Source organism: Talpa europaea (assembly GCF_964194135.1).
Source record: "Talpa europaea genome assembly, chromosome: 4".
Taxonomy (NCBI): domain Eukaryota; kingdom Metazoa; phylum Chordata; class Mammalia; order Eulipotyphla; family Talpidae; genus Talpa; species Talpa europaea.
The window spans coordinates 31,708,212-31,779,902 of NC_140070.1; the positions used below are offsets into that span (position 1 = coordinate 31,708,212).

The window sequence follows — 71,691 nt, forward strand, 5'->3', positions numbered from 1 at the left end:
GAGTGATCTGAGGCCTCCTAATCAGAGATGGGCTGCACAAAAATGGGGCTGGATCCCCAAAACACACATGGAGAGAAGGAAAGAAGGAAAGAAGCTAGCTTCTTCTGGCCATCTCTGCTTAGGTTGAGGTTTCTCTGTTTCATGCCTATGGGGACATAGGAGAAGCTTCAGGGTGGGGGAGTAGAGGGGAGTAGCGGGGCAGCTACCTCCCTCTGCAGGGGGCCCCCAGCTCTACATGCCAGGGGCCTGGAGATCAGGCAGGGAGTGTCTGTGGAGAACATGGCTCGGCACTCACATGCTGCTCCCCTTCCTCCAGGGAGCTGAGGCTGGATCCCAATTAAAGCAAGGATTCTTGCCAGGGATGCTGCCTTCTGCCAGGATTCTCATTAGCTTGGCGGGAAATCCTTGCAAACCATGCTGGATCCTGCCATATGCCCAGATACATCCCCCAAATATCCAAACCACCAAACTCTCTGCCTCCCCTTTCTCATGGGGTGACACAAGGCTTGTCCAGCATTTCCTCAGTGCAAACATCTGCCAGCCTCTGCAGGAAGCTCAGGGCCTTTCTGTGGCCCACAGCAAAGCATTTTCATCATCCTCTTTGTCCTGGGACAGGGTCTAGTCCAAACGGGAAAGGTGTGTTTGGTGTGGCAAGTTATTACAGGACGAATTCCTGCAGCCCGGAAAGAGATCTGCCAAACGCTCTCTGGGTAGGACAGGTATATGACCTTCCCGTTTCCCTTCTTGGCAAGGCCATCTTTGGTGGATTTCCTCAGGCAGCGTTTGTTCCACACCTAGTATGGCCAAGAGGGTGGAGGGTCCCAAAGCCAGTGTGCTGGGAGGCAATCAGAGGCCTGTGATCCACAGATGACCTACTGTGTGACCTTGTGCAGCTGTTTGACATCTCTGAGCCTATCTCAAACCTTTCTATGCTTCCTATCCAGGGTTAGAGCAGGCAGGGAAAGCTCAGTTCTCTTCTCTTAGGGGATGCACGGTCCACAGCGTAGGTGGCCAGTCTGGGCTGGTGATGCCCTGGGACAGCAGGATATCCAAGCAAAGCAGGCCAGGGTAAGGAGAGATAATAGGAGCATTTTGGAGCATGCGTGTATGAGAGAGAGGACACACATCAATACAGAAGTTTGCACCTAGTAGGAGCTCATTAAGTATTTGCTGATTGATTGCTGGCCTAAGAGTTCTCACTCCTGATTTCACTTGTGTGTGGTCTGGAAGAACGATGTAGAATATGACTCCATACACATCATGACCTGGACAATGGGGGCAATTATCCAGAAAATGTGAACCAGAGCTCACCCCCCTCCCACACTAAGTCTTTCGCAATAATTTCCTGACATTTCAAATGAAGTAGAATTTTTAAGGACCTATGTAATTGAAGCTAATATTAGAGACTCACATTGTTCATCTGCCATAGAAAAAGATTTATGCTGTTTTATTCACCCACCTTCTTTTCTTTAAAATTGATATCCAAAGTTTTATTTATTTTTTATTTTTGCAAAAGTGATACAGGGTCAATATAGAAATTTTAGAAAATGAAGAAAAGCAGTTTAAGTTGAATGTGATCCCAACAACTAGAAATAAGTAACATTTCACTGCTTATTTCTAGGTTTTTTAGGAATGTTTTTCCCTTCCCTTATTGCTCCTTCCTTTCTCCTTCTCTTCCTTCTAGTCTTTCTGCAAAATCTGAATCATCCTATATGTTTGTATCCTATATTCTCCAAATGTCATTCATTCATTCAGCAAGCTTTTATTTATTGAATGCTTACAGTGCCAGGACACTTGTCTGTGAATAATTCTCTGTCTTGGGAAGCTTATACTTTGGTGATGTTTGAAGGTGGGGAGACAGAATAAAATAAGTAGGCAAAACATGTAGTGTACTAGAAGATCACAAGAAATTGGTATGAAAATAAAGCAAGAAAAAGACTAGGGAGTAGGGAAGGGGCTGGTGCAATTACATTAAATTAATTAATTTTGTTTTCTTACATCATTGTTCATTTTTGTAAAAATGTTTGACTTCTCACCTCAGGTGCAGTGCCCATAATTCTCCCACCACCACAGCACCCGTGAACCATCCCCATAGTCCCTTGTGCTCTTCTGTCCCCTGTTTTTTTTTTTTAATTTTTTATTATTTTTTATTTTTTTAAAGATTTATTCATTTATTTATACAAGCACTGGGTACAGTCAGAAGCGCCGGAGGGTGAGAAAATTCACCAGAGCCAGAGCAGAGAAGAGAACAGGCAGACTGATGAAGTACACTGCTGAGGGGAGCAGCAGGCGGCAGGAGAGGTCTGCGTGCCAGGTGGGACCCTCGACCAGTGGCCGGGGATGGAACCGGCGCTGCAGAGTCTGCGGGCAGCCTCGCAACCCAGCGCTCAACCGCTGCGGCACTGGGGAGGCCCATGTCCCCTGTTTTGACCCCTCTCCTCCCCCTCCCTTGCCATATGCCCCAGATCTACGGTTTGCCTGCAAGTTTTGTCTTTTTCCAGTGGATGCAATTTTATTTTATTTTTTTTTTTTTTATAAATTTTGAAAGCTCACATACTCTTTTTTTTTTTTAATAGAGGCATGTTTTATTTATTTATTTGTTTGTACAAGCACTGGGTACAGTCAGAAGCGCGGGAGGGTGAGAGAATTCACCAGAGCCAGAGCGGGGAGCAGAACAGGCAGAAGGACCGAAGTACACTGCTGAGGGGAGCAGTGGGCGGCAGGAGAGGTCTTCGCGCCATGTGGGACCCTCCTCCGGTGGCCGGGGAGCAGCCGGGGATCGAACCGGCGCGTAGAGGCCGCGGGCAGCTTCGCAACCCAGCCCTCAACCGCTGCGCCACCAGGGAGGCCCTGGATGCAATTTTAAATGGGAAAGACATCGTGGTCTTTCCCATTTAAGACTGCGTGGGTGACATCTGAATCTAGTTGACAAGGCAATATCTTTCCTAAGTGACTCCATTTCCAACATCCAATCTTTGGGTGTGCGGAATGATTTTCTCAGTGCACACAAAAAAATAAAAATCTAAGCAAAATTCTTGCATCAGCCACATAGATAATGCAACAGTCAAGAAGAAAACCACAAAGAAAACTGGTAAAAAAACCTCTGACCTGTCTGGGTCTTTCCCTCAGGGGGATCAGAGTGTGCCCTGAAAAGAGAATGAGGGAGTGAAGCAAGGTCTGTTCAAGAGGTGACAGTGCAGACACCCACTCCTCACAGCTATCGCTCTCTGATCCTCGCACTTTGACATACATGTTGTGGGAATAAAAAGCTCATATTAGTACAGCTCTATGTTTGGTGCTGCGTTTGATCTGTTCACAGTGACCTTTGCCAAAGGTCAGCATTGTTATGAACATTGGCATTGGGCTTTTCAGTTTTCCAAGTCCTGTGTCTTTGGAGCTGCTGATGCAGCATGGGATGGTATAGGAAGGAGCATGGCTGGTTGGTTTTTTTTTTTGTAATTTCAAAGTTTGAAGGGGTCTCAGGCCTACCCGGTCCAACGTCTTTTAAGTCAAGGACCTGAGACCCAGAGACATGAAGAGATTACAGGTGCCAATGACAGCAGGTGCCCACAGTGGGTTGAGTTATTACATCATTGTTCCCTTCCAGTAGCTAACTTGGCTTTTCCTAAGACCAAATAATTAATATTGTTCAAGAGTTAACTACCGGTACCAGTTCACTTTACAAAACGGAATCTCTCTCACCTTTACTGAGTAGAGCCTCCTTGCCTGTCTCAGGACCCTGTGGGCTCTGCCAGACCTGGGCTTGGGGGGCTCATGCCAGCTGCAAGACTTTCTCCCTGGTTCTGGGGTGCTTGGAGTGAGGGTCTCAAGAAGTAGCCTGGCCCCAGCTTCCCAGTGCCCACCCACCAACCCCTTCTGAAGTCCTGAATATGGACTTTGTCTGGTGGGCTCCACTCTGCTCCCTACGGACTAAAGCCAGTCATTTGGCAAAAATCAGCTCAGTTGCCGCCATTGTTCTTAAAGAGGCAGAGCTGAATGGGCTGTGGGACTAATGTATTCTATTATGCCCCACAGGCTGGCCTCTGAGTGTTGGGGACAGGGCTGCATTCCACAGGCACTCCTCCAGCACTTGCTCTCTAGCCTGCCAGCCGAGGGGACTGTCTCACCTCCCAGGACGAGCCTGAAAATCAGCTGAGAGAGGGCACCCCATCTCCAACCCTTGGGTTGGGATGATAGGGAAGAAAGTAGCCAGGAAAACAGTAAGAATCCAGGAGGGCAGTCGCAGCTGCGGAAAGCCCCCCTCCTGTGGCTCTACAGGGCGTATTCACCTGCACATCACATGTGCCTGCAGCCCCCTCTTTGCAGCCCACTTCCCATCAGGAACATTCCTCCTCTGGCTGACAAGAGGGGTCACAGGATTTATTTTTTGCAGCCTACAGATCTGTTGTTCCAGGGCCTGTTATGCCTGAACCAAGAGAAATATGATGTGTGAAAGATAAGGGGAGAGGGCTTTGGAGACCAGTGCCTGGGCTTACACATTTATCATATATGCCTTTTTAAGCACAAAGGAGGCGTTTGTATGAGTCTTGGGTTGCTACCTCTGATTCTTAGTGTTTTGGGAAGCTAAGTCTCCATGTAGGACTTCCTTCGTGGAGAGCCTGAGGGGATCTCAGCCGGGGAGGGATGTCAGAGGGCAGGGTGTGGCAGCTGGTTTAGGCTTCTTTCCTAAGGAGACAGAGGTTTGGAAGAGTGACTTTCCAGGCCCTAAGTCGAGTTGAGCTCATTCTTCAGAACGTTCCCTTTTAGGGCTTTCAGTCTGCCTGGCTCTTCTCCCCTCCCCCGCCTGCCTCCCTCATTTAATCTGTAACCAGGGTGCTTATTCTCATGGATAGTAACTATGGAACCTTTGGGAAAGATACCAGAAGGCCAAGAGCCTACTTTGTTTAGGACAGTTTGGGTGGGGCGGGCAGATGGAGAGAAAGATGGGGAGAGAGAGAATTGTCCCCCAGCCTGACCAAATTGCTAGACCTGAGGAATATGGGGATGTCTGTGTCCCTAATGCCACAACAGGGGTGTCCCAGAGTACTGCTGGATTTGTTTGGGGACTGCCCACTGCAGTCTCTGAGTTGCTGGACAAGGGCGGGCAGATGAATGTCCAAGCTGGAGCATGCTGTCCTGACTGATTTTGATAGACCCCCAGTCCACACTCCTCCCACCTCACGCCTCATCCCTTTTCTCTGCACACGTGGCCCTTGGTCATTTCTGATGTACATCTTTCTCCCCTACCTCCACACTTTTAGGGGCTTGGGAGTACACATTACACATCTTCTTTCCTACATGACCCAGCCTAGGCAAAGGTAGTATCAGAGAAAAGAGAGGATGGAATTAAACTCCAATCTGAAATTCCCACTATTTGTGAGGAGACCATTTCTTGGGGTGGGAGTGGAAATAAAACCCCAAATCGGGAATTTAGGTGAGTTGAAACTTATGTAGGATGTGGAGTATTTCATCCTCTGGAAAGAATCTTTTACTCCCCTGTCAAGGAGTCAATGATAATGACAACAAAAGAAAATACAAAAATGACGGAGGGAAAGATTGTGTGGCAATTTAGAAAGCAGTCGGTTGGGTATTTATGGACTGGTGTTTCTGGAAACCCCTCACACGGAGGAGTTAATGCAGAACTTGGAAGGCGCGCCAAGGCTGAGTGGGGAAGCTGCTAGGGAAGCTGTAATTTATGGAGCTTTCTGCTGTGTATTAAGCACTCTGGTGGCCTAGACTATAGTTAAAAATAAAGAATAAAAGGGTTTGATGGACAAATGATGCTTTTTCGGGGGGGGGGATCTTGTAACACTCTAAGTGTTAGATGGATTTGATCAAAGGCACTGTTTGTACTGTGACATATTAAATATGATAGAATGTGGACCTGCTGAGCAATTACAGAGGCCTCCAGATATACAGCTGCTTGTGTTAAAGCAGCACAGGAAGATAGTGGGGTGTGTTTGCTCCCTGTTCTGCAGTCAGCTTCAGAGAGGCACGGGGCAGTGCTGCTTAGCTGCAGTCCTTTTACTCTAATACCCCCGCAGTGCTGCTTCCTTCTGAAAGGAGACTCCCCATCTATCCCTCTGCCTCAGAGCTTGAATTCATTGTTAATGGGGTGTCTGAATGCCCTGTCCCCGGGGAGGCTGATGAGCTCTTCTATGACTTGTCACTTTGGAAAAGTGGGGGTTGATAACACCCTGCCAGTGGGATGTTAAGTTGAGGGATACAGAGCAACTCTGATGCTTGTGTGTGCCATGCCCACTGTTGTGGAACCGGGGTGTTTGGCAGCTATGGGAGTGGAAATAGGAGAAAGCAACAATAAGTTCCAGGTTTTTTAGGATGGTTCTTCTCCCCTTCGATGTGCATAGGATTCACCTAGGAATCTTGTTAAAATGTAAATTCTGATTGAACAGATCTAGGGTGAGGCCCGAGATTCTGCATTTCTGACAAATTCTCAGAAGACACTGATGTGGCTGTTTCTGGGATGAATAGTAAAGTCCAGAAGACGGTGAAAATGAGAACTTTCAGCCTTTGACTTTTCTGCCTGCTGTAGAACTATACTAAACTATAGAACAGTGTCACCTGGGTTTGCTTTTAGATGTGTGAAAGAGAAAACCCAAATATCCTTGGATTTAAAAAGTGAAGGTCAGAGTATAGGTCTGATCTAGGAAGAAGTCCAGCAGAGGTGGCTCTGAGCTGGCACTGTGATTCCTTATGACTGTGATTACTTGTGCCATCTTCCTGTTCCTCCCCCGACACCATGTGGCCATTTATCTTCAGGCTTGTGCTCTCATGGTATCAAGATAGCTGCTGTGCTTCTTGATACCATATCTGAATTTTGGGTTCATGCCCTCTGAAGCTGTTTTTTTTTTTTTTTTTTAAGATTTATTTATTTATTCATCCAAGCACTGGGTACAGTCAGAAGCGCGGGTGGGTGAGAGAACTCACCAGAGCCAGAGCGGAGAGCAGAACAGGCAGAGTGATGAAGCACACTGCTGAGTGGAGCAGCAGGCGCGGCAGGAGAGGTCTGCGTGCCATGTGGGACGCTTGTTGGTGGCCAGGGATCGAAAGGTGCTGCAGAGGCTGCGGGCAGCTTTGCAGCCCAGCGCTCAACTGCTGCACCACTGGGGAGGCCCTGAAGCTGTCTGTATTAAAATGCTTTACACAGCGAATGCCCAGCTTACATCTTGCACTTACCCCCCACTGCTCAAAGCTGGGTCATAGGCACAGTCTCATCCAGAGGATCACATGTCAACTGTGTACCTACCACAATAGCAGGTACTGAGGCTAAGTACTGAGATATTCTTAGTGGGAAGAATGAGGGATACCCTGGGACTCCCCCAAACTTGCATGCCCGAAAGGGATTCTGCCATCCGCCGCATAAAGACAGAGCATAGTCTCAGTGTGAAACATCTTTAATAGAATGATTATGAATACAGAGGGAAGAAGAGAAAGGACACAGGGTTTCCAACCCAAAATTACCCATCCCCTGTGGGCAAATTCCCTGCCCAACAGGGTTGGCTCTAAGCAGGGCCACTGAGGCCTTAAAGCTTGCCACAAGCCTAAGGCACCTACTGGTGGGGAATCATAGGAAAAGGGCAGAAGGGGTCAAACAAGTCTGGAAGGAAAGAGTAAAATCAAAACACAAGTCAAGATAAAGTCTGCTCGTGTCAGCCTCCCCACTGACCTCTCAGCCAAGTAATTTCAAGTAATTCTATGTGTTTTGACTCCATATTTCTCTTCCATGTCCCCCATGTGGTGCAGGTCCAAAGCTGAGAAGCAAGTGCACCCTCCTTGACATGTCTGTCTGCTCCATGTATTTCCTTCTGTGTATCTCTCTTAAGTCTTCTATATCTTCACCTGGCAACTCAACTCCGCCCTTTGTTAGATGAGGCAGGGAACCTGGAACCTCCCTTTTTTATGGAGATTCCTGTTACAGTACCAGGACCAAAAGACACATTTTCTCTTCTGAAGCAGCTTTTAGAGGAGCTCTGACATGTAAGCCAGCAGTGTTGAGGAGAGGCGCACACGCCAGCACATGAGGACAGCTGGCGACTTCTACCTGGGAGACCCTGGGCCATGGCCAGGCAAGAGGACAAGAGGAGGTGGCGTGACTGGGAGGACCACCAGGCTCAGTGTCAGCAGGAGCTCAGACACGGAGGAGTGGGCCAGCACAGTGCATTCTGGGGGCTACATGTCCACTCACACCTCTGCTAGAACAGCCCTGTGCTGGCTTCCCGCTGGCACGCCGATAAGACCGCACAGGTGGTTTTTATCTGGCATACAACCTGATGGGCATCCATGCTGGGTTTCAAATATTTGTGATAGCACCCTTTAAAAGATCAGGGATCTCCACAAATGTCCAGTCTCTGGAGGGGACTACAGATAGCCCTCCTGCCTTACACCTGGGCCAGCTTCTGTACGGGCCTCCTCTCTCTCGTGGGGATAGTGCGAACTCCCCCCACCCCCACCTCTGCTTGGCTCACAGTTTTTCTCTTCAAGTGTTTCTTCTGGGCATCACAGGGTGGCAGGTCAGCTACACACAGAGCAGCTGCTGGCACAGAGCAGTTTGGTCGCTTGTGCAACTGAGGGCGGGGCCCCGCAGCTGTCCTGCCTCCACCTCTGAGCCTCCATAGGCACATTGACTCCATCCCATCCTCCTTCCAGCCCAAGACCCCACAGATACCTGCGCACTTGCCCAGACCTATCTCGCCAACTCTCCCTCTTTCGAAACCACCTTTCCCTTCTAACTGGCCTCTTGGAAGAGTCTGATAAATTAACTTATAATAAAATGTTAAGGATTGCCAAAGGCCCTCCAGGTTTCTCTCTCCAGGGACTGGCACTTAACAGAGGCAATTTGGCCTTATGCTTAGTCAACAGTATTTGAAATCCAAAGATAAGTGTTCCTGAGTTTGCTGGCACAAAGCGCTGTGGTGGCTGGACTGTTGGGAAGGATTTCACTGCTCGAACCTCTGGATCTTTTCCTGTAAAATGGGGATAAGGCGCTTTTCTGCTTGCTCAGCTACCCAGATGTTAGCAAGCACGCGGGATGCAAGTTGCCCTACCGCTGATAAGCAGGGCGGCTCTGGGGTGGGGGCACGTTACAGGCAGCAGGGAGGCTGCAGGGGAGGCTTCCCAGCTGCCCAGAAGGAGACAGGGAGGGGAGGTCACCAGACCTAGAGGAGAGGGTGTGTGAAGATGGCGCTTTGCATTCCTCCCCCAGCACCTCATTTATATCGAGGCTCCAGCCCTTGAGAAAGGCCAAGGAGTCTGGGTGCCCGCCAAAAAGGGTTAGGTAAATAAGCACAGGGCTCCTAGGAGAATGTGTAGCCATCTCAGCAGATGCACGGGCTTCTCTTCCCGGAGTCACGTGCACTTCACTTTCATCCGGGGATGGCCAGAGGGGAAGGGGTCCTTGCTCCAGAAGCCAGAGCCAGCATCAGGGATTGTTATGTTGTGGAGCACCCTTCTAGTTTCTCTTCTCTGCCCCCTTCCTCCCAGGTGCTGTCAGAGGCTTCCAGGAACCCCAGCCTTTTAGGTATCAGCTCCTGTTTGGACACAGAATTGTGTAGGATCTAGGGGTCAGCCCCCAGGTAGGAGCTACAAGGAATTCTGTTCTCTCCCTGGAATTGGTCACTCCCTTCACCCACCCACCCCATCCTCTATGTTCTCTGGGGAGAGAGGGGGGTCGACTGTGGCATCTGCCCACCACGTCGGCTCTAGAATGAGAGGAGGCCTAATATAAGGCTCTGTTCGCAGTCTTGTAGAGGCACTGTTGACAGGTCCCTTTGGATTCAGATCTAGGGAAGATGAAAAGAACCACCGAAGTTATTCATGCTGCCTTTATTCTCAGGAAACACAGTATAAAATCAATGCTCAAGTGTAGTATCCCTTTTAACCTGGGCATGTCACATATCTGCCTTCCCCTATTTCACATAGAGGAGGGGGCCCTATTGAACACTCCTTGTATGCCTGCACTCTGCTAGGTTCTGGGGATGCAGAGATGGCTGAGATAGAATAAGATACCATCCCAGCCCTCTGAGAGCTCACAGTCCTGTAGTAGATACCTGGAAGGAAACAGTTATAAAACATTGACAGGAGTGCTTAAATCAGGTGCACATGTATACTCTAGACATTGGAGGAGACAGTAGTTAATTGGAATGGGGGTGATGGAGGGGCTGAGAGGAGGTGGTACAAGGCTGTGGGATGGAGGCAATGCTAGAAGGACAAGTAGGTAGCTTTCCCTTATAAAATATACAACACTCACCAAGTTCAAGTCAGATTTCAGTAAAGGAGAAATAATTTATAGTATAAGTATGTCCTGTGCAATATTTGGAGTAGACATATTAAAAATTATTTCTTACTCATTTGAAATTTGAATTTTACTGGGTGTATTTTCAGTTGGTAAATCTGGGAGTTCCATGAGTTGAAGTTTGTACAAAGGTGTTGGAGGAGTTACAGAGAAAACATTATGTGTGCATACTGTGTGCAAACTGCATGTGCAAAGGTTGTCAAGCAAGCAAGAAGCTGTTGTGCAAGAAGGTGCAAGTATATCCTGGAGACTGGAGCCTGGGGTGGTAAGAGGGATGGGGGAGAGGTGAGGGTAAAGAGACTTTAGAGGCAAGATCTTGATGTCTTACTGTAGGCTGGGCTTTTTCTGGGGACAATCAAAAAGTCTGTGAGGATTTGAATCAGAGAAATAGTTCATGAGACTATTTTTTATTTCAATTTTTTAAGATAGATTAGAAAGTTTTATTTTTAGTTGTCCTCTCTGGAAGGTGGTAGATAAATTGTAAAATATGCATGTTTATAAATCAATATATTCATAAAGGAGTAAAAACTGCCAAGCCCAGTTTGCTATAGTGTCATCTGGAGAATGAATGGGCAGGTTCGCCTGAGTGGGGCCTGGTTGATCTGAGTGGCCTGGTGAGTAGAAGTTAGAGTGAGCAGAGTTTTCCTTCAAGTTGCCTGTACCTGGTGGCTGAGTCCCAAAGAAAAGAAAGGGCCCAAGGGTGCTTAACCAGCTGCCAGCCAAAAAATGTCTATACACACACACACACACACACACACATACTGTACAGAAATGCTTGTATTAGGAGGAGGTGAGGTTGGACTTTGCCTTTAACTATGAATTTTGATGATTCTTCTTAGGCTTTCCTGAGCATTAGACAGTGGGCCCAAACAGTTCTTGAGACAGAGGGTTTCGGGGTCCACAGGATAGGTGTGACAGTCACACCTCCACAGAAGTGGAACAAAAAAGATGCTTGTCCCAGTAAGAATATCCAGGAGCTTCATAATGCATGTGGAACACCACTCTAAATATTCCAGACTTCCTGAGAACCTAGCTATGTGCCTCATGGATATTAGATGTTAGCAATTCTCTTATTTCATGGGATGGGAGGGCAGGGATTGATAATTCTGCTTTACAGATGGGAAGTCAAAGGTGAAAGGGATAAAGCATGAATCACCTGCCTGTGAGGAGCTGAGCTGAGGCCACACTCCGTGTTTCCTGACACCAGGCCAGGATACTTTCTGTGCACAGTCGAGCCTACCACCACCCAGTGGCAGGCAGCACATCCGGCTGCCCTGCCCACCGTTCCAGGCTGGAGAGGATTCTGAGGGTGTCTTTGGAGTGTCAGAAAATACACTGATAAAAACAGAATGGAACAGAATGGGAGGGGCAGGTTGAAAAAGCCCCTCCCCGTAGTCTTTCCAGGGGAGCACAGGGGCAGGAGCACTGTGTATGGGAGAGGCCACCGGAGAGGTGCCAGCCAGCCCCAGAGCTTCCCCCAGCAGTCAGCTCTGGGCAGTGGAGAGGATGACGAATGCCTCCGAGCTGGTGTTATGAAGCAACAGGGAAAGCACATCCAATTTTCATGTATGGACGTCTGGCAGTGTGGGAAAATCAGAACTTTTTTTGAAAGGAAAAACACAAGTTTAGATTTGTATGTTGCTCCTGTTCATTTAAACTGTTCAAGGAGAAAAGATGTACTTCTGGCTCACAGCTCTCAAGAATCCTGGTTTCTGGGAGCTCTGTCACATCAATAGCATGTTTAAAGAAATTTTGTTTTAAACACACACACACACATACACACACACACACATTCTTGCCACTAGGGAAAGGGAGGCTGGGCTTTGAAGTGCAAAAGTTTGACAATATGATTAAAAAAAACCCTAAAACCCACAAAACAAACTGCACGTGTCCTTCACTCAGGTCGCTCAGCACACAGAGTGTGCGTCTAAACTGGCAACGGGCAATCAGTCTCCACAACTCCAGGCCTGGGTCCGAGTCTGTCTCTGAGACCAAGACAAGAGTCCTTCTTTTCCAGCTGGCCTTGGGAGGAGCCAATCATGTACTAGGCTTAGGAATCTGGGGTCTTACACCCACATTTCTGGTCTGTTCTCAGCAGAATTGTGTTCCTGGTATACTCAAGGGTCCTCTTTCTAGAGCAGGAAGGCTCTGGGAGTGGCATGGGAGTTGGGAATTGGAGGTGATCAATGTGAATAGGGAGCAATCACTCATAGGCTGGGTCCTCCTATGAATGCTTTTGGGATTTACTCTGACTTGGGACATTTAGGAAGAGCGGAAGTACATCCCCTGGACTAATTTTCAGGATTTTAATCGTCCTCCCAAGTCCTCCCACCATTTGGGGAAACTGCAAGCTTGAATGAGAGGTCAGCTAAGCCTGGATTCAGAGGTGAGAGGATGTTATCTACAAACACAGCTCTTTCCAATGAGTGAGGAAACAGAGGCATTTGGCTTGAGACTGAGGGCCTGGCTGTAAGGAGAGAAAAGGACCCCCTACCAAACAGCATTTTTCTCTAAATGCCCCTTGAATTGAGACACAGTTGCCCGGTCTCCTGCGGTCTATTCTCTGGGAGGAATGTCTTCCCCAGCTTCTAGGGCTGAGCTTTCCCAATTGTTCAGGGATTAACCCTTTGCCATCCAAAGTCTGACTTTCTCGGCTGTTTCCCCCCATTCAGCCTCTCTCTTTGGCAAGTCTTGCTTTAGTGTAGAAGTGACAGAGCAGCTGACCATCTGTAGATGCTTCCCGTGTGCAGAGTGGAGTCACAATGTCTATTCTGTTCATCTTTGACCTGGGGTGGGGGTGGAGTCCACAAAGCCTGTATGGAATTTGCTTTGGGACATCCTTTTCCCCCTAACACTTTAAGTAAATAGCCTCACGTCTTCACAAACTCTAGTAGTTTTACTTGGAATCTGTCCATCAAGAAATTAGGTCTGCAGAGTCCAAAGCAAGCTTCCCTAGACCTTTACAAACAAGTTGACCCTGCAAGGCAGCACCTCCTAAGGTGTCACCCTTGAACACTAAGATCTGTGGCTCATTTGACACATGGGGTGATACCACACTGCTCAGATGTGGGGGTTTCAGCATCCTTGACCTCCCTCTACCCACAGTGCAAGGACACACAGTGCTGAGACCCACCAAACTTCATGAAGCACTCGTTGTTGTCTCTTGTCCCTGGGATCCATCACGGTCACACTCCCAGCTCTCTGGAGCTTGACCCCCCCCTCCTCCATGGAATGCTTGAAACAAAGAATTCCCAGGAACTCTGAGATAGATGGTGGCAGGGAGGCTTCTGTTCCTGGGGGGCTAGATTGGAAAGACAATCTGTGTTTCTGTGAATATTCTCTGCTTGCTTTCTGCCTTAATGCCTTCTGCCTTCTCTTGGTTTTGACTTGATGTTCCAGGGCCAGCTCTGAATGTAGCATGTGTGCCTGAGTGATGGACTTGATATTTACACAAGCCATTCTGATAAGTGCACATGTGTTTTTAATGTTTTGGCTTTCTACACCACAAACATGTCAATGTGTATATGCGTATACAACAGACTTGCTGTCGGGTTGGGGCTTGAATAGAGGTTCGTTCTCTCTCTCTCTCTGTCTCTGTCTCTCTCTCTCCCCCCTAACAGAAAGCTAACACCTTTCTGAGCAATATTTCCCCTCACACTGAACCACATTTACCTATTGCCTCTGGTGTTATTTGAAGGCCAGTGGCTGGTCCTCCCACCTGGAAAAGTGTTGCATTTTAAAATCAGCAAACAACCTCAGCTACACCTTCCCCTGTCTTTGCAGAGACTAGCCAACAAGGCTAGGGATTTAAACCGACCTATTTTTACTTCAGCTTCCCCCCAGCCCCTGAATGCTGGGAAACCGCCTGTCTTTGTACTGCAACTGCAGAGAACAAAACCAGGGAGGTGAGCTGCTTGTCTGATGGGCTGCTGCTGGAAATTAGGAAAAAAGTATTCTCAAAAAAGTTCTCATGCTCGCAGGGATTTGCAAGGACTGTTAATGTTTCCTGCTTTTCTGGGAGCTGACTCACGTTAATTACAGCATGCAACCTCTCCTCTACCCATCCTGACACTTTTATCTGGTCCCTCTTTTATTTTTTTTTTTTCTTCCCTTTTCCTTTCTCCCCCGGCCCCCTTCTTTTATTTATTTATTTTTTTGGTTTTGTTTTTCAAGGGGTGTTGACCTGTGTTTAGTTCTAGTAAACCGAACCCTCTTGCGAGGGAAGCGATTGGTTAATTGCACCGGTGACTGACGTGCTAAATGAGTGCGGCTCGCGGCAGCCGGGAGCTGATTGGCTGCTCGCGGAGACTCCAAGGGCTTTGCAACAGGAGCACGGGGCACTCGGGTCCTGCAGCCTCAGGAGTAGGTGCCGCGCGCCCGCCCGCCCGCCCGCCCGCAGCCCGCCGCGCGTCGGGGGAGCCCGGCAGCCCTCGCGCCCCGCGCCCCGCTCTCCAACCCGCGCCTGCTCCCGCCGCCGCGCCTGCGGCAGGCCGCGGGCCGCCCCCCGCTGTGGACTGGGCAGCAGCGCGGCCGCGGAGCCGGGCAGGGCTGGGGACAGCGCCTTTTGTCCCTGGAGGTTCCTGGAAGTTTGCGGCGGGACGCGTGCGGGGAGAGCGCGGAGGGAGCCCCGACGTCGCGGTCGCTAGTGCGCGGAGCCAGCATGGGCAGCGGGCGCGGCCACGGGGGCCGCCGCTGGGCCGCCCTGGGCGTGCTGCTGGCGCTGGCCGCCGGGCTCCTGGCCGCGAGCTCGGCCAGCGAGTACGACTACGTGAGCTTCCAGTCGGACATCGGCTCGTACCAGAGCGGGCGCTTCTACACCAAGCCGCCGCAGTGTGTGGACATCCCAGTGGACCTGCGCCTGTGCCACAACGTGGGCTACAAGAAGATGGTGCTGCCCAACCTGCTGGAGCACGAGACCATGGCCGAGGTGAAGCAGCAGGCCAGCAGCTGGGTGCCCCTGCTCAACAAGAACTGCCACATTGGCACCCAGGTCTTCCTCTGCTCCCTCTTCGCGCCTGTCTGCCTCGACCGGCCCATCTACCCGTGCCGCTGGCTCTGCGAGGCCGTGCGCGACTCGTGCGAGCCGGTCATGCAGTTCTTCGGTTTCTACTGGCCCGAGATGCTCAAGTGTGACAAGTTCCCCGAGGGGGACGTCTGCATAGCCATGACCCCGCCCAATGCCACCGAAGCCTCCAAGCCCCAAGGTGAGGTCGTCCCCGAGCGCGCCCGAGAGACCCCCCACCCCGGGCGGGCGGGGACCCTGGGACTGGCCGGGCTGCTGCCAAGGCTGCGGGAAAAGCCCCTGCCGCTCCGTCCCGCGCCCAGAGGCTCCCCCAGGTTGCCGACGTGCTCCCTCGGGTTTGCTTTCTGGCTGTGCAGAACGATTTTTTAAAAGCTTCTAGTCTGTCCGCGGTGCCCTTTAGTGTCTTTCGAGACCCAGGTGCGCGGCGGGGCTTGCCCGGCAGCGGCGAATGCTTCTCGGCCCCCCAGCAAACTTGGTCGCGTTTCTGGAGCGGCGCTTCCTGGGATCCTGCCTCGCCTTTCCACACCTGGAACAAAGACTTAACGATCTAAATAATCGCAGAGCTCTTCTCTCCTTTGGGAGTGATCCGAGTTCCCCATGGAAATTTTTAACCCCCCGAGATGGGATGCCCCAGGGGGAAAAATCAAAACCCCAAAAAGTGTAGAAAACTTAGAAAGACCGAGAAAAATGCTAAGACTCAGTATGTTTATTTTCATTGGTTCAATGAGGATTAAAAAAAAAAAAAAAAAAGCTCATTTCTTAGCTAGTCATTCAGCCAAGTAGCTCCAGGACTGCTGCAGAAAAAAGTTTAGAAACTGGGGATTTCTGTTTCTCCACCCCTCTCAGATCACAGCCCTCACTTCGGGAAGGTTTGGGGGATGGAAAGTCTCTTCTCCCTCATTCTCACATACCCCCTGCATTTCTCACACAAATCCTCAGGTAATTAGAAAGATAAAAATGTAATTAGCTCATTGTTCATCCCTCCTTGAGGAGTGAGGCTCAGAAAACTGGACACTTTCCTAACAACCTCAGGGACCCACCTGAGGTTCCTGTCAGAACCCCCTCCCACTGAGGGGCAATTCTCAAGTGGGAGAGAAAAAATCTGGGAGAGGCAAAAACAAAAACCAAAACCAAAACACCAAAAACTAAAACAGACAAGCAAAAAATCGAGCACTGTGGCCTGACTTTTATAGGATTGAATTCAACCCTGAATTCTTGGAAGTAGAGGTAAGGCTTGGAGTTGAGATAGTTTTGGAATGGGGCTCCATAGCCAGGTATACTTAGCACAAGGCGCCTGACCCCAGCACTCTTTAAGTAGGGTGTTTAGGATGTGTGTGTGTGTGGGGGGGCCCTCTACTTACTGATTTAGCTTTTCTTGAAGTGATGCCAAAAAGAAATGTCTACTGAGGGCTGTGCTCCACCAAAGTGAGAATGAGGATAGGTATGGAGAAAGGGAACCCCGAAATTTGAATGCTCTTGTTTATTTCTGGGAGGGAGGACATGGGTCCAAATGACCAACAGTGGGAGGCAGGAACCCCAGCCTGGTAGTAAAGGTGATGCCTTCCTGCAGCAGGGATGTCTGAGCATCTCTGCTTTCTGCTTCCTGGGTGTCTGCACAGGGTTAACCTTAGGGAAATGCAGCCCTCTGAGAGCCAGAGCTGAGCAATTACCTAGAGCAAACAAAGCACTTTGTGTTCTGTCGGTGTGGAACCATCCCCTGCAGCCACAGGATTTTCCTTCTCCCCTTCCTCTGCTGGCTGGTGGGAGATTAGCGCAGCTCTGCCCTGAGAGGCTGGGGCCACCTCCACACTGAGCTGAGTCCACTCCTAAGTTCCTTTCTGGGATGGTCTGTAGTTCCAAAGTGAGGACCTTTGGGGAAATGCTTTCTAAAGGGAACATAGGGAGATGTGATGGGGTGCCTGCCGATGAAAGGGAAAATCCTTCCCACTCAGCCTCCAAAAAACTGGGGTGGCATGGGGGAAGCCAAATAACTGCTGCTTCTTGAAGCCTTTTACTCCGTGGCTGCTGTGCTATGTGTTGGCTAGCTCCTTCATCTGGGCCTCTGTTCTTCCCTCCACCCCAGGCGACCTCAGGTGACCACCTTTCTAAGACCAGCTGCTTAACAGTGAAAAACTGGGAGGGGACCAGTCAGATGTGGGACTTGAGAACAGGGTCTCCTTCAGTGTCTCTGGAAAGAGGCTTTGAAGGATTCTTCCAAGGATGGCAGCCCCTTGATGGGAGGGAGCCCCACATGACTGTCTCTGAAGCCAAATGGTCACAGAATGTCAGCGGAGCATGGAGGTGGGAGGCTGTGTGTGTGCATGCGTGTGTGTGGATGTGTAGGGGAGGGCTGAGACAGACCCCACTGATTGTCTCCTCATAACATTACAACAGGTGGCTCCAGAATAAGAACTGATCCTTTTAGATGTGAATAATTACACATGTACTACTTTATTCTTTAAAACTAAAACCCAATTTTCAAAACAATGTTTATCTTTGCATGCTGTGTACTAGTTCCTGTTCACATACTTGAGCATATACAATGTTGAGGTATTGGCAGGCTTTTGTGGCCATGTGATATTAAAGATAAACTTGATAATGAGAAATGAGTCAAAAGATACTCCACCTCCCCCACCTCGCCACCCACCCCCCACCTCGCCTGCCCCAAACTCTAATGCCTAAGCTGCATCAGCATCTATGAGGGGAGAGGCCATTGTTCTTTTTCCAGGAGAGTTTTTTCTAAACCCTGCACTTACATTAGATCTGTCCACTCCCAGGCTGATAAATTGTTATTCCTCCTCCCTGCCAGGTTTTACTGACTCAAGTTGTATGAATGAGGACATACTTTTAGCTTCTTTTGTTGTTTAGGCACATTATGCATTAAATCAGCCTGGCTGTTTCAGGCACTGATTGCAGAAGCCATGGTGTCTTCATTTCTGCAGAGAGCCATGGCTCCCCCACCCCCGACCCAGGGTCCCTTATCTCTGCATTGAGGAGCTGGCTAGGGAAGACCTGTTTGTGTGAAAGAGAGTGTGTTTCCATGTGTGAGAGAATGCATTTATAAGTGAGAGTCTGTCCTTGTGTGTGTGGTAGTGTGTGTGCAAGCAATAGAGCAATTTGTGTGTGCATGTTCGTGTAAGGGAGCCTGTGTTGTGCTGTGTGCATGTGTGTGCCTTTGTTTTCAAAGATTCACTTAATCCCGATTCCAATGTTAGACTTTCTCCTGCTCCCCTTAAATATTAATAAAACATAAAACCTTTTAGTTCTTATTCCTTTGCTTTAAACACATGAAAACAGCTACTTAGTTCTAGTCTCAGATGGATGACTGGTAGATTTCTCCTTCTGAGGCTGCCTCAGGGCCCCAAGGATGCCCCAAAGGGGGCCCAGATTAATATTGCATTACACATTCCTTCCTTCTCTGGATCAAGCTGCTCCGGAGTCTCTCGGCGGCAAGAAAAGTTGAGATGGGGAACAGTTATGCCAAGAACACAGCTCACCCCAAGGAGCATTTGCCTTTGGAGAGGCACTAAGGCCAAATGTAATTGATGGAACTGAGGAAAAAGTCCCGTGGGGTACAGAGCCTTCATTGCCAGTCACGTCAGGGGGACTTGGGGTGTTCAGAGGAGGTGACCTGTGCGTGTCCATGTAAGGTGATGGAAACCTGCTATTATGTTCTGATAGCCCTGCTATTTGTTCGGTCAATACTTTTTTCTTCTTTTTTAAAAATAGCTTAGGCCAGGAAAACCCCAAAACAGAGGTCGTTCTCACAGGGAAGGGACCACTGTCCTTCCCATATGGTGAGATTTCCTTTCCCTTTTTTTCTCCCCATGGAAGCAGGATTCATAAGGCAAAATCCTGGTTACTTTTTTTCCTTCATCAGAAACACTACCCCAGAGCCCAATTTCAAGTTCTGAGTACAAAGCAAATTTCTAACATCTGGGCCAAAAGAACCAGAATGGGCAACTGTGGTCCTCGCCACACTGAGAATCTGGACCGTGTTGGACCCTGGGTACAGAGTAAAGCCGGGAGAGGAATCTATCAAATAAGATGACGGTGTGTGGTCTCTGTTTGGAAACGGGGGGGTGATTGGGCATCTCCCCCACTGCTGCCAGCCCACTGACCAGCTGTGGGCCAGCAGGGTTCTAGGGCAGTGTTGAGGTGAGAAGCTGTGCCACTCCCCACTTAGCATCCTCTACAGGAGACTTTGCCCACTTCACTGAGCCACAGGGAAGCCCAGTGGGGAAAGGAGATACTGCCACAAAAGCCACTAGAGAGGGGAGGAGGAGGATAAAGAGCCTTAAGTTTCAGTGGAGGTTATTCATCCTTTCTGGGGACAACTTTCTTGTGCTAGTTGGCTCCAGTCTGGCTTATCCTCTGGTGCTGTGGCGGGGGTGGAGTGCCCTAGAATGTGCTTTCCTAGATTATGCCTAAAACTTCAAGCTGTTTGATGGAAGATGGTGGTGGTGGTGATGATGAGGGTGTAGTGCTGTTGATGGTGGTGGGGTTGGTGATGAGCTATTTCACCTGCAGGGAATTCCACTGTACCACTTTCTCTGGCCCTTCCATGTTTGTTGGTTTCCTGTCTTTCACCCCCCCCCCTTTAAATATTCCTAATAGCAGGGCCATCAGAACATAAATGCCAGGTCTCATCTTCTCAGAGTTCCCTACAGTACCAGCACCGTTTTGCCTTGGAGGAGGCCCCTCTGACCCAGGTCTCAGAAGCCTCCTCCCACTGCGGCCTCCCAATGACTCTCACGCCCCACACATACCTCCCCCTTCAAAGCACTTCACAAAGTCATGAAAACGCTTGTTTTCATGTCCAGTGCTGTCCTCCCATTTGGCAGCTCTTGCTAGTGCCGCTTGCAGCCCCCCACTCAGCTGCTCCTGCTCCCCGCCCCTGCAGGAATTCAGACTGCAATAGCCCTTTTGGAGAGGGGTGTTCAGGACCTTATGGTTGGAGTTTGTGAGTCTGGTCGAGTTTCTTGGCTTCTGGCAGGCTGGTCAGATGGATGGTGGTGTTGGTTCTGGCAGGCTGGTCAGATGGACTGTGTTGTTGGAAGTTTGGGAATAGGAAAGGGGAAGGAGTCAGGGGGGATATTTAAAGGAGAGGGTGAGAGAACAGGAAACAAACAACTGGAATAGTTGTGTTTTCCCAGGGACCCACGCACCCCATAATTCACAGGACTAGTCCAGCATCAGATAATGTAGGCTTAAGTCATGATGTCTTATACTCTTGGCTCTGAGTTTTCCAGAGGTCATCTGTCTGTCTGTGGCTTTAGGTCCTGAGCTGAAGGAGACTTCTTTTTGACTTTCAGGTTGTCCTTCAGAAATTGCAGAAGACCTTCATCTCTCTTCAGCCTGCTCCTGCTGCTAATGTCTCTTTGCCAGGGGCAGTTCCTCCCTGTTACCCTCTGTCCTGTTGCTCATAGTTTGTTTCTTCTTCTTTCCCTTTCTAGGCACAACGGTGTGTCCTCCATGTGACAACGAGTTGAAATCTGAAGCCATAATTGAACATCTTTGTGCGAGCGAGTTTGGTAAGAAAGCATCTGGGGTTTGTCATTCCCTGCTTCCTCCTGGTCTGCCTCCCAGGTGAACAAAGCCCACTGGTGCATTTTTTGGAGCTTGATATTCTCTACCTTCATCCTGCCCAAATAGCTGCTTTTCTCAGGCACTGCTTTTGCCCTTCTGTGTGGGAGATCACTGCTGAGGGTTTTGAGAACCTTCTCTAGGAGTAAGTATAGGCAGGCTCGGGGACAAATGGAGAGAGTGTAGGGGTCAAACCTCTCCTTGCAGGCTCTCAGGAGGTCCAGTGGGCAACTCTTGCTGGCCTTGTCGCGGCACTTGTCCTTCTGCCATCCTCCCCTAGGGGTCAGCACCACTCTGCCCAGGATCTGATAGGGCTGACTGGGCCTTCCCTGGGAGGGGAGGAGTCCAACCCCAGGGCCTTCAGAGAAGGAAACCCTGTCACATCCATCCAAGCAAAGAAAACCAACACCCTCACAGTAGGGATTTCTCTCCCTTTTTCCCAAATCACTTTGGGTTAGAAGGGAATTTTGAATCAGTACCCAGGAGAAGGGTTGGATGTGGCCTGGGGAGCAGATGCCAGGGGGCCTTTCAAGGATTGTCACTTGTGGTAGTTTCCAGAGGAGGCCTGACTCCAGGCCATCTGAGAGACTCTCCTCTGGGACAAGTCGACCCATACCCCATCCTTCTAAAGGGCCAACTCCCTCACTCCTGTCTCTATTTTGTATGGATGCTGAGATGTGGCTCAGGTCAGGCCCCCCCTTGCAGGTTCAGCCTGACACTGCACAGGCTATTTCTTTTGATTCCGCATTATGTCCCTGAGGCTGCATTTTGTACAGAATTCTCATCAAGAAAAGCATAACAGTAGGTAATGCGAATCTTTATGTCCATTCGGAGCCACCTGTTTCATGTTTTCATTAAGCAGACATGATAAAGTACACTGAAGGGTCTCATACTGGCCAGGTGCCTTTCTAAATGAGCGGCACAGGTGTGTGTGTGTTGACATTGAACAATGATAGATAGAGTCTCAGGGTATTTGTGATTGTTACTGAAGTTGGAGAATTCAGACCCTTTGTCAGAGAGAGCTTCCTGAGAATGGATATAATCTGCCTCTTACGCCTATATTACTGTTATTTCTCTTGTTAATGATTAACACTTAACTACTGTTAATTACCATACTTAATATTATTTCTACATTCGATATTTCTGCCTGCCTTCTTCACTTATGCTGGTGGACAACAGGACCTTCAGGAAAATTTGGTCTGCTCTGCATTTTGCTGCTCATATGTCTCACACCATTTTTGTTGCCATTTTAAATGAACCCAGATGAAATTATAGAAGGCAAATGTAGCACTGTAAGCAAACTTTTTAAAAAAAGATTTATTTATGCGTGCAAGAAGTGGGGTATAGGCCAGAGGTGTGGGGAGTGAGAAGATCCATCAGAGACAGAGTGGGGAACAGAGCAGGCAGATTGACTGAAATACACTGCTGAGGGGCGCAGCGGGCGAGACAGGAGAGGTCTGCTGCACCATGTGGGTAGCTCCCTGGCTGGGGATTGAACTCGTGCTGCAGTGGCTGCGGAGAGTTTCCTTCATAGGTTGCATCTTAACCCCTGGCGCCACCAGGGAGGCCCTGTAAGCAAACTCTTATAGTCCTTCTAATGGGAATAACTTTTGCTTCTTCATCCTTATACTCTCGCTTCATCAGGGGCTGCTAAAAGCCAGGCTGAGCCTCCTACTGTCAAGTCTGCAGCCCACAGCCCGGGCCGCGTTAACAGCAGGCTTTTCTTCCACACAGGGTTGAGCTTCCTTCCCAAAGATACATTTGAGCATAGAGAAAAGGGACACAGATAAAATCTCTCAGAAGTCCTGACGAGAAGCATTTTGCTATATAACTGAGATAGGAAGAATCTGCTTAGACATGGCTGTGTTCCTGAGGGATCCTCATGTGGGGCAACTAAGAGCCACTTTGAGATGTCATAGATTCTCTTCAGATAGTATAAATCACCATGCTCACATTTAAAAGTTTGCTGATATTTCCAGGGAATCATATAAACTCTGAAAGGTGATTTCAGCCGATGTTTTATGCTCCAGTTATTCTTTTGGGTCCGATTCCTGAGGGAAAGGTAATGGGAATCTTGGAATTGAATAGTGTGGAGGTGCCTGGCAGGTGGTGTCTTCCTATCAGGGAACTCAAATTTTGTGTATCTGATCAATCATTGATTCATGTGTACATTCAACTAACAAACTAACATTTAATGAGAGAAAAGCACTGGATACAGTGTCTAGCACTTAATAAATTAAGATTTAATTTTTCAACTTTGAAAATCCTCATCAAACACTCATCAGTGACTTCCCAGAGCTTCATATAGTCATTTTATAACTCACCAACATTATAACTCACTGGAGGGGGCCGTGGGAACTCAGAACCAAAGTTAATGTTAAGGGGCTATAAGCAGACAATCCATGTCTTTTGCTCAGATTCTTTGGAACTCACCAGCCTGAACTCACCATCAGGTATACCTCCGTGATTCCTAATTGCTAGGTTTGAATCCTCCCTAAATTTGGTTGCTCCCCCAAATTCTGGTAGCTATGGACTTTGTGGCAACTAGTTAAACTAGTTATGGCCTGGTCATGAGCTGACAAAACAAGCCCAAGGAATTTGCAAATGGAACGTTGACCTTAGGGTGGAGTTCAAGTGTATAGAGGATGTTTAGGTAATTCACTTGCCTATAGTCATCCTTTCCCCAATTTAATCAGTAGCTGCTAAGTCATCAAGTCATCTGCAGACTGCTTACGGAGGAGGGGTGGATCTTACTATAGTAATTAAATAATTATAATCTTAAGTAATTAAGATATGTAATTATTATCTTAATTTAATAATTCACCAATCATGTCTTGGTGAATGTTGATACTTGAGTGTGTTTCTCTAGCCCTGAGATTACTTTTTTCTTAAATTCATAGAACTTTCGAGTTCTGGACCATATAGGATGCATGGTCAAGCCTACTTATTTCATAAATAAGGAATGTCATGCTGCCGTCTTCATTTAAGAGGAGATGGCTAACCATTTTAGAGGAGGTGAATAGCCACTTCCATAAAGGCATTTATCTCTGCATGGGTGTGGTGTGTGCCAGACTTCTTTCACTGGGATACAGGAGAGACCGTCTGGGGGGGGGGGGTGTGGTGTGTGTTGCTTATAATGTTCTTATAAGACAATAAATAGGATTTTTTCCCTTTCTCTGTAGGGACTGAGCATTGCTCTGTCCTTCTTAGCTCCCTGGAGAAGCAGCCACGTTGAGGAACTTGTTTCCTAGCTCAGTTCATTTCAAGTAAGTGAGGCAGTCAGCCACACTGATGGGATTCAGTTAGAAAACAAAGACATTCAGCAATGCAAGCTGACACACAACAGAGAAGAAAAAGAATGTTTTACTCCCTACTCCAGGGATCAAACTTTGCATTAACTGGCCCTGACATCCCCAGTGGGGAGACTTCGGGTTGTTGGAAGGCTCTCTGTGAGCTGTAGGAACAAGGGGTACATTCCTTCTGGGTCAGCACACACGCTCACCCTTCTGCCCACGTATCCTCGGACTCCCGCAGCCTCTGTGGAGCTGGGCATGCCCACCCCATTGCCTCCTCCCCGGGCGGTGCATTTTTAACTCTCAGGCAGGTCGGCTTGGACACTCGTCTCTTTACCCCTGCACTGTACCCCCTCAGTTCAGAACGCATTTTTTTTCCCCAACAGGGAAAAGCATCAGTAGAAACACCTGCATGCTGATGCTCAGGAATGCAGCTGGATCAGACTGAATCAAGCACCAGATGTGGGAAAGCCAAAAGTTAGATGGTGCAAAGTCTCTGAATTCAACATGGCAGCCAGCCTGCCTGCTGTGCTTCAATTAGGATGCCCTGCTCTGCTTTTTGTTCTCTCTGCTTTCCCTGCTCTGTGACAATAGGGTGCTGCTCTTTTCTCTTAAACAGGCCAATATAGAATTTGCAGGATGCCACACTAATAATCCTGCTGTTAACAGCTCAGGGCCATAGATACCATTTCTCAGGTTAGTTTATCCCAGGGATGTGAGGATGTGATTTATAATTGCTGGGAGGTCAAGACCCTGCTCCCGGCCACGTTTCTACCTTCTCCTCCAGTATCTGTATACACCGTTAAGGTTTTCTGGTAGAAATGTGCATGAGGATGTACTTCCGCTAGAATAGTTCCAATAGGATACGACAGTTTCATTTTGGGCTGGCTTTTCTGGTTTTTTGAACTTGAGGGTTCGGATGGCAACTTCTTTCGTTGGTGATTTTCTCAATGTGGAAAAAGATTTATTTGCCCCCAGAAATTTTCCTTGCTTTCTGGAAGGATTTTTTTTTCCCCTCCATTTATATGTTACCTCATAAAGAGTAAAACTGTACTTTGCGACATTAAAATTAGCCAAATAGGAACGAAAAAGCCCCAGTTCTCACTGTTGGCCTTTGGGGATATTTCCTAGAAAAAACCCTTGCAGACCTTCCACACTTGGGTTCATGTGTCCTCACAGGGCCTCACTCTCCTTTCAAGGTGTCTTGGGTGTGCTGCTGTTTGGAGGCACGCTGTTTTCCTCTGCAGGCCAGTTTGATCTCTTGTAAAAAGTAGACTTAACTTTTCCAAACTAAACCTTGGGCTTCCTCCTGCAGATGAGAAAACTGGCTGCCAGCATAGTAATTGCAACATCTGTAAACTGCCTGGGAGCTGACTCTGTATCTTATGCCACATTTTACCAAATGTAAGATGCCTATTAATTGTGAGATGTGCTATTAATTTTGTGCCACTGACAAAGAAAACACACTTCGTGTTGAAATGTGAAGGTAATCTGTGTCTTAGAGTGAACACACTCAGGCCTGTTTATACTTAAATGGTCCTTGGCACAGTGGTAGACATGAAATGAAAGTTTGTCAAATCACGGGGGATGGCAAGGACATGGAAATTGGACTTCCTTTTTTTATAAAAGGAGAAAGCCCCTTTCCAAGTAAATATGTGCATTTTATTTATTAAGTTCAAGGAAAACTACATGCCCTGCTTTGGGTGACTGAGTGTATATATGTACATGGTGAAAAAAAGGAAAAAAAAGGACCTGACATCCAGAAATCTAGTTCAGTCGAAGTAAAATTAAATAGACATGGGAGAAGGAACTGTTACCCGGGGGTGGAGTTGGCCGGCGGAGAACAACTGGTTTTTATTGTCACTAAAAGATCTCTAAAATACATACTCCATCCACAGATCTGTAAATACTTGGAACGAGTGGTTATGGTATTCATGTGTGAGGCGCGTGGGTTCCCTCCCTGCTCTCCGTCTTCCCTCGCGTGGGCTGCACAGTGAGAGGCCAAGGCCCCGCCAGCAGCCTTCAGAAGCCATTTGTTGGCTGGCTGAGTTGTGATGTCAGCTGCCTGCTCACCCATAGCCAGGATTGGAGAGTCCCGAGCAGGCCCTGACCTGGGGGCCTGGCTGGAGGAAGCGGGCCTGGGGCAGTTTGGGCTGAGGTCACCTGGGGAGCACTTTGGATTCTGAAGTCAAGTCGAAGAACCGCAGGGCAAAGCTGGGAAAAGAGCCAAACTGCCACCTCTGATGAGCATCGGGCACCCCATCTCCATCTCTAATCTTTTTTTGGCTCTAACTGTGGGAGGAAGATACCAAGATAAGGCAGATTTCAATGAGAAACATGTTTCTCTAGCATCTTTGAGCCCATGAATGTATGTTGAGGTCAGAGATGGGACACTGAAAGCCAGGATGCATGAACAGGGCCTGGCATCTCCTGCAACGCTGGATAGTTCTCTTCCCCAGACCTCAGTTTCCCTCTATAGAATGACAGCTGATACTCAGTTATAGGTTTTGGTGAGAAGCTGATGAGGCAACGTGTCAGAGCTCGGTGGGCAGATGGGACACATTAGCCATTTATTTCAATGCTGTTTTCAGGGCTGGAAGTAGCATAGCCATCTGTCCCAGGCAGATGAAGGCCTCCTTCATGGCTCTCACCAAACAAATGACATGCAACTCAGAAACTCCCTGTCCTGGGCTCTCAGGGTATTTATTGAAATCTTCTAGAATGTAGTTCTGTTTTCAGCCTTCTCTCTCTGTGTCCTGCTGGAATAGTTGCTTTTCTTGTCCTATGATTGGGTTCAGGACTAATGGACACATGCCTGCTCCCTTCTTGCTCTTCTTTTTTTTTTTTTTTTAAAGCAAGTGGAAGATTCTCTCTCTCTCTTTTTTTTTTTTTTAGTTTATTTATACATAGAAGAACTGGGGTATAGACCAGAGGTGCAGCGGTTAAGAGGATTCACCAGAGACAGAGTGGGGAGCAGGACAGGTGGATTCACTGAAATACACTGCTGAGGGGAGCAGCGGGTGAAACAGGAGAGATCTGCTGTGCCATGTGTGTCAGCTCCCTGGTGGGGGATCGAACTCATGCAGTGGCTGGTGATACCTTGATAGCTCTGAGACTCCCCTTCGCCACCAGGGAGGCCTCCCTTCTTGCTCATAAGATCATCTCTGATTAGGTTCTTCCTTGGGATAGTGAGTTTCCAAATAGTGTGGATTGGGTGGGTATCCTTTGGCTTGCAGACTGGCGATTCTCTGGTGGTGAGTGGCCCTGCCCCATTGCTTAGCCCTCTGATCTTAGGAACTTGTGGTAAAATATGCATAACATGAAATTTACCATTTTAGTTTTTTGAAATGTATAGTTGGTGGCCTTACGTACATTTACACGATTGGGATGGCCCAGCAATCGTCACCAGCATCTACAGGTATTTTTCATCATCCCAATCGGAAACTCTGTACCCAGATAATAAATGCTTTCCTCTCCTCCTAGCCCCATGAGAACCACCATCCTACTTTCTGTCTCTATGAACTTGACTGCTCTCAGTCCTGCCTATGTGTGGAATCCTGTATTTGTCCTTCTGTATCTGGCTTGTCTCACCTAGCATAATTGTCCCCTTTATCATGTGATGTATGTATAAACTATAGTGGCAAAGGAGAGCAAGAAGGATTCATCCTCAAGTTCACTTCTGTTCTTTCAAGTTTTTCTGAGGGTGGCTGCAGAAAGGGAGGGTACTGAAGGGGCTGTTCACAGCCCACACAAGTGGCCCATTTCTTTGGGTGCTGCATTGTTCTTGGGTTCTCCTTTATCACTGAAAAGATATGCTGAACTAGATGGGGCCACAAAGATCAGCCAGCTCGGGGCTCTCATTTACAGATGGAGAAAAATAAAACCGAGATAAAGGAGTTAGTCATTTGATTGCCCAAGGCCACTCCATCTGGCATCTCTTATAGATTTTGTTCCCACCAGCTCTTACCTGGGTAGCCAGTCCGGATTCCATACCCTTCCTCCTTCATGTTCTCTCATGCCCATTATGTTCCTGTCCTGCCAGAATGGTCGAGGAGGCTCTCTGGAAGGGGGCGCAGGGCCTTCCTTGCAGCTTGCAGTTTGTGGGATGTACATGGAATGACGTCTGTGCATAACACATGGACAGAGCTTGGCAAGGGTCAGTTTCTTTCTTTGTGGAGAGGCAGGCAGTGCAGTGGAATAGAAAGAATGAGGGACCAGACAGATTTGGATTAAATCCCAACCCTATAAGCTGAGTGACCCTGAGAAGGTGCTAGCCTCCCTGAATCTGTGTTCTCACTTGCAAAATGTAGATGTTAATGCCTGTGTCATCATGTTGTGGGGGAAATTGAATGAATCAAGTGTGTACAGTTCCTGGAATATCTCTTCTTATTGGAAAGAATTGTTTCGGGGCAGAAATTATCCTAGATGGGAGAACCCCAGTGCTAATGAAATCGGCTTGTCTGGGGAAAAAAAAAGATTTAGGAAATGAAATGGAGTGTCCTAGTTATTTCTCTGGTTCACAAAAGATTAAACTGAAGAAGTTTCTTAAAAAGCCCACTGAGGAAAACTTTAAAAGCATTATGCAGCTTCAAGGTGTTAACAAAACCAAAACAAACCAAACCTAAAACAGCCCTACAGACACTAGAAGTTAGGAGATCTGGGCTTTGGTTAGGTCGCACCCCCAAGTCACTGTGAAACTAAAAGTCATCAGACATGATTGCAGAACACGAGGACCTAGGACCGAGTTTGTTCCTATTCTAGGTAACATGCATTGAAGTGTCCCGGAGTTTTTTCTTTTTCTTTTGTGTTTGTTTGTGATTTTTCAAAATTTTATTCCTAGTTGGAGTTTTTCTACTCATGATTTCTTGGGCTCTGTTTAAGAAAGACTTTGGAGCCCTTATGTGTGTTGACCCTCTCCAGTTGTATGCCAGGGCATTTTCCCCTTTCTTTTCCAGCAGCTGCTTTGTGGTATTTATGATATGTACTCCCTGTAACCAAAAAATAGGCTATATCCAGAAGCCTTCGTGCATGTCAATATTGGTGTATTTTGTCCAGTTTTGCAAAAGTGGGCCAGGCCAGAAGTTCTAATCTGTATTTTTTATTTTAAAGGAGAGCAAATGGCCAAGGAAATGTCAGACGTTTGCCCTGCCCCAGCCTGCTTCGAGCTGCCAATTAAACATGCATTAGCTTTGGAAGGCTTCTCAAAGGCCTATAGATTGCGCTTGAAATCTTTGTTTAGTCTTTCAGGAACACTGTCACACGGATGATTTATCAAAGAAAGTTGTTTATCTGGCAGTAAAATAAACTCTGGGCCTGTTCAGACTAAGATTTCCCGTGAATTTCTACCAAGGTAAACAGTGGTAACTGGCAGGTTGCAAATTCCGTGTGAAAGCCAGACACATACAATAAATATTTGAGCTACAGCTTTGCTGTGTAAGAGGCCGGCCTGTCACTAGTGCTGTCACTCCTGCTGTGCCCAGGAGGACCTGGCACCGCGGTCTGGCCGGCTGGGCTCCCAGGAGCAAAGACCGGCAGCTCCCGTGCAGGCAGGAGCTGCCCCTGCTGTGTGGGCCGCCCTGGCCTTGAGTGCCACTTAGTGCTGGCACTGGGGACTTCCTGGTTCAGAGGGGGCAGGGCTCAGGACGGCTTTCCTAGGCATCACACAAACAGCCTGTGATGAGTTATGAGGGAAGTGAACCAGAAGCAGCCAGCTTAGGTTTCTCTGAAAATAGATATTTGTTGAACCAAACTGGCAGGGAGTTGGGGCACGTTGAATGATTTGGGAGCTGGTGCCAGGGTGAAATCGCCTGGTGAATTCTGCGGAGCCTAAGTTATAGTGATGGAAAGCACTGCCGATGCTTCTCCAGAGTCTCTGGCTTAGCTCGTGGGTGGTTGTGAGGGATCCATTTGGGAGTAAAGGGCAGAGACAGCTCTGTGAGTATGGTGGGGCATCCAGTATGTGTTTAAGTCAGCAAGTGAGTAAACAAATGAACAGTGACAGTAGAAAAGCAATGAAACTAAATGTTCTAGATCTTTCAAAGGAAGAGATTGTTGTAATTGTTTGTAGTGGTTTCTCAGGAAGGATCACTGAGTTATAAGCTTCTTATTCTCACAGTACCCGTCTGGGTGGCTGGCACTTCAGGAACACCCTAGCTTTGGTTGGAGCCTTACAGCAGGACTGACATTAAAGGTGTCAGTGGAGGCCTCCTGTAACTTAGACCCCACCCTTGGTCCCTTTCCTCCTGACTTCCTTGTGCCTCATGGAGGAGAGGCAAGGACGAGGTGACATTTGTGTCTGTTTGATGAGGATTTTTTGGGGGTCTGAACACGTGTGCAGAACGGCCCCATTCACCTTTGTGTCTGAGAATCAATGGTGTTCGTCTTTTAGGGCTGGGTGGGTGGTAGGCGGGTGAGTCCAGGCGGTTCTGAGAGCTCTTAGGGGTTGGTATGTGGGTAATAAATGCTTACTGACTTGCAGATATTTGGGGGAAATAAAGGAGTATTTTCTTTTAGGTAGGAATTAAGGGAAATCATTTACAAATTCTGAAAGGATGTCTGTGAGTTGTGAAGAGATGCCAAAATAGTACTTTGGCAGTGGGAGAAGTCAGGGACAGCTTCTCTGAATTATGTTCTTGCTCATGCAGGCAGGATTAGGACAGGGTTTTCCTCTCTCTTGTGGTCTCCAGCCTGCCCATCAGCATTCTCTCCAGGACCCTTCCTTTTAGGAGCACTTCAGATGTGCTTTTTTCTCTTTGTGGACCTATGAAAATTTGTTCACATGGCTGTGTCTCCCACAACAGATGCTTTCAGTTCCTGGAAATGGCTTTTGAGTGAAGGAAATCCCTGATCTGTCTGCAGCAGGACTAGAAAACGGGGCCTGGAGTGAGCTCTTCAGGCTCTCAGGACAGGTTCTACCTGAAGAGCGAGACGCCTCACGCAGCATCCACATGGGGGGATGATGGTGACTGCACCCCACCGCTGGGACTCAGATTCTTGTGTCTGTGACAGAGATGCTGAGTCTCATCCAGGTCCACACCCAGGAGGACCCAGATCCTGTCTTCACAAATGTATGGCTGTGGTGTGTGAAGTAGGCCTTGGCCATGCTTGTTAGTCTCCATTTTCCAGTAACTTCAGATGCTCCAATGCACCGTTCCAACTCTTAGGCCTGGACAAAGGAGGCGTCTTCTGTGGGCACTGGTGGGGGGACCCAGGGAGGATCCCTAGAGGAGATGAATATTCCTATCGCCAGGCTTAAGACAATGGAGGAAGTTCAAGAAAGGCATTGCTAGTGTCAGAAAACCTAGGGCAGGGAGTTCAAGACTCCAAACAAATAGTGATATAACTTAGCTTAATCCAGGTAAATAAATGCAGGTAAGGAATGTTTGTCATTTCTAGTGACGACCTCAGCAGCCTGTATGAAGGCGGATCCTGGCCAGAAATGTGGGGATTCAAAAGCTAAACTGAGATGTGAGGAAGGACTTGGTCCTTCTGGTTTTCCACCACCCGTGTGCCCCTCTCAGAGGCTGGTGGTCCTAGCAGCATGTGCCTGCGCCTTGTGGGCATGTGAGTTACAGCGGTTGCCTATTCAGTGTTGGCCATGACTGGTCAGAGACACCACCCAGGAGGGACACCATGGAGGAGGCGGGGAGATCTGTCAAAAAATATTGTTGCCTGCTCTCACAAGGCACTGAAAAGTGGAAGGGTGAGACAGAGCTGTGAGGGTAGCTTTTATTTTTTTAAAGATTTATTTATACAAGAACCGGGGTACAGGCCAGAGGTGTGGGAGGTGAGAGGATTCACCAGAGACAGAGTGGGAAACAGAACAGGCAGACTGACGAAATACATTACTGAGGGGAGCAGTGGGCGAGACAGGAGAGGTCTGCCATGTGGGTTGCTCCGAGGCCAGCGGGGATCGAACCTGCGCTGCAGAGGCTGTGGACAGCTTCACAGCACTGCGCTCAACCACCTGCACCACCAGGGAGGTCCCTGTGAGGGTAGCTTCTAATCTCTACTAACCCTCAGCCTTTCCACCCATGGGGAGCAGGGCTAACTGGAGGAGTCTTGGCCTTTGTCTGTGATGCCAGCCTCTCGGGTTACGGCTCCTTCGCTCTGAACACGTCTTCATTTAAAGCAGGTGTATTGAGTGTGTGTGTTTTCTTTTGAAAATCTAACTATCAACAGAAGGTAAGCACTCTGGTACAGATTTATTTCAACAGATCATTGTTGGCTTTTTATTGAGTTCATGGCCCAGCTTGCTTTACACAGCATACTGGCTTTGGAATCAACATCCTAAGAGTTTCAGTTGTGCAGATGCAAGTGTTTGTATCATTTCTTCCCAAGTCCCGGAAAAGGAGAGTCTCCATAACCGAAGTCAGAGACATCCACTGCCTCCTCCCTCCAGGTGTCCTGAATGCTCCCCTTGGGGAGGAAGATAAAACTTAGTTGGCTAGAGGATAGATGTTACTTGTGCACATAAGTACAGGCAGGGGAAATTGCCAGTAAATTCAGTTCAATCCTGTGGCCTCTAAAATTGTACTCTAAATGAGAAGACCTGTGCAAAGTCACCTGGATGGGGTGAGAACACCCCCACTTTATTGTGCATTGATTTAACCAAATAGGAGCTGATAAGTTTTGAGGTGGGGGTGGGGATGTATCTGTAAGCTTGGGAAGGACCAGGGCACCTTGTGCTCTCCACTTCTGAGGCAAACTTAAGGCCAAATCTCCAAGTTTGTCATGGGCTTCCCAAAGGTGCTTCTGTTCTGTCTCTCAGACCCTGGCTCCCAGGACTCCTGTGCGACTCCATATAGTGTCTCGGCCCTTGGGAAGGATGTGCCTCCAGGAACTTAATCACATGTCACTGTTAGACATTTAAGAAATGCCAGGGGGGTTGATTTGAACATGTGTTGTGTGTCAAGTTCAGCGCTTATCAGTGCACATAAGAATGGTCTTGCCAGATGATTGGATGTGTTTCCTGCCCTCAGAGGGCCCGCCACCTAGAGGGGTTTGGAGGAAGAAGAGATGAAGATGATGCCAGGCCATGAAATGCCGAGATGTCCTCAGCAGTTGAGACCTGGGGGGCTTCGGAGCATAGTGGAGGGATCACATCTTCTGGTGAGGGTTGTGGGAGCGGTCCAGAGAAGAGATGCCTCGGGCTGATCTCCAAGTCATTGGTGGAAGTTTATCAGGTTGAAAATGGGAAGATCAAGATATGGAGGCCAGACATCATCTGCGTCCTGGGGAGTGTGACTCTGTGGTTAGCTCATAGGGAGTGTGGCGGCCAGCTTTGGGAAATGAGAGTGACAAAGCAGGCAAAGTTGGCTCAAGAGGGGCCTTGGGGGTCATGCTAAATAATGGAGAATTTGTCTTGCTGGCAATAGAAGGGGATCGGGATGTTGCTGCCACATCTTAAAAGACGACTTGGGAATAAGATGGAGAAAGATAGAGAAGGAATAGGAGGAGGAGACCTCAAAGAGAAGGTGCTCTTTAATCCACAACGGTGAAGGACTAAGGACAGATCTTTAGGCACCAGTGGATGAGACGAACTAAGGAGCAGAGTCTGTGGGTGAGGATGAGAAAGGGGAGAGAGGAGCCCTCAAGTCACAACCCTTAAGAGAGGGCTCAGGGCAGTACTGGCCAGACCTGGGCTAGTGCTGGGCCACCCACTTGAAGGCGCCCCAGAGTGGCTGGCCTGATGAGGTCAGTACTGGGCCCTGGCAGCCAGGGAAGGGGCCATCTGCTGTGGTCAGGGCCCCAGGGAAACCTTTGTTCTGGAGTGTGGAGCAGGAGCCAGAGCCTGTAATCAGCTCATACTTGGGTCACCACAGAGCTGGTCATTACCAAGAGCCGCCGTCATTAGGAGCTGTCATAAACTGCCCTGAGTTTTCTCTCCAGACCTTGTTAGTGGCCCAGGAAGGCAGCAAACCTAGTACTTCTGGAGCCAGCCCTGTAATCGTTGGACTGGCAACTGCATCTGCCAGGGCCTGGGGGGCTGGGTCAGTTCAGGTGTCAGGCCCTTCTGGAAGATGGAATTAAGAGGGGCTGCAGCTATAATAAGGGCTGAGGGGAGCGACCTCCCAAGGGTGCACGTGTGTGTTTGTGCCTTGTGTGTAGAGTCTGAGGTGTGGGTGTGGGTGCACAGCCGTGTGGCATGGTGGGCTGTGTGCAGGTGCACAGACAGACTATGTGTAGTCCGTATGCACAGTGTCTCTGCCTGGTGAGCATGGCTGTGCCTGTCAGCGGCTGGCGTAGCTCATGGGAACTCGTTTCTCACACCTGCCCTGGCCTCTCCAGATGCTTGGTTTCCATGAGTGAGGTCAGAGGCAAACTCCTTGCCTCCATGCTTCAGAGAGAGGTCTTCTAGAACATGCCGCTAGTTTGTCCTGACTCAGAAAGGCTTTAGAGAAGCCCATAGGGATTTCTTTGCAGCCTTTTATGTGCCCCTAGGCCCATCTCTGTAAGTTTGGGAACACTCCTACAGTCTTGGCATTCTGTTTATGACTGTAAATGCCAATAGGGCTACTTTGCTTAGGGTTCAGTGTCTGCAGCAAGTCCATTTAGAACTGCCGGTTCTCTGGGCAGAAGTTACCACTTTAGCAGATTCCAGTGGTTAGCAGGGATTGTCATAAATGGCGTGGTGTAATCCCGAGGATTTAAAAACTATATTGGAAAAAACATGCAGAGCCTTAGGAGTCAGTCATCTAGATCTGTGTGCAAAGCCTGGTTCTACCACTTCTTATGTCAGCTCAGACAAGTCACTTAACCTCTCTGTGACTCAGTTTACTGACCTGCCAAAAAAGGAACAAAAAGGAAAACTTCTGTGTAAGGAGATAGCATGTGGTATGATAGAAAATAACACAAGTCCTGGAGTCCTGGAATCTTGTCCCAGCACTGATTTGTGATTTGGGCCAGTCAGTCTCTGTCTGCGGCTGGAGCATTTTGAAGGGGTCCCTGTAGGCGGTCTCCTCGGTTCCTTCCAGCTCTGAAATTGTATGGTTTTGTTTTGCAAAAAATCTGTGACTTGGTTTCTTGATACCATTTATTTGCTGGCCTCTCCCTGCTGCGCAGGCATATTTACTGGGAACGCTTGGCCTTTGTCATAGGCACACGTGGAAGAGAAGCTTGTGTCTGTGAGGGTGCAGCAGATGAAAATGACTTGGATGCATTTAGTCACAAGTTAAAGGAGAGGTGGAGCAGGATTGTGGGACCACCTATAAGGGCATGATTTTTTTTTAAAGATTTACTTATTTATGCATACAAGAGCTGGGGTGCAGGCCAGAGGTGTAAGCAGGGGGTGGTGAGAGGATTCACCAGAGACCGATGGAAGCAGAACAGGCAGATCTACTTAAATACACTGCTGAGGGGAGCAGTGGTGAGACAGAAGAGGTTTGCTGCTCCAGGTGGGTCACCTCCCTGGCCAAGGATCGAACACGTGCTGCAGTGGCTGTGGATAGCTTCATAGTGCTGAGACTTAACCCCTTGTGCCACCAGGGAGGCCCCAAAGGTCATGATTCTTACATTGTATGAATCTGCATCCTCTAGTGGCCGCAGGTGACTCTGGCCCATCTGACCTCAGTCCCTCTCCTGGAACTGGTCTCACATGAGGGATCTCTCTCTCCTGGATGTATCCTGGGGTTCTTATTCCCCCCTGTGCTTACTCAGAAACTCGGGGACAGATGCTATGGAAAGCTCCTTTCCTGTGTGGGTAGTTAGAGCCTGGCTGGAACACGTGCCTTCTAAGGGAGTTTTTCTGACAAAGTCTTTCTGAACCTCAGAACTGAATTTTTAAGTCCAGCTCCACAACTTACCAATGTGACTTTGACCAAGTCCAGTTCTCTGAGTTTAGTCCAAGTCCAGTTAAGTTTCCACATCTGTCAAACAGGGATAACTGTGTACACGCCACTGGTTTGTAGACCCCAGGAGAGTATATCAAAGTGTCCTGGAAGTGACAGAGTGCAAAGTCACCTCCTCCCCCTACAAGAAGGTCACAGGTACCTACTTGCAGCTCTGCTTGGCATCCCCAGGAAAAGCTTTCTGTTCAACTCGGGGTCTTCAGCCTGCCCAGCATGGCCATTTTTCTTCTAAAGTATTTGTAACATAAGCCACACACTTGATTTATTAAGGGTGACAGCAGTTTACTGATACCAGTTCTGAAGCAGGACAGGAGTGGTAATGTTTTCCTCAGAGGAGCATACAGAGAATTTTAGAGGTTACTAAGATACAGGCTCATGGAACCCCTAAATAGCTCTGGGCTCACAGGTGGAACAGATACGAACTGAAGACTCTGAGGCCCCAGCATAGGGTGGGAGAAGATACTTGGAAAATCTAGACCTGAACTTTGGAGGCAGTCTGGCCACCAAAGAGTAGATAGTGGCCTCTGCAGGCCCTGCTACAGATGTGGCACATAGGGGAACCTCTGTCCTTTGGTCTCCTGGCGGCTACAGCAGGTTCTATGTAGGCAGTAGCTGTGACATGTGAGAAAGTGACATGGCAAGTCATTGTCCCTCGACACTGCCGGGTCATGTTGCATATCCTTCATGTATCAGGAGACCCGTAATTGTCTTTCCATGTCCTCCTTCAAATGGATAATCCTGGCATTTGCAGTCTGCCTCTCAGCACTGTAAGTCTCAGGAATACAGTTATGAAGGAGCTGTCACTGTCTAGCCCCCCAAAGGAGGGGTGTGTTCTGTGTAACTGTGGTAGACCCGGCTTGTTGAGGAAATGAGACCTCATTCAACAAGGAGTGGAGTCCCCACCACAGGAGCTCTTCTCAGGCTGGTGGGCCTCTTGCCTGTGACTCCCCACCCAGGAAGGCCTGTTTTTGTCAGGAAGCCAGAAGCCACTACCCCCGTGGTCCTTTCTGGCAGATTCCATGACTCAGTGACTCCTGGAGCACCTGCTATCTATTTCCTCAGGTGCTCCCACCTGGGAGGCAGAAGTGTTGGCATTGAACTGTCCTTCAGATGAGAATATCAGGTAATTTACCTGAGGAGGATGGAGGAATGAACTGGACCCCCAGCTCATTAGGTGGCCCAGGGACATAGAATGCCCCGTTTCTATTCAGTGTGGACTTTAGCTGTAGACCCAGTCTTCACTGGGGGAGAGACTGACTCTGAGGGGTGCAAAAACAGAATGAGAAGTCACTCTGAATTGCATGTCTTTGAGATGAAGGCCAGATGGCCTGGGGCACTGTGGTCATCTCTCTCAGGGACTGGCCCTCCAGTTGTCAGAGAGGAGGCCCGAGAGCCCTGGAATGGAGTGCAGGCCCCAGGCTGGGCCTCCCTCTTCTGCCCTTGCCTTCCTACAAGCTGGACCATCTGGTCCCACCCCCCACTCTCTGGTATCGGTTTTCTTGGGGATTTAAAAAAAAATCCTCTTTTACCTTCACAGTTGGATAACTGTGTGTGTGGTGGGGGAGGGGGGCTTGTGCATGAAGCTGCCCTTCACTGGAAAGGGAGTAGAATCAATAGGTGGTGTTGATTTTTCTCTGTGACTGACAGCTCTTTGCCTGCAGCCTTCTTTTCTTTCAGACTTAATGTGTCTTCTGGCAGATTTCCTTGTTTTGAGTGATTACTCAAAGCAGAGACCAGGCAACCCTAGCAGAGCACCCGAGCTCTCATTTCGCTTGCTCTCATCCCCATCCCTGTCTCCCCTTCCAGCTGCTCTTGGGGAGTGAGTTGGGGAGAGGAAGCTGTTCTGGGCTCGCTGTAAACTCTCTATGCCCCTTCTTGGTCCTCCAGATTCCTTAGAATGAGCAGCTTGAACTGGAGTTGAGATGCTGCTTTTTCATCTTAGGGAACCCTCCATGTGAAATTCTGGGGGGCGCACACACGAAGAAACTCCAGTGTAGGACAGGCAGCTCCTTCTCTGGGGATCACTGGCATCCTCCTGGGTCTGAGTTGGTGGTATGAGGTCTGGAGCCCATTTTCAGACTACTTTAAATGTTTAAGTTTAAGTTCCTGGGAGCACATCCCGTCTGTCTGAGTCCTGGCTTCACCCCAAAATGCTGCTCAGAGGAAGACAGGTCGGGTACCCATTGGAACAGGCCCCAGGACTGCTCAGGAACTACCCTGACTTGGAGAGCATAAAATGCTGGACTGCAGCAGCCACTGTTTTATCCCGTCTGTGACCTGGGTTGAGCTAGGGGTTGGCAGTGATACCCCTTTCTCTCTGAAGCGGGTGGGAGCTGCTTTTCTCCTTTTCTGCAGCCCCATCTCTTGCAGGAAGTGACTTATCTGAGAGGAGCTGGGGTCGTGCTCCTTTCGCCTGGGTGGAGCTCAGGGCTCTGGCTTCTGGTGCTGCTCTGGCATTGAAATAGGGAGAGGGTGGCTTGCATTTGCTGAAGAAGGGAGGGAAGCTGTGTGATTCCCCTGTGCTACAACTTGAGGGCCTGGGATTGTCTCTCTGAGACAGTATATGAAGGCTAAAAATGAGAGGGACATGTGCTTAGGTAACAGGAGGGGGTACGTGGTGGCCATGGGGTGTCAGGGCCTTGTCCAGCTCTCTATTGGCTGCAGGCAGCTGAGGCTGTGGTCCCCACTTCCTCCAGACCTCCATTTTCTGATCTAAAAAGACACCAACTAGGTGGCATCCTCACTTCCTTTCCTCTCTAAGAATCTGTGCTTCTGTGTCCTAAGCTAGTGTTCTCTGAACACACACATGAAGCAGAGCTTGTGCCTCAGAGGAAATCTTACCCTGAACTCCACTATAGAAAACCGATGAACATGGTTTGGGGTTGGAGAGGAGGGCCCTGGAGCGGGCGTGGTGTGTGGAAGGGGGTCTGGCCTCAAGGGGAGAAGGCTGAGTTTATTCAGTAAGACACTTACCCTGTGCTCTCTTTCTGGAACGCTGGGATATTCCCTGAATGTCTCCTGACCTGGCAGCCTGTGGAGCAAACAGTGACATTTCCCTCCCACCCTCCTTCCCCTGTACTTGCTGTGTTGCTCCTGCCCATAAACAAACGGGCTTCTTGGCAGTGCCCTCAGGGAACCCTCCCGAAAGTCTTCGCATCCTCCCTCGGGGTGTCCGGACGGTGCCGTTAGCTGTGCCTGACTGTGTATTCTCACGCACTGTGAATCCTAGGGGTTTATTTTATCCAGAAAGTTCCTCTGCATTCACACACACGGGTAGTGGTGATGGGGTGGAGGGTGGAGTGGGTGCATCTACCTGCTGTGCCCTCGTCCTGCTAGGACCCCTACGTATGGCGGTGGCTGGACAGAGCAAAGGAACAAACTCTAATCAACTCTCAGTCTTAGTTGAACTAATCAATGGAGACTAGAAAATAGTAGGCATGAATTTTTTTTTTTTTTTTTTTTTTTTTTGTCTAGAAAAATTGTTCACCTGGGAAGTTTTCATACTATCGGTTGCCAATTTTGTTCTAAACTTCTGGCTTCTCCATTCCGTTCAGTGAATCTCGATAGTGCTTGAAATAAAGCAATCTAGTACCTTCACATAGTCTTTCAGGGATGTTTTGTTGGAGTTCCTCTCCAGCTACCAGGTCTGTCTAATAAGGGGGACTTGACTTATTCTCTGGAAAAAGCCTAAAGATCATTCCTTTCCCATTTAAAAGAGAGAAGCCTTGCATTTTGAATAGGGACACAGTTGACAGCTACCTAGTTCTCACTGTAATTCTAACACATGTCAGGGAAAAGTACTTTTTTTCCTAGCAGAGGAAAGAAGAGACCAAGATGTGACTGTGTCCCGAAGCTCAAGAAATAAAGATATTGAAATGTAAATGGCAGAAAGAAAGGAAGAAATGGGGTAGGGACTGTGTTGGCAAATGTCACATAATAAAAAGCAAGAGTCAAAACTCAACAGTGCTCTTTTTTGTGAAATAGTTAATGCCATCATTCTTTTGGGGAGTGCTTGGAAAAGAGTGAGATCATAGAAAATGAATGAAATTTCTAAAGCTAGAGTTAGTTTGGCTAACTTTAATTGTACCTCTTTGCTTCTCCTGAAGATGGGGGGCACTTAAAATTTTGGGTTCAGAAGTTACAAATAAATGAATGAGTATAAATAAAATAAAAAGTATAAATAGAAACATAAATCTGTATATTTATACTTGTGTGTAATTTATTTTTGATTGTGTCATTTGGTATTTAAAAGGCAGTATATTCACATGGTATAAAACAAAAAAAAAAATGCTCAGAAGAGTGTAGAATCAAAAATAAAAGGAACAGGTCGTTTTCAAATTGCCTTCCCTTATTTTTATTTTGAACCTACCAACAATCCTGTGTGATATTAAAAGTATTATTATTTCCTTTGTGGGTTGAGGAAAATGAAGCTCCGAGAGATGAAGTGACTTGCCCTAGGTCACACAGCAGAGCTGGAAATCAAACACAGGTGTCTCAGGCATCTCAGCAAATCTGCCACGTTTCTCATAGCTGACGGGCTGTGTCTGTTGAGAGGCAGTCATGCAGGAGGTTGAGTTTCGACTTGAAGTAGGGCTTTAAGTTTGGACTTTCTAGGGCTTTCATAACAAATTACACAAACTAGGTGGCTTAAAAAACCAGAAATTTATTGTCTTTTAGTCTAGGAGGCCAGAAGCCCAAAATCATTGTGTTGGCTGGATTGGTTGCTTCCCAGGACTTTGAGGGAGAATCTGTTTCCATGCCTCTCCTCTAAAGGAGCTTCCAGCAATCCTTGGAGTCCTTGGCTTGTAACCCTAATCTCTGCCTCTACCTTCTCTTGGCCTCCTTCCCTATATGTCTGTATATCTTTATGTTTCTTTCTCTCTTTTTTTTAAAAAAAGATTTTTTTATTTATACATACAAGAACTGGGGTACAGACCAGAGGTATGGGGGTGGGAGGATTCACCAGAGACAGAATGGGGAGCAGAACAGGCAGACTGACTGAAATACACTGCTGAGGGGAGCAGCAGGTGAGTCAGGAGGAGGTCTGCTGTGCCATGTGGGTAGCTCCCTGGTGGGGGATCAAACTTGTGCTGCAGTGGCTGCGGATATACTTCATAGGTTGCGTCTTAATATCTTTATGTTACTTTTCCTCTTCATAGAAGAACACCAGCAATTGGATTTAGGGTCCACCCTAATTCAATGTAACCCCATCTTAACTCAGTACATTTGCAAAAGACTGTTTCCAAATGAGGTTACTTCCTGAGATTCCAGGTAGACATGAATTCTGGGAGAACAGTGTTCAGACTCATTATAGAGTTCTAGAGCCACTTATTTTAGATTGAATTTTGGTCCCAGGTTCATTTGCTAGCTGGTGTCTTTGGACAATTATGTGCCTAAATTCCCTTGTCTAAAAAGGTGGATGATAGTACCTACTGCACTGGGTTGCTGTGAAGATGAACAAGGCCCAGCACCAGGGTTCCTAAAGGCAGCCTTGGTAGGTGATGGTAGAGGGTGGTAGCCATTAGAGGGACAATGAACTTGCAGCTTCACAAAGAAAAGTCAGCTTGATGAAGTAGATACTGATGTGTGAACCTTGGAGCCAGTTTACAAATGAAGAAACATTGTTTTGTGTCTGGCTTGACATGGTCCCCCCCCCCCGACCCCCCACCCTACCCCCCAGGATATGCTGTGCCTATACCACAGGACTTGGCTCCCAGTAGCCGCTGGAAGGCAGGGAGTAGTGTAAAATACAGCAAAGCTCTGCTGGTTAGAAGCGGGGACATGGTGCATTGTCAGAACACCTGGACATCTGCTGTGCAGCCCATCCAGTGAGGAGATGGCAGATGCAGGCAAGGGGGGCAGTCAGCTCCCCAAAATTTGTTGTAAGAACCAGGTCCGGAAGGGTGGGGAGAAGGCTGAGTGCTCTGAGGTTCTCCAGTGCTCTAATGAATTGCCCCAGCAGCTCGTTTTAGGCTCTTAAGAAAAATAAGGACCCTTTAAAAGTGTTTATTTGTTGAACATCAGGCACAGTGCGTGCATTCACTGGAGGGAGGTATTTTGGAGGAGCCACGTTCAGGGTAGATTAGAACTCCAGAAACAGTCCACAGTATTGCAAAGGCATCCTAGATTTTGAGATTGTGTCTTTCCTGATCGGCCATGTAAATGAAATTCTTCATCCGGTGGGGTGTGTCAGTTTCCTCTGAACATGCACACAGCCCTGCAGGCGGCTCATCATAATGAGCCATGGCGCACGTGCTGCGTTAAGGACGGTTTCACAGGAAATCCTCAATTTACAACAAATTAGCACCGTGGCTGTTGTTTATATGGTGTCTCTATATACACATCTATCCACAAAAGATAAACTGGTGCTGGTGTTTGTATAGCACCTAACAGTTGACAAGATGCCTTCCTACTTGCCAGCTTACCTGGAAACTTCCGACATAGCCATAAGCTTAAACATTTTGTGTTCGGAAGTGACTGCAGGTGCCCCAGTAATGACTGCATGTGTGGTGACATTCACCCTCTGTCTTCCCCTGTCCATAGTCACATTAGTCCTGTGCTGAGGCACCAAGGGGTGACCCTACTTCTCTAGCCTCCTGGACATCTCCCTGTTTGTTCCAGGCAAGGCCTGCTGAGTGGTATGGATGGGGTGGGTGCCTTGTGTCCAATACCAGGTGGTCAGGAGAGGATCAGCAGGAGGAGGAACTCTCCCTCCTTGGGAAGGGATGAGGGACAAGTAAATGTGTCAGGCTGGAGCTGACCCTCTGTCAGTATTGGGCACACCTGCTGAGGGAGCAGGGTGCTCCTGCACCGTCCCACTGAGCCTCAGCCCTGGGATTGTACTGTCTTTAGTAGGAAGTGAAGAACTATGCTTGGAGAAAACTGGAGCACCTTGAAAAACATCTGTAGATTCTGGAGCCAGGAACTTGATAAATAGCCTGGCGGCATTAGCTGGCTGATCCCCAGAATATGGTCCAGACACCTAATTCCTGCTGAGCTCTGTCTCAGCTGTACACCCAATCTCTGTCCAGCCCCCAGACTTCACGTGGGACTCCTCTGGACCTGGGGATTTTTGTTCCTCCTCTGAGGCCAATACTTACTTGCTATATATGTGTACTTGTGTGTGTGTTGTTGTTGTTGTTTCTTTTTAATAAGTGTCTTTCCTGCAGACTCAGAGGACCACAGAGAGGGATTCGTTTGCATTCCCATTGCCTTTAATTTCCTTGTACCACATGCTCCCCTGAGGCCTTCAGAACCTCTGCCCAGTCCCTTGTATGTGGGGCTCTTAATGGGTTGAGAGAAAAAGATACCCAGTGCAGGTCACAGGACCTGGAAGCAGGAGGCGGGACCTCCAGCTGGGGCCGACTCCGCCCTGAGTGGAGGAATGTGGAGCTCTCAGTAAGGCGCCAGACTAGAAACTCCCAGAAGGAGGAGTCCAGCCTGGAGCTAGGGTGGGGTGTGACTCCTATGCCCTTTTTAGATTCTTGGATTTCACCAAACCTACCTTAGGCCAAGACACTTTTCACCTTTGGGAGACCAGCAGCCTCTCCGTTCTGCCCAGTGTACATCGTAATCAGCTGGATGTTTATCTGTCTCTAGCGGGGCGTGGGCCCTAGGAGACCCTTGTGTACTGTGCTCCTCCCAGCCCCCCTGGACTCAGTATGAGCCGGCATTGCCTCGTCTGAACAGGGAAGATGTGTGTTGTGGGCCTGAGCTCACACTGGACCTCAGTGTCTGCCAAGGGCTGGAGTTGGGCAGGCTGCCAGGAGAGCCATGTCTTCCAGCCACCCTGCTATTTACACAAAACCTAGAAAGAATGGGAAAAAGAGGTTCAAGGGCAGAAATTTGGCTAGATAGGTAGGGTCAGAATAGGAATGAGTGGATCATTAGTGGGAGGCAGATCTAGAAGTGAGGCTTCTGTTTCTGATTTGGAGGAAATTTTTTAATGGTTAGAACGAAGACTTGTCAACTTAGATTTTCTGGGGAATGTTCTCTTTGTGCGAGAAAATCTGTCTATGTGTTGAATCAGAGTGGTGCTTCCCTCACTGAACCTTGAGTACCCTTGGGAGGGAAGAGAGGGACACTGAATCCTGGGCCAGAACCTTCCCTGCCCCCAGTCCTGAAAAGCTGCTGCCACAGTGAACGGAGGACACCCCAGGGCCCAGATCGTCTTTTCTGAATCTGTCCCAAATAGCTTTGTGCCCAGATAACTGACACCTCTGGGCTTGGTCTCCTCCTGTCTGCCGAGGGGCCTGGGCTTAGCAGCCAGTCATCCCAGCTTCATGGTTCTGTGTCCAACAGACTTTGCTTTTCCCCTGTTAGGAATGTCTCTGTTTCACTGCTGGGCCTCCTGGGTCAGAAAGTGGACATTATTCTCTGCCCTCTGCCCTCATCACGAGCTTTGGGAACCAACCAGGAGAGGGAAAGAAGGAGCCCTCCAGGTTCCTCCCCAACATCTCCCCTTGCACTTCCTCCCAGCCTCACTCCATGTCCTTCTCTGTGGTGACCACCCCAGGAAACATTGTGGAGCAGCAAGGAATAAAAATTTTGGGGGGTGGGAAGCCCTGGTCGGTCACACATCAGATTAACCGGTGTTTAATTTGGTGTTTTGTGGGATTCCTACAAGGCATTTCTTCCTGAAGATTCAGGAGACTCCCTTGTGTGCAGGATGGTAAGAGTTCAGGGCCTGTGTTTCTTTTCATTAGCAGAGGGGATGATGGCCTTTATTTCATTTGTATCATTTTGTAATAAAATACCAAATTCTGTCAGATGAAAAGGGAGTAGAACCTCTTAAGAGGAGCAAAAAATAACCTCTGAACTCCATTGGTGAGTGGAGGAGAGACATGGCTGTCATCTTTGAACATCATCTGCCCAAATTTTTTCCTGAAGTGACTCACATTCTTCTGATTGTAAGATGCCAATTTATTGCATAAAACTTGGAAAATAGTGAAAAGCATAATAAGATTAGACATTAGTCCAGAGAGTGGCTGCTGAAATTTTGGTATATCTTCGATACTCAGTTTTTGATAATGATTTCTTTCCAGTTAGCTTTGTAGCATAGGGATTCTCCATTGCTAAAATGACTTTGCAGTTTTCTGCATTCTAACCTTTTAAAAGCTGAGGTTTTTACTTCTGTTTCAATATGTCAAATTAATATCTTCTTAATTTCTGGGTCCTTTCCAAGGGTCTCAGAGGCACTTTGCTTAGTCCTTTTGGGACAGTTTCTGGTCACTTTGTTGGAGAATATTCTCTGCCTGTTAACGAGCAGAGGCAATGAGACTGGAGCGAGGTGGTCACCTACCGAGGTCCTGAGAGGTGTGCTGGTTCATGGGCCCTCTGCTGAGACCTGGGTCCCTCGAGTCTGCCTGCAGAGGTAGTCTTCCCATCAGTATTATTTTTATTTTGTGAGCTGGACTCCCTGGCATCAAAACTCTGCCTCTGCCTTGTTGTGAGACCTTGGCAAATGATGAAGACCTTTCTGTCTCAGTTTCCTTATCGCAAACTGGTTATAGTTAGAGTGTCTACCTCATAGGGTTATCAGGAGATTCAGTAAGTTAATAATATGTGTGTTTCTTAGACCAGTGCCTGGCCCAGGCCAGTGTGCAGTAATTGACAACTGCTGCTGCTGTTCATACTCAAGCAGATGCTTGTGCAAATAATTCCAGCCTACTAGTGAGGCTGTGAACTTCAGGGCAGTGGCTGTGCTGTTGGCATTTTGTATCATTTGTGTAGCCAACAAATGTTCCACTGAGCTTTCTGGTGTACAAGGCACTGCACCAGTTGCTGAACGGAGATGAGCAGGTGTGGCCCATGCTCTGCATGAGCTCACGTGGGAAAGGGATGGAGCAGACATGCTCATGGGTCAGCCATGCTGTACTGAACCACGAGTCAGACCAGGAGGACCATGAAGGTCAAGGCTGGATGGGGCTGGGGCCAGCTGGGAGAAGCTGTTCTGCAGCTTGACCAGGAGGATGGGTGGGAGAAGCATGCATTTTTCCTGGAGTGCACACTCTCTCTTCTGAGAGAGGGATCAGCTAAGAAAGCCATAAAGGGATTCGGGCCGAGCTATGCCTGCCCCACCTTCTCTGAGGCTCTGGACTCAGCTTCTTCAGGGATATCCCAGCAAAGCTCCCAGAACCAGCCCAGGGGGGCAGGGCATGCCCGAGGCCTCTTCTCTGGTCTGTCAGTGGGGTAGCATGGAGGCCTGCTGCTGTCATACTTGAGTGAATCTATTGCTTCTCTGGGGCTGTCTTTAGGTTTAGGTGACTTCACACCCAGGCCTGATCCTGTGCCCATGTGCTTGCATAGGCCTGGCCCTGGCAAAGATAAGCCAGGTCCCTAAGTGACAGGAGCAGACAGGAGCAACAGCTCCCATCTGAGGTGGTGGTGCTTTCCCTTGAATGACTAGGGTTTCTATACTGATTTCAAAAACAGCATAATCCTAGATGAGGATTTAAAAAGATTGCCAGTGCTAGAATGAAACTGAAGTGAATTGTTCCAGTGGCTTTGCTGAGACCCTGAGAAGTAAAGTGACTCACGAAAGTTTATGCAGAGATGCAGTGATGGAGGCTGAACCAGAGTTGGGGTCTTTTGGCTCCGGACTCAGTGGCTTTCCTCTGAAATGTGCTAGCAAACCTTTGCTTTCCTAACTTTGCAAGAATCCGCAGCGATTCTGTGAAGGATGTTAGATGAGCCTGCCCAAAGCCGACTGGGCCTTGGGCATTCCATGCTGATCTTGTTGACTTCAGCCTGAGCTTTAGAGAGCTTGGAGAACTGCCTTGGTTTGCCTGGATGTTCAAACATCATTTGAGGAAGAGTCCTCAAAACACACCACTGTGAATAACCAAGGTGACAAATCAAAAAGTCCATCCTAGGCCCACCCTCAAACCTATAAAACTCTCTTGTCCCCAGACCAGAAGCAGCCACCTCCCCTGGGGACTTGTTAGAAATGCCAGTTCTTGAACCCCACCCCATTGCTACTGGGTGAGAAACTCAATGTGTGGAGTTTAGCAATCTGCATTTTTAACAATTCCACCAGGGATAGGATGATGCTGAAGTGTGAGGCTCCCTCTCTCAAACATCGCTCAGAGCCAGTGGTAGCTGCTGGCTTTTTTTGATTCCTCGATTCTGAAATCCACTTTCTATCTTCTTTCAAGAGACCATTCCACACTCCAGCTTGCCATTTGGGCACACGCTGGGGGGTGGAATGGAAAACCAGTGACCCCATGCAGCACAAACTGTTTGCCTTGGCGGGTTTGCCTGGACTCGGAGCCAAGATGCAATCAATTCTAATGATTGACTTTCTTTAAGTGATTCTCCTATTCTTCTCTGCCTCCCACTGGGGAGGTGGGGGAGGGACATGGTGCTTACTGGGCCCATGCCCCCACTGCCAGGGTCACCAAGACACACGCCTTCCCCAAATAAAATCACACCAGGCAGCACTTTGCTCTCAAAGTGGGGTTTTCATTTTGCACCATTAACTTAAGTCAGTGGGGATTTAACACAATCCATGAAATCAAGCAATTAGGCAGCGGGATTCCGGATGGCTGACATTGTTGCTGCTGTGCTCTGTGTGTGTGTGTGTGCACGCACGCGTACGTGCATGTGCGCGCACGTGTGTAGTGAGGGTCCCCTCCTCCATAATGTTGCAAATTCCACTCTTCTGCCTAGCCCCCTCCCCCTTAAGACCCAAGATGTCTGGGATCCAGAAAACAGGACTTCATTAAATAATTTGCCCCAAATCAGGAATGTTTTCTACATCTGCTGTTTTTTTGTAAATGAGAGGAAAAGCAAGCTGCTTTCAATCTTTCTTGGGGAGGATTTTGTTTTTATTTTTTATTTGGGGGTGGGGGTGGGGAGGAACATATGTCCTATAGTCAGTAAATGCATGTAAGTATGCAGTGTGCGGTTTTTGGTCAGGGGAGAGAGTCTGAGTTATTGTGACCAAGCGCAAGCTCCTCTCTTTGCTATACGAATTAATGATGCCAAACATTGGCTCCTGTTGGGAACAGAGAGGTCTTTTAAGCTGCCATTGCAGGGCCTTTGTCCCTAGAACTCATTTGGGCCCTACTACCTCAAAGCCAGAACTTCTGCTGAGTGCTGGAAGGAGGCTGCAATTCCTCACAGCCAAACCCTTATTCAGCGCTGTTACCAAATCTCATTGCACAGTTGGGTTTGGAGATGGCACCTTCTGCCTCAGGGCCACCAGCCCACCCCAGAGATCTGTGAAAATGGGACCAGGAAGGAGAACATTCTGTCTTCTGTGTGTTGCTCAGTGAGGTCTTGCTATCTGACAGGCATTTAAATCTGGAAGAAGGCTGATGCGTGGGTGCCCACCTGTGCACCCCTTCCTGAGCCAGGCTGCTGGTAACAGGCAGGCTTTGTAACGAGTACCAGGTCTCTTCCCTGTGAAAAGCTTACTCTTCTGCTTCTGAGAGCTTTTATTTATTCTATCTATCTATCTATCTATCTATCTATCTATCTATCTATCTATCTATCCATCCATCTATCTATTTTAGTGTAGAGGGGACTTCATTCCTCTCTGCAAGAGAAAATGATTTAGGGAAAAAGCAACTCACCCGGTATCGGGATGTGTGGTCTGTTATCTGCCACAGGATGATTGTTCCTTAGCACCACTTGGACAAAATGTATCCAGGTGCTGCCCAACTGTCTCCAGAACCTGAGGGACTCCACTCATGTCCTCATGCCCCTGGCTCAAAGGTGCTGTGAAAGAAAACAGGGGGCTGTGGCCTAGAGGCAGGGGGGCAGGTTTCTCATGTAGCAATGAGAACCTCCAGCTGGGTGACTTTGGACAAGTCACTTCCTTCTGAGCTTCAGTAACAACAGGTTTAACATTCCTTCCAGTTCTAATAATCCAAATTCTACTACTTGTGATAGAAGTTAACCAGACTGATTTGTTGGTGTGATCATTTTGCTACATACACACACACACACACACACATCAAATCATGTGGTACATCTGAAGTTAATGTTATATGTCAATTATATCTCAGTAAAAAAGAACATTAATTTAAAAAGCAAAAAAAAAAAAACCTAAATTCTAACATTTTTATCTGAAAATTGATGAGGATTGACTAGATTTGTTTGCTGCCCCTTCCTACAAAAAGTGGTTGAAAAAGCAGAATTCTTAATCAACAAAACCATTTTGAAACCCTAACACAAATAGCTTCAGTTGAAGGGAGAATGGAGAACTTGGAAAAGTAATCTTTGTGTTTCCTTTAAGATCTCACATTCTGTGATTAATTTATATTTTATATACATTTAAGCTCTTTACTAGACGATAAGCTTGTTTAAAATTCGGGGTTTTTTTGTTTTAAAATAAAAGCAGCTGAAAAGTAATAAAAGGTTTTAAACAAAAACTTCAGCTCCTACCCCAGGCTTTCCTAACTCCTACAATCTAGGGGTGATTGTTTTCAATTATTTTAGCTATTCTCTGTGATATTTAGCAAAATGAAGTAGATTGCTTTCTTATAATTTGATTTCTTAATTTTTAGGCATTATTTATTGATTTGCTGGTATTGAAGCTCTTCCCACTTCTTCCTATTTTTTCCAATGCAGTTATACTATACTAACTTGGTATATACTATACTAATTTGGTTAAATTAGTATTCATTGTTTAATTTATTATAATTATGTCAATATTATTTGCAGCTGAGCATATACTATACTGCACTTACATTTATTTACTTTTGTTTTTCCTTGAGATAGTAATTGCTGCTTTTTATTTCCCCAGTTCCTTCTGCTCATATTATGATTCAACCCCAAACTTAATTGCCAGCAAACATCAGGAACCTCTTTCCTGTCTCAGTCTGGATGATTGAGTTGTAGGCTTGCCATACAGTTATTCTAGAAAAACCATGTTAAGACTTGCATTGCACTGTCTTCTTCTGCATTTTTGTAGAGCACATCAAGTCGTTTCCCAAGAAGAGATACCTGAGAGATAATTTTTCTTTTTTTAACCATTGAATGTCTGAAGATGTCTTTATCCTACTCATACACTGATTGATTGTTTGGCTCAGTATTGAATGTGGGGATTTTAAAGGTGTTCATGCATTATCTGCCATTATTTAGTGTTACTGCTGGTAAATCCAATCATTTCTGATACATGACCCTTTGCATTAGATATAGACTCTTTTATTCTCTAGAGGATGTAAAAACTTCTCTTTATCCCTAGTGTTTCTAAATGTCATGATTCATTGAGCTGAGCATGGCTTAATATGTTCATGTTCTTCATTTCTGGAAATTTTTCATGTATCTTTCCTTTGGTATTTTCACCTATTTGTTTTCTTGATTTTCTCCTTCTCTAGTGTCTTTTACTCAGAGGTTGAAATCTTTGGATTGATCCTTTGTCTTATCTTTTATTTCCCATCTCCTTGTTGTTATTTTTCATTGTGTTCAGCTTTCCAGGAAATTTCTTCAACCTTTTCTTAAAGTACTGGTATTTCTTCTCATATTTTAAATTTCCAAACAAATATTCTTTGAACATTTGTTTTAATAGCTTTCTGTTCTTGTTTCATGATACCTAATATTATCTTTTTAAAAAGTTTTTGTGTTTGGGCCTCCCCTGGTGGCGCAGCGGTTGAGCGCTGGGCTGTGAGACTGCCCACAGCCTCTGCAGTGCTGGTTCATTCCCTGGCTGCTGGCGAGGGTCCCACCAAAAAAAAAAAAAAAAAAAGTTTTTGTGTTCCCTACATTGCTTCTGTTATCTTTGAATTCTTTTTTTCTCTTTGCTTTGTATGCATATCCTGTTGTCCACATTTAGAAGTTTTCCTTAAATGCCTATGGATCCTTGACTGTCTACTTGAAATTAAGAGTAAAGCACTAAATTGGAAACTCTGTGTATATGCATGACCTGGGTCTCATTTTAGAGTTTTTGTTGAGAACTATTGGTCTTTCTTTTGGGCTATTTGTTTCTTTAGAGAAGAATCTTTCCATTCCCTGACCAGGGGATACAAATGTAATGTTCTACAATGTGTCTTACTGTGTACTAAGTGGACTTGCATTTCATCTTCTGGGGCTCCTGCAGCAGCTCACCACCCTGTCCTCCTGGGCATGTGTCTGCTGTGTCCCATGGTCTGTCTGGTTCAGCCTTTCTGTATAGAATAAACCTCTTGGCTGCTTCTGGAGTTGGTGGGGGGCAGTCACTTGGATTCACGGAGCAGGCCAGTGGATCAAAGTGTCCTTATTCAGAATTTGAAAAAAAAAAGGAAATAAAAAATCCCCAAAACAGTTTCTGTATTTAATACCACCTCTGTAATGGAGTTCAGAAGAAGCTGGTGCCCCTAATTTGTGAGCATTTCAGGGTCCTGCAATGTGAATCAGCTTGTTTCTTACTATCATCTCTATCTGCAAGCAACTAGGTTTCAACTTTCCCTCTCCCTGTCAACCAGCTTCTACCATCCATTTGTTTTCTATTATACTAAACATTAATAAGTTCTTGTTTCCTTTCTCTTGCATGTGTTTATAACTTTTTTTAAAAAAACTATAATTTCAAACTTCAGGAAGGAGTGGAAATGATTGTATATGTTCATTCTAATATGTCTGACTGCAAGTGGCTGGTGGCAACCCCTCAAACATGGTAGGAGCTTGGTGGTTGGTAGCATGACATGCCTTTCCATTTTACCCGTGACCCCACTGGGTATTAACTCTCTGAAATTCACTCTTACCCTTTTGGGTCTTGGCTCTCACAGATCATCAGTGACCCCTAAGTCAAGTGATCTAGTCTCATTCACCCTTAAACCCTGCAACATTTGAGATTTCCCCCCATTTGAAACAACTTTCTGCTGCTTGTTCTTTTTTTTTTTTTAAGATTTATTTATTTATTTATATAAGCACTGGGTACAGTCAGAAGCGTGGGAGGTTGAGAGAATTCACCAGAGCCAGAGTGGGGAGCAGAACAGGCAGATTGACGAAATACACTGCTGAGGGGAACAGCGGGCGCGGCAGGAGAGGTCTGCGTGCCATGTGGGACCCTCGCCGGTGGCCGGGGATCGAACCAGCACTGCAGAGGCTGTGGACAGCTTTGCAAACCAGTGCTCAACCACTGCGCCAAGCAGGGAAGGCCCTGCTTGTTCTTTTTGAGATGTCAAGCTGCCTAATTTTCCACCTTGGCCTCTGACGGACTTCCAGTAATTCTTCATCCTCTCGCTCCAGTGAAGGTGATTCCTGGGATCCCTCTTTCTCTTCTCTGTACTCTACTCTCACTATAATTACTATCTGTAATCAGAGAAATCACTGACTCAGTCCCGTCTCCACCCTTCCCATCGGATCCTTCTCACAATCCTGTAGCAATTCCACATTATATAAATGATTGGCCCTTGGCCAGTGCTTGCCTTATATCTGTGTACCCTGTCTGGTTTTTGGAAGAATGGAGGCACATTAGAATAAATAAGGAGGTCAGGAGGAAGAGATGATTTTGAAGAGTGTTGGTTTGGGCTAGGTATAGAGTTTCCTGTTCTCATTTTAGCCACAGAAATATGGATAAGCTTCATGGGGAAGCTACCAAGAAAGTATAATTTGTGTGCAAAACAGTGGTTTGGGTGACCGAAAGTGGAATAGAACTGTCTACCTGAATGTATTTTATGATTTCTGAGAAAGACCCAAACAGCCCTTTACTGCAACCTCAAGAATTGGGCTTTTAATTTTTCTGGGCCTCCAAATTCTTGCTGGCAGTGAGCAGCAAGGTGAGAGATGGGAATACATTGAATGCTTGGAGTAGGTTGAGTTGTTGCTAAAAACAAAACAAAAGTGTTTTTGTTTGTTGCTTTGTTTTGCCTTAGCTCAGGGACCTGCAGTTACAGGCAGCAGAGATCAAGGGCCTGTGGCATTTGTGGCAGCACCCCCCCCTCCACCCCAGGGAGAGAAGGGCACCTGAGAGGGAAGAGATGATTGCAATGTGGGGGAGCTGTTTTTGGCCATGGGCTTCATTGGCTTTCCAGGGCCGCTGAGCACGGACCCTCTGGGTGGAGCTCCACCAGACTGGCAGTCAGACCGCACCATACACGTCACAGATGGAAAACTGAGACTTGGGAGCTCAAAACCAGATTTTGTGGTCATGCAGTTAGAACCCAGGACCCTTTACTTCATTCAGCTGCTGTCTCCTGGGGCTTTCCTCCCTGCCTACCACCATTTGCACTGCAAACTGTGAACACAGTCCACGGGCAAAATCCTGGGGGTCCAGGCATTTTCAGCACAGTGGGGGCTGCGGGGAGGCAGGGAGAGGAAGCGGTGATCAGTCCCAGGCTGCTCCTGGGCCAGCATCCACCCTGGTCCCTGCAGCCCCTGGATGTGGCATGGTGGGGGCTGCGCACATATCCACAAGGCACGGGGAAATCAACCTCGAACGGCTAATCGCCTATCCAAACATTGTTGGTAATCTGCATCCCTAAAATAAACCCTTGAAAGATGGAAAGATGTTAGTAATTTCTGGCCATATGTGCCTCCTCCTTTCCTACTCTCCCCACCTCAAAAAAGAAAGTGAGCCAAATGGCAAGAAATAAAGAGCTTAATGCATAACACATTTCCATCATTTGAGCTACCCCCTCCCCTCGCCGTTCCCCCCACCTATGTAAACTAAATTCCTTTACACGGTCATGGCAAAGGAACATTAATTTTTGATTTGAGTTGTGATTAAAAGCAACACAATCAAAAGAATGAAATAGTTTCCACTGAAGCAATATCATTTTAAACTGAGTCATGGTATAGTAGGAAAGAGTGTGGTCTTTGGGGTTCGGTGTGGGTTCTAGTCTTGATCCTCCTATTACAAACTGTGGCCTCGTGTTGTCCGTACTTCATCTGAGTCCTTCTCCTTGATTGTAATAAATAACGTTGATGCCTTCTTGACATGGTTGTGTGAGCATTGCTGGAATCACACACAGAGCACCTACCCTACCCCGGCTCATGTACGCAGTCCAGCTGGTGGGGGTGCTCAGTAAATGGTGATTTACTTCTCCGTAGAAAAGAGGGTGCCCACATTGTCAGCTGGCGCATGCCTTCATCTGTCCTGATGATGTAAGTCATTGCTCTTCTCTCAATGCTTGCTTCTCAGCCTTTGACTTTGGGGACTCGCTTGGGACTCATCTAACGCCGCCACTTCTTGGAGGGTCTTGTGAAAGGAGCAGTATTGTTCTTACTGCCTTGGCCGCATGCAGTACTCTTTGCTGCCTTTTGTTGATAAGTGGTTTCGCCAGCCCTGTTTGCTGTACTTTGCAGAGGGGAGGCAGAGATGGAGACTTGGCGTTGCCTCAGGGTGGGCAGTGAGTCTCCTGCAGCTCGTCCATTGCTCAATGCTATTAAGAGCTTCCCTCATTGGGCCTCCCTGGTGGCGCATGGGTTAAAGACAGCGTATCAAGCTATTGCCAGCCAATGCAGCACCAGTTTGATTCGCCAGCCAGCCAGGGAGGTGACCCACTTGGTGCAGCAGACCACTCCTGACTTGCCTGCTGCTCCCCTCAGCAGTGTATTTCAGTAGATCTGTCTGTTCTGCTCCCCACTCTGTCTCTGGTGAATCATCTCAATGCCCCCCACCCCCAGCCTCTGGCTTACACCTCAGTTCTTGTATGCATAAATAAATAAATCTTAAAAAAAAAAAAAAAAAAAAGAGCTTCCCTCATCAATGAGCCACAGGCCAGAATAGGTGAAGTCTTTTCTTAAGTGAACAGGCCCACACCAGCTACAAGGTCTATAAGCCAACAGTGGAAACCGTTAGGGAGTGGACCTGTTTGGGCATGTCTGGGGTGAGGTCTCAGGGGGGTGGTTTTTGCTACTTTCTATTTGCTGCGTGCCCCCCTGCTGGTCCCACTACATCCTGTCAGTGGTGGGGGTGGGGGCTTGACATAATCAGAAATGCTAGTCAGTGGCTGGTTAGGGTTGGGGAGAGAGTTAAAGAAGGAAACTCTTCAGCCCACTCCATGTGTGCTGGGAAGACCACCCCAAGAGGTCAAGGTTAATCCTCAGCAAGAGCATTCTGTTTCTTCCTGCCCAGTTCCTAAACCTTCCATCACCTTTGGGAGTGAGGCATTTCTTAAGAGGTACCAGGCCTAGGATATCATATGGACTTAAGTAGGCGTCAGTGTCTGGAACTCTTTTTGTAAGAATTTTTTTTTTTTTGTAAGAAAATGAATGTGGCAGGAGCACGTTTAATTTACTGAGTAGACACATTCGTTCAAAATTTGTTCCTAGAATTTCCCACTCTTTCTTATTCTTGGGCTTACCAAGGGTGTGTTTTTTATCCAATTAAATATTTAATCATAAAACCTTCACAAATGCAGCTTTGCTGGAGTATCTCTATCAATCAAGAGGATCCATTTCACCATTTACTAAGTCAAATCACTTTTAAATATGGGTGAAACTAGAAGAGGGTCTGATCTTTTCCCCCTACTTTCTTTGGTCCATTTAGTCACACTACCTATGTTTTGCATCCATTCTCAATAATTTTGCAACCATAGTCAGCCATGGATTACATGGCGATTAAAAGGGCACATTCAGACATGGGTTTACGTTTAGGATTAGCGACTTCATGCCAGTAAACTTAACCCTTACACCTCAGTTATCTCACCTGTTTGCGGGGGAATAATTGTACCTTTCTCATGACCTTGTTAAGTTTAATTGAGGAAATGCATGGAAAATACTTAGCATATTTCCTGGCACGCCATATGCTTTCGTAATTGTTAGCTACTGTTATTGAGTTTAGATTCAAGACATTCCTCATGAAAGCTTTGAGTTATTAAAACGTGAGGGTTTGGTCATTTTGAATTCATGAGGATTCAGAGGATATCCAAATTATCTGGTGACTAGCATCTAGAAAATGATCTTCAATCTCTTTATAAGCATCTGGGGCCAGTCCTCGTGGTCTGGTGACGGCAGCAGCATGTGTTCATTTCCAGGTGATAGAAATGTCTCCTCCCGAACTGTTCTTCAGTAGGCCCCCATAGCCATTACTAAAGTATCTGGTCCACATGTTAAAAAAATATTATTAACACAGGGTCTGCAGAGACAAAGAAAGAGAAGGCAGTGCTGGTGGGTGTGCTGGCTTTCCTTTCTGCATGGGTTGTGCTGAGAACAGAAGCAGCCTGAAGACCATGTTAAAATTGAGGAGCACCCGAGAACATCGCCAGGACCTGCTCTGATTTGGCAGAAAGCCAAAGTAGAGTTTGGTTCTGTGTGTTCTACTCTGGATGGAACATGAGGGCGCCGTTAGTTGTTGGTTCGTGGCACCCTGGCGGGGACTCTGATTTCTCCAGTGCTGATGGGGGCATTGATATTGGGAGCACCTAATCATGATATTTTGAAGTGCTTGTTAACTTTCCCTTGCCAGCTATGCACACATAGATCCTATCCTGTTAATAGGGCCCAACTTTCATGGAATTTTGGGTCCTGTGGATGCTAACAAGAAAAACCAATAATTTTCTTTTAAAAAAAAAAAAAAACAAAAAAAAACAGGACCTCCCTGGTGGTGAAGGTGGTTGAGCACAGCGCTAGGAAGCTGTCCATAGCCTCTGCAGCTTGGGTTTGATCCTGGCCAAACGGGGAGTTACTCACATGGCACGGCAGACCTCTACTGTCTCACCCGCTGTGCCCCTCAGCAGTGTGTTTTGGTCAGTCTGCCTGTTCTGTTTCCCACTCTGTCTCTGGTAGATCCTCTCACCCTCCTGCACATCTGGCCTATACCTCACTTCTTGTATACCTGAATAAATAAATCTTAAAAATAAAATAAAATAAAAACAATTCAGGATAAGTTTTTCCTTTGAATGCTGAGGTCGAGAGACCAGAATAGCATTAGATTATGTGAATCCATTATATTGGATTATATGATCCGCTTCTTTTAAAAAAATCATAGATACATTTATTTTATTAATGAAGTACCCTTGTTTTACATTTTTGTTAATATTTTGACAATATAGGATTTCTCCCCTAAGGTGTGGTCATCGTAGCTCTCTTACCACCTAGTCCTCCACCATACTCCATTGTGCTCTTCCCCTCCCTGCTTCTCATCCTTCCTTCCTGCCCCTCTCTCCTCCCCTCCACTCTGGGGTGCCTCAGAACACCCAAGTCAGTTTTCAAGGATTGGTTTTATAGATTGTCTTTGTCTGACCCTTTGTTTGGTTTCTCTATATTCCACATATAACTGACACCCTCTGATGTTTATCCTCTCCTCTACCTTATTTCACTAAGCATAATCCCTTCCCTCCATATTGCCACAATGGCATGAGTTTCTCTCTTTTGGTTGCTGAGTAGTATTCCACTGCGTGTATCTACCACATCTTCTCTGATCCTCTTCTCTTAAAGCATTTTATGATGTTCTGAGTCATTGGATTTTAAAATTAAAACAATATCATTGAGGGCCCTCCCGGTGGCACAGCGGTTGAGCGCTGGGTTGCGAAGCTGCCCGCAGCCTCTGCAGCACTGGTTCGATCCCCGGTCACCGGGTGAGGGTCCCACATGGTGCGCAGACCTCTCCTGCCGCCCGCTGCTCCCCTCAGCAGTGTACTTCGGTCCTTCTGCCTGTTCTGCTCCCCGCTCTGACTCTGGTGAATTCTCTCACCCTCCTGCGCTTCTGACTGTACCCAGTGCTTGTATAAATAAATAAATAAATCCTTTAAAAAAAAAAAAAAACAGTATCATTGGGTCTTGAAATTTTGAGAATCTTAAGGCACCTATGGTAACTACTGAGACACCCTGAGAAACCTCTTCTCCACCAGCTATAATTCTTCCTCTCTTTCCTTGCTATTTGCTTTTATTTTATCCCCAGCTTCTGCTGTGTATTTGGGTTGTTTTAGATGAAAACTGTTTTCTAAAATGCTTTTTCTCCCCCCTTCTCTCCTTCCCCTCTCCTTGTCCTAACTACCCCTAGCACTGAGGATGAAAATCAAAGAAGTGAAAAAAGAAAATGGTGACAAAAAGATTGTCCCCAAGAAGAAGAAGCCCCTGAAGTTGGGGCCCATCAAGAAGAAGGAATTGAAGAAGCTCGTCCTGTACCTGAAGAATGGGGCAGACTGCCCCTGCCACCAACTGGACAACCTCAGCCACCACTTCCTCATCATGGGCCGGAAGGTGAAGAGCCAGTACCTGCTGACGGCAATCCACAAGTGGGACAAGAAAAACAAGGAGTTCAAAAACTTCATGAAGAAAATGAAAAATCACGAATGTCCCACTTTCCAGTCTGTCTTTAAGTGATTCTCATGGGGCAGGGTGGGGAGGGAGCCTTGGGTTGGGTGAGGGGTCGGGGCTGAACAGATCACCCTGAACCAGGGCCTACACACTCACTGCTCCCCCGTTGGTGAAGTACGCTGTCATCCATTGCCTTATTCCTGCAGCACCCCTCTCCCCCCCTCCATAGCCATGCTCCAGAACCCAGTATAGCCAATATTTAAAGCCGCACGCCCAGGTAAGGAAAACCATTTAGCTTAGGAAGCTCTTTAAGATTTACAGTGTGGAACAAAAGCACATTGCTAAGTAAAAGGAGGTGCAAAAACTTCAACCAGAGACAGTCACCAAGTAAGAACATATTGCTAGTAAAAAGGGGGGCTTGGGCAAAAAAGTGAGAGACAGCAGCAAAAAACTCAGTTCTGCAACTTTCTTTGTGTGATTATATCAGCTGCATCTACACCTTTGAAAGTGGGAAGTTCTAACTTGGTTAATGCCAGATTATTTTCTCTTTCTACCAGCTTTAGATGGTAACAGACACACGTCATGTTTACAAAGTGAGAGCAATTCCAGAAAGTAGTAGGTGCAGGAAGAAAAAGCACAAGTACAGGAGAAAACTGTGAAAACTAAGGCAACTTGTGACTGTCCTTTGATGTGATTCTCAGGCCCCAGGAGGTGCAGGTAGCGCTGCCTCAGCGTGTGATGGAATCTCTGGACATGTGTGGGGTGCCACGTGCCTCCTCTGTGTGAGGGAAAGGAAACTGTGGGCTCCAAACCCAAGCCATGAAAGAGACAATGATTTTCAGACTGAGAAGGCAAGTGGTTAGTGGTTTTCAAAGAACATAGTTAAAGGAGAAAAAGGAAAAAATTTACAACAGTGCAGGAAATTGCTAGTCAGGGGAATTGTAATTGGGTGAAGAGCTTAGTATTCTAATTTCATCTGTTCATTTCACATTGTTTTTAGTGAACAACAACAGAAACCCCTACTTTGAAATGTCTTTTAGAAAACTCTACATCGGGCATTGGAAAGGGGTTCTAAGACCACTTGGGGCTATTTTGGAGCAATGTGACACTCTACTTGGCTTTTTCGGAGGGAAGTGGATTGGTGATCCTGCTTCCTGAGGAGTTCTGGGTTGCCTGAGACCCAACACCACACCTGTTGAAATTCACAATGCTCCCCCTTCTTTTCTCTCCTGAAGAGGTGGATTCCTTTAAACTTGACTGCCCATAGATCAAAGAAAATCAGAACAGCCTGCTTGCCTTTCCTCCTGTACTTAAAAAAAATTTTTTTTTCTTCTGCACAGGAACAGTAAGGCTACAAATGTCCCCATCCAAGGAGAGAGTTTCAAAGGCAGTTTTGCAGTTTTTTCCTGAATGCTCTAAGTTATTTCTCAAAGCCCTTGTGTTTAATAAGTGACGTACATAAACTTGTTCACTTATGCACCTCTATTCGTCTTGTTCAACGTGTAGAAAGTAATGCTAAAAAAATCACTGTTCTCCATAACCTCCACCTCCCCAGCCTGATTCTTAATTCTCTTTAACATCTTGTGGACTTTAATGATTGTCCCTCTGAGCGAATGTTTATACCCAGTCCGACTGCAGTGAGGCTGGAACATGCCCCCATCCCCTGCCAGTGACCCTGGCCTGACACAGAAACGGTGGAAGCTTCTGTTAACTTCCAAAGACTCCAGTCTCAAAATCAGCCTGCCAACTTCATTACCTACCTGAGGGTTGTCCTGCTTTAATTAACATCTCACAATCAGTGATTCCATCATTTTGACAATTTTATTTGGTTCTCGTTGACTGTTACTCATAAAGTTTTGGGGAATCTTACGTGATTTGCTATAATTTTGGATGATTTAAAAAGTGTGTACATATATATTAGTTAATTAGAAATATTCGTTCCTATTGTCAACTGAAATTCAGAGCCATTTCCTGAGCGCGAGGGTCTCAGACTTAGTTTTGGTTGATTAACTCAAGAGTTCAGTGCTCTATGTATCTGCTTGTTTTGACAGAGTGAGTCAGAGAGGAAGGCCCTCTGTCCAAGCAGGGCCTCAGGAGGAGTATTTATGAGGGGTATTAGCTGTTACTGTAGGCAGACTATCGAAAAATAGAGGTGGCCATGCTATGCAACTATCTACATGGGAATTCTCAGGTGGGAAGCACATTTTCAGAAAGAATTCAAAATAAAGTAGAAATGTGAATTGCAGCGACTGGTCTTATCCCAACTACAGAGTCCCTGGACTTTGAGCTCCACTGTGGACTTGAGACCAACACTAGCATTGTCCACAACATATCAGTGATTTCAGGGTGCCAAGGGAGGCTATGGGCCTAAAGCTGCATTTTTAAAACTCTTTGTTGTCCTCAACAAAGGATATAAGAAAACCAATGTGCAGACTCATTGGCTTGGTCATTGGTTTCAAAAGAGGAGGTCTGTATGTGATTCGGGAATTATTACTAGTGCAAAGGTAGGATTTGTAAAGATTTAAAATAATCATTCTGGGAGACTCCTGAGAGGTCACTGGCAGAACTCATATAACTCTTTGAAGAGCATTAGAAATTACCTTAGAAGAGTGAGGTGAGAGTTCCAAGAACACTTTTTTTTTTTTTTACAATACCCTGTGTCACACTTGGCTCTTGGTGTCTGTGAATTAGCACCAAGGTCTCCCTCAAGCAGAATCCAATCCAAGCACCAATTTTCATTTGGATCCATAATCCTGGAAATCCCTCTGCCCAAAGCTACCATCTGTTTTTTTCATCAGACTGCAAGTAACCGGTTGCTTGTAACTTCCTAGATGTGGTGGCTCATATGATCTGTTCTAGAAGTGCATCCTAGGCAGCTCCCATGGACTCGTGTACTGGCCCTTTGACCTGTCACCAGCAGATACAGAGGACACAGACGAAACTCATTTCCCCTAGCTCCTCCATGTAGCTCTCTTCTTTTAGAGTCTAAATCTTTTACAAAAGCTTTGAATACTGTGAAAATGTTTTACATTCCATTTCATTTGTTTTTTTTTTAACTGCATTTTACCAGATGTTTTGATGTTATCACTTATGTTAATAGTAATTCCCGTATGTGTTCATTTTATTTTCATGCTTTTTCTGCCATGTATCAATATTCATTTGACTAAAATCACTCAATTAATCAATGATAATGTGAGTTGTGACTTTTTCCCCCAATGATACACCCCTCACCCTCTCATTCCACACACACTCCCTGCTTGAGTTCTTTTTAGTGCTGTTTTCTGGTCCTAGTTCAATAAATTTCAAATGGTGACTGGGCATGGGTGGGCTGGAGGAGCACCTGGGAGGTTCTGCGGGCTACTCTCACCCCATCCCACGTCTACCATCTGCTCTGTGAAAACTTCCAGAAGTGTTTCTCCTGGCTGTGTGTGTTTTAGATCAGAGAGAAGGTTACATACTTGCTCTGCAAGAATGTATTTTCCAACACTGCCTGTGTTTCTTTTCCATGTTTTTGGTTTCAGATGCACTTTCCCCTCCAGCCAATTCAATGTTAAGATTACCAGCTAAAATTTGAAAACTGTTTGGTATATGGAGTCTTAGACCCACACAAGGAGACCCTGTTTGCCTCTTTAACTTTAGATGAAGAAGCTAAGATATGGGGTGGCCAGATATCCCAATGGGGTGGGACTTCAACCCGTGGTGCTTCAACCTGTGGGCTAATCCAGGGCTCCCCAGTCCCCGTTGTGTGGCACAATATCTGATTTATCCACTGAGCTTCCCTTGGGGCCCACAGGGTGGCACTTTCCAGAAGACTACACTGTTTTATGTTAGGCTAGATGCTTCTTGCCTAAGGAATTTCTCAGTATGACTTAATTATGAGAGCATGTACAGTGGCAACTTCAGTTCACGTTGTTCCTAATTCATAAGGCACCTCCAAATCTTAGACAACTGACAGTTTTTTCTAGAAATGAGTGATACTCCAAAGTCACCTGAAACCACCCCTAGTCACAGAGATTTTTTTTTTTTTTAAAGGTACTGCATGAGGGAGGGTGACAATTCCGTGAAAGTCGTGCTTCAATGTGGAGAGATTTTCCCCATACTAGTAATCCAAGTGGTGAATTAGTGATGTGCTAGCCCAGCTGAGGATGATATTGGCGCTTCCGTTTCATTCTCCTATGGTTAATGAGAACCTCTTTTAAGTTGGTGCAGGTGTCATTATCACCCACTGAAGCCCCACCACCTTGGCCTGTTTTGAAATTTTTTTTAAACAAATCAGAAAAGAAATGATAAAGGGTGTAGAAAGGCATCTCAGCTTCAGCTGCTGAAGTTGGAGTCCAGGTCACCCAAGGGTGAGGACTGCTTGAGCCAGTGCCTCTCAATGCAACAGCACATGAACAGCAACCTCGCCCTCCAGCTGGGCAGTGCCCACACCTCTCCAGGAATTCTCCGTGGGCTCACTTTCTGCAGGAGGACATGAGGGGTCACAATGTTATCCAAGGTAGGGTGATCTTACTTCTCAGGTCTTGTTCCCACAGGGCACCCAGAACTGTCAGCAGCTCACTTTTGCTCCTGAGGAAGAGAAATCTGTACCAATCACAAAGGTAGTACAGGGAATCATTCTCACATTTTAGCATGTGTAAATATCAGGAAGATTGCTAACATGCCGTTTCTGGTTTCCACTCTTGGAAAATATAGGGTTTGGAAGGTTTGCTGTGGGTCCTTGAACTAGCATTCGAGATTTTCTAGAAGCCAGGAGACAGCTGGGTCTAACTTTGCAAAACTTTCCAGTTTTGCATGTACCTGGGGGATGAGAGACAGGAGATGATTGGACTGTGGTGTCTCCCTTTCCCCGGGTGACATGCATCCTATTGGAATAGTTCTTCCTGACGTTCTCGAGTTATTCTTGTTCACTATTAGGGAGTAGGTAGCTACCTAAAAGGGGTCAGCTAGATACACAATGGAGCAGAAAATGAGCCTAACTCCTTTACGGTGGGATACCTCTGCTCTCCAAGGAGTCCTTGGCACACTTTAAGGTGCATATGAGTCACCTGGACATGGTGTTAAACTGCAGAATCCAATCAGTAGGGCTGAAGTTCCGTATTTCTGATGGGCTTCCTGATGGGTTTGAATAGCTAGGTTTTAATGGGCAAGTGAAAAGGATGACCAGGGCTCAGGGGTGCCCTTGATCCCTGTTGTAGCGACTCCATCCCTGGGATCCCGATGGAGAGCCCCAGGTGGAGGGACTCAAAATATTAATCACCACAGTGGAAATAAAGTTCAGAGAGTCACAGTTATAAACCCAAAGCTGGGTGAGGCTTACTCCCTGGAAGTCACACTGCATTTCACTGATTCTTTTTCCTTTGACACCACATATTCCAGAAACTCACAAATCCCTTCCTTTCGCTCTTCCTCAGGCGACGGAGCAAGGCAGCCTCTACCCTTTACCAAGCCCTCCCAGCCTCCAGCCCTGGACGTTGGGGGCTGGGGGGGGGGTCACTGAGTTAACCAACTGGTGGTATTCACCGCGACAGCTAAAGTCATACCAGAATTGGACAACAGAATTGGGACCTTCCATGTTCCATTTGTTCACATCTGGGCGGTTTCAAACTCAGGTTATGGAAGAGGCCAGGAAAAGGGAAGGAAAACTGCAGTATTTGGAGGGGAAATCTTACCTCGCTGATAAATGGAGGACAGCCTGCCGAGCAGGGCTGATTTACTGGGGCAACAGGCATTAGGAATTCCTGTCAGCAAAGGCCGAGGAAGGCAGGCTTTTGTAGGTTTGTAGAAGATGGGTACCAGAACAAGCCCCAAGTAGGAGCAGAAAGCTCCTGTGTCTTTCTACATCTGTGGACTATTTAGATAAGAAGGGGCTGTACTTAATCATGGGGAGAGTTGTTTGCTTAAATAAAGGGAGGGAAAGTTGCATGTGTGTTTAAGGAGAGAAAGAGGAGGTGGGAGGAAGGAGAAAGGATCCAGCAATTTTCCACAGCTGAAACTTCACCACGTGGGTTTAATTAGGATGACCTTCCTATCACCTGAGCACCAGCTTGGGTGGGTGGGGTGGGGGAGGGGGAGAAGGAGTCAGAATTCTTCTGGTTCTCTTGCTGGCATTTCAGTTCAGCTTCAGGGTGAGCGGTTCTGAGCTCCAAGGAAAAGTCCCCACCTTCTCCCTTCCCTGGAGTTCCTGAGTCGTGGGCCCTAAAACTATGCACCTGCATAGTTTCTGGTTTCTGGCTAGCCAGGTGGCAGCCCAAGCCAGGGCTTCTCTGGGATGTCAGGACTTAAATAATGCAATCGAAACCCAGGACTGCATGCTGGATTTCTAGAGGTGACTCTGCTGAAATGCTTTGTACCTGATCTCATCTCTGTAGCACTTTTTAATAATTCACACCAGTACCCCCTGGCACTCTGTCCCTGGGAAAGGTTTGGGTGTGGGAGGTAGTTTAAGGGCCTCAGTGTCCACTTTTGCTGTTTAGTTCTCTGCAGACCTTATGCAGATCTGGGTCACTTTGCCTAAAAGAATAGCCCACAACCTGAAGGAATAAAGGCATGCCCAAACCAAGTGCATATTTCACAATATGGCCCAGGGACAGCCAGGGTGGGTTCCACAGAATTAACTGGATTCCTCTGGGGTCAGCACTCCCTCCCAAGGCTGGCAGCTGAGGCCACCGGGAATCTAAATTTGGCTGCTAGTCTTGGCAGGTTACTGAGTGACTTCCAGCGGCAGTACATCCCTCCACCATGGCAAATCAGGCCCTGCCCTGGGCCAGGCCAGGGGGAGGCTCAAGGCCCCTGAAGAGGAGGAAGGGGAGGAGGCAGCAGCTCATAGCTGGTTAGAGAAAAAAATAAGTACCAGCCTGTGAACTGAATTAATGGCAGCATGAAGCCTTCCTCGCTCTGCCCCTGACTTGCCAACCGCCACCACCACAAGGAAACGCTCTGTGTCCTCCCATAATTGTCTCAAGCTGCCTCCGGTGCAGTGCCAGGCCTGATGGTACTTCATGATATGGAGGCTGGAGGTGGGAGATGGAGGCTTCCCATGAGGGAGACTAAGTGGGGACGGTGTGGATGGGCCGCAGGATGCTGAGACTCGCATTTATTTTCAGTCAGTGGGCTGGGAGGAAAGAACTCACCATTGAAACCCTAAGAACTAGCTTGACTATGCCCTGAATCTTGACGAAGGTTCAGGTAGAGATGGTGTGTCCTGGCGAGCACTCCTAGTCAGCTATTTCCCTGCTAGGCCTCTTCACTGTGGTCCTTGCTCGCAGCCCTGAGCTCTCCAGCACAGCCGAGGGGCCGCTCGCTCCAGTGCTGAGTTTTTTCCAGAGATCCTCGTACAGGACCTATAGCAGGTCCAGAGAAAAGCCTCTCTTTTCTGACTCACTATTTCCTCCCAGCTTGGTGGATGGAAATGTGTTTGTTCAGGAGAAGTGGTTTCAACTGCAGGGGAAGAGGTCCAACTCTTAAATTAAGTCAAATGAAATGCATGTGTTCCGAGAGTGCACATAGACTCGCGCACACAGTCACACGTGTGCCCCCGGAGGGAGTCACAGCCCGGCGCCAGGGGCACTCTTTTCAAAGTGCAAGCTGCTTGAGTCTAAATTTGTTGCTATCGTTTTTTATAATCGCTGTTATGTGTTCTGATGATTGTGAGTGGCGTTGGAATGTTTGTTCTCTTGTAATTGCTTGTTTCCTACTGAAATTTCCATGTCAGACCCTTTCACTGTTCTCATTCTTGCTTGCCTCATATTCTGCCGGCTGGGGAGGCCTATTCCCGGGCCTTGGGTCTCCATGCTACGGTGCTGGTTGGGGGTCCCCCTGTAGTGCCCCAGTCAGGAGGCTGTCACGAGCTGGCCACTGAAATTCAGGGCAGTGAGCCCCAGCTCAGACACGACCAGCTGGGGTTCCTGGTTGCTGGGCCAAACGTCAGAACAAGGAAGACTTGATAGAGGGCCTGGCCTGTCTCCTGATTTTGGATTAAACTAAATCCAGAGTGCATTTTGCCTCCTCCCACCCCCACCCCAACTATTTCTGAGGAAATGTGACCCTTGTTTCTGATTCAAGTGCACTTAAGTCATTAAAATGTTGATTTACAAAGGGTGGGTAATGTCCAAACAAACCTCTGGGGCCCCTATTCCAAGCCAGTTTCTCTCTTTTTTAATCTTTGTGGGGACAGAAGGTAGAAAGAAGGAAACAAAGATTTTGTCTTTGAACTGGGACTTTACATTCCATGGAAGGCATGGAAGGACCTCTAGGAAGGAACAGAGACCCTTGGAATTGATTGGTTCTCTATTGGAGAAGACCAAATCAGAACCACCTGGACTTTCTCAAGGCCCAGTCACTGTCCAGGCAGCATGAAACATTTGAACTTGACCTGTGCTGAAATTGAGCCAGAATACATTGAAAGAAAGACCAAGAAGAGTTTTCAGGGGTAAGTGTTTGTCTATGGCGAGCACTAGGAATTCCTGGACAAACGGGCCATCTTGCTTCTTCTTCACCGACATTCCAGTAATAGACATTAATTTACTCTTTTGAAAAACCCAATGGTACCTTAGGGTGCATTTCTTCAAGTGCACATGCAAAATCTTTGGAATGGGGCAAAGGGACAAACATAATATAAATTCAGATGTGGTGCCTTCTTGGGCTACCAAACTTCGTTAGGAAATTCTGGGCTTTTTCCCACTTCTCATTTCTTTCAGGAACAAGAACTTAAAAAAGTTATTCCTGAGCTGGGTATGGAAAGTGCATCTGTCTTCAGGGTGAGGATGCTCTGTAGATGTGGTAGGGCGGGCAGGTGCTGTGTTGGCATGAGTGTGCTTGTGTTGGTGTTGGTATCTGTACTTTGATGCCAACACTAGGATACTGGGATTCCTCTCCTACCTGGTCTTCTTCTGAGGACACCAACCTCGCTAAAGTGTGTGGTGCCATGTCTGTCTTGTATTGATCACTCTTGTTCTGGAATGTCTTTCAGTCACTTCACCCTGTCTTTAGGTGCCATCAAGCACAACCTAGTATGGTCTGCAACACAGTATATACCCTCCTCCACTGCTGCTACCCTTGGCTCAGTGCCTGCCTGGCTCATGGTTTGCACTCAAGTAGCTAGTATTGGAGGGTCGAGAAAGAAGAAAACAGCTGGAAACAATTGGGCTTGAGAACGTTTCCAAACCTGGACTATGTGGGGCCCCCAGGAAAAAGGAAGGTTGCTTTAAAGGGTGTAGAGGCTGGGCACATCCCAACAGCTTTGGCATCTCTGTGGAGCCCCTCTCACTTCCTGTGGGCACTACTGGGATGAAGGGGTCTTCAATTAAAGTAGTTTGGTTTTGGTTTTGCCAACATGGGAGGAAAATGGTGAATTCACGCCAGTGGATTCGAATGTGTTAAAGGTTCGTCTGGCTTCACAGACGGTGTCCATCAATTGCTGACATAACTAGGGAAAAACTGGTTTTCCAGTATTTCCTTGGCAGAGGACCCAGCAACTGACACTGGGTCAAGAATTAGGACTCTCAAACAGAGCCAGGATACTGAACACTGAGGGCTTTCTTGTAAGATGCTTTCAACTCCTTATCTTTCAGAACAATTAAATGCATGCGTTTGACTCACTTCTCTTGGGACCATTTATTGACTTTTAGGATGGTCTCTTCTGATGCAAGTACTAAAGATCTGAGTTGGCCGGAAAACCTGGGACATGTTCTCCTAAATGAGTGGTTCATTTTGGATTTTTATATGAAGTTAATTCTCCAAGATTCCTTCCTGTAGGACTTGAATATTCATGCTCAGAAGGTAGGAAAAAAACACCAGCAGCATCATAACCAAACCCAACCGATAATGACAAAACAAGAAGCCAAAAAACAAAGCCTTAAATTTAGCATAAGCCTGTGATTTCTGTAAACTCATGTATAAACACTGACCTAGAAAGTAAACAGACAGGGTGGGTTAGGTCTTAACAGCCCTGCTGGGGCTGTTCTTAGATTCGTGCACACACACATTGTATTCCTCAGGTCACAGTTTTATCTTGTTCTTTCACCTAATGGCATCTTGAGAAGAGCTGTAGTATTGAAGTTGGCTTAAAATACTGTTCCTAACAAGCACCCAAAGAAAAAGCAGATAAATTGTGTGCACAAAAAATAAAACTTGTGTGCACCAAAGGACACAACTGACAGAGTGAAAAAGCAATCCATAGAATGAAGGAATTTGCGTTCTATGAAGCCAACATTACACTAATACCAAAACCGAACAAGGACAACACAAAAAAGGAAAACTACAGGCCAATCTCCCTAATGAACACTGATGCAAAAATCCTCAATAAAATTTTAGCTATCAGAATCCAACAATGTATTCATAAGATAATTCACCACGACCAAGTTGGATTCATTCCAGGGGCACAAGGATGGTTTAACATCCGAAAATCAATCAACGTTATCCAACACATCAACAAAAAGAAATATAAAAACCATATGATAATATCAATAGATGCTGAGAAAGCTTTCGACAAAGTGCAACACCCATTCATGATAAAAGCCCTTGAAATTCTTGGGATACAAGGAACATACCTCAACATCATAAAGGCCATCTATGACAAGCCAACAGCCAGTATCATTCTCAATGGTGAAAAGCTGAAAGCAATTCCATTAAGATCTGGAACAAGACAAGGATGTCCACTCTCACCATTGCTTTTCAATATAATACTGGAAGTCCTAGCCAGGGCAATAAGACAAGAGAAAGACATCCAAGGAATCCAAATAGGAAAAGAAGAAGTCAAACTATCACTATTTGCAGACGATATGATATTATACATAGAGAACCCCAAAAACTCCACAGAAAAGCTAATTCAACTCATCAATCAGTTCAGTAAAGTGGCAGGATACAAAATCAACACGCAAAAGTCAGTAGCCTTCCTATACACAAACAATAAATCTGAAGAAGAAGAAATCAAAAAGACCATCCCTTTTGTTATTGAAACAAAAAAAATCAAATATTTGGGAATAAATCTAACAAAAGAGGTAAAGGACCTATACAAAGAAAACTATAAAACACTGTTAAAAGAAATAGAAGAAGACACAAAGAAATGGAGAGACATCCCCTGCTCATGGATTGGAAGAATAAACATTATTAAAATGGCCATCCTTCCAAAAGCAATATACAGATTCAATGCTATTCCAATCAAAATTTCAATGTCATTCTTCAAAGAAATAGAACAATTATTGATGAAATTCATATGGAATCACAAAAAACCCCGAATAGCCAAAGCTCTCCTGAAAAAAAAAGAAGGGAATGGAGGCATCAGACTCCCAGACTTCAAACTATACTACAAAGCCATAATCATCAAAACCGCATGGTATTGGAACAAGAACAGACATACAGACCAATGGAATCGAATAGAAAATCCAGAAATAAACCCACAGGTTTATGGTCAACTAATCTTTGACAAAGGAGCAAAGACTATGCATTGGAGCAAAGAAAGTTTGTTCAATAAATGGTGCTGGGAAAACTGGGTCGCTACATGCAAAAGAATGAAGCTTGACCACCACCTCACACCATACACAAAAATCAACTCAAAATGGATTAAAGAACTAGACATAAGACCTGAAACCATAAAATATATAGAAGGAAATATAGGCGAAACACTACGTGATTTGCACATCAAAGACATCTTTACAGACACATCACCCAAAGCTGTGATAGTGAAGGCAAAGATAAACAGCTGGGACTATATCAAATTAAAGAGCTTTTGCACAGCAAAAGAGACAATAACAAAAACAAAGAGAAACCCCACCAACTGGGAGAACATTTTTGCACCCAACACTAATGATAAAGGACTGATCACAAAAATCTGCAAAGAGCTGATGAGTCTCAACAACAACAAAGAAAATAATCTAGTCAAAAAATGGGCAGAAGAGCTTAAAAGAAACTTCTCTGAAGAGGAAATGCAAATGGCCAACAGGCATATGAAAAAATGTTCAACATCACTTGTCATCAGGGAAATGCAAATCAAAACTACCATGAGATACCATCTTACACCAGTGAGAATGGCACATATTAAAAAAACTAGCAACAACAAATGTTGGCGAGGGTGTGGAGAAAAAGGAACTCTTCTGCACTGTTGGTGGGAGTGCAAACTGGTCCAACCACTGTGGAAAGCTGTGTGGAGATTTCTGGACCTACTAAACATAGAGCTTCCATATGACCCAGCAATTCCACTCCTAGGTATTTACCCAAAGGACACAGAAACATCAATTCCAAAGAACACCTGCACCCCTATGTTTATAGCAGCACTGTTTACAATAGCTAAGCTTTGGAAACAACCCAAATGCCCAAAAATAGATGACTGGATCAAGAAGATGTGGTACATATATACCATGGAATATTACTCAGCATTCAAAAAAGATAAACACATGCAATTTGCTGCAACATGGATGGCGCTGGAAGGGATCATGCTCAGCGAAATAAGCCAAAAAGAAAAAGAAAAATACCGGATGGTCTCACTCATAGCAGGAATCTAGAAAACTTAAATAAGAGACCAGGAAAATGAATAACTATAAGAAAGTGAAAATCAAAATCAACAAAAAACTATGAACCAGAGACACTTTTAGGGGGGCGGGGGCGGGAGGGGAGGGATTGTGGTCAGAATGGGGGGCTGCAATTGTATGGGGAATATAACAATAAAATTTATAAAAAAAAAAAAAAAAATAAAACAAAAACAAATAAATAAATAAATAAAAACATGCCTCTATTTAAAAAAAAAAAAAAAAAAACATTTTACAGTAACTTTTCCAAAATAAAAAGCTTTATAAGGAAAAAAAAAAAAAAAAAAAAAAAAAAAAAAAACATAATACAACTTTAAGAAAGGAAGTATTTTTGTGCTGGTATTACATAGCTATTCAAAACATCAAATTAAAAAAGACTAAAATGGTCAATAAAATTAAATGCTACTTGTAAAAAAAAAAAAAAAAAAAAAAAAAAAAAAAGAATGAAGGAATTTGCAAATCACATAGAAAGCATTAGTATCCATTCTGTATGAAGAATCTCTTCAATGCAAAAGCAAAAAATATCCTGATTAAAAATGGTCAAAGAACTTGAAAAAACATTTCTCCAAAGAGGATACACAAAATGGATAATAAGCACATGAAAATTTGCCTACATCACTAATCATCAAATTAATCAAGCACAGCTACAATGAGATAACACATCACACCCATTGAGATGACTACTATCAAGAAAAGGAATTAACACGTGTTATCAGGGCTGGGGAAAATGGAACCCTTGTGCACTGCTGGTGGGAATGTATAACAGCACAACCACTATAGAAAATAATAGGGCATTTACTCCAAAAATTAAAAATGGGATTGCCACATGGTCCACAGTTCTACTTCTGGGTGTATATTGAAAAGAATTGAAGGTGTGGCATTTTTGTTTTGTTTTCCTGAATTTTGAAGGCACCGTTTGAAGAGTGTCTTTTGGACAACATGTTCAAAGCAGCGTTATTCACAGTAGCCAGAAGGT

General features: G+C 46.7%; 1 protein-coding gene across 1 annotated transcript; it reads left to right on the top strand.

Annotated features, from left to right (window-relative positions):
* Window positions 1–14,972: 14,972 nt before the first annotated feature.
* SFRP1 (secreted frizzled related protein 1) lies at window positions 14,973–58,257 on the top strand (the record flags this gene model as incomplete). The annotated part of the gene is made up of 3 exons (XM_084232836.1): window positions 14,973–15,516; window positions 20,792–20,869; window positions 57,935–58,257. 3 exons carry the CDS (start codon window positions 14,973–14,975, stop codon window positions 58,255–58,257), a joined length of 945 nt encoding a protein of 314 aa, XP_084088962.1.
* Between the last annotated feature and the right edge of the window lie 13,434 nt (window positions 58,258–71,691).